Source organism: Populus alba, chromosome 1 (genome assembly GCF_005239225.2).
Source record: "Populus alba chromosome 1, ASM523922v2, whole genome shotgun sequence".
NCBI classification, from domain to species: domain Eukaryota; kingdom Viridiplantae; phylum Streptophyta; class Magnoliopsida; order Malpighiales; family Salicaceae; genus Populus; species Populus alba.
Window position 1 is genome coordinate 31,784,298 of NC_133284.1, and position 60,948 is coordinate 31,845,245.

The window sequence follows — 60,948 nt, forward strand, 5'->3', positions numbered from 1 at the left end:
ATCAGTGAGTGTACAAACTCTAGAGTGAAGCGCATAGATCATCGCTCAACTACAGAATTTTTTGTTGGCTTGCACACATTACAGGTGGACAATATATTTGAAGGAATACCAGTGGGGGCCTCGAAAGAGCATGTCCCTCTGGACCAGTAATACCAAGCTGTATCATTCTTTTCTGTCCTTCAAATACAGCATCTCCATTTTCTGCATGGACCATGGCTAATGCACCAAGAGACTTGCACCTCTTCAATCCTTCTAATAAAAGCTCATCATTGACCATAAGCACCCCCTTGTATGCTAGAAAAAACTTAAAAGAGTTGATACCTGCAAGTTTTGGATGCACACAGATTCTAAATAAAACAATAAATAGCCACAAGTTGTTGTTTACTAGGTTCACAGATATAAATTGAAAATAAAAAACAATACTTGAATCCATATATGACCTCAAACAAGATACTAACCTTTTTCTTTCACCATAATTTCCATATCCCTTGAAACAATGTCATCAAATTTAGTGATTACCATATGAAAACCATAATCCATGCATGATTTCTTTGCCTTTTTCTCATATGCTTCTAAACCTGCTATTAAACTGCCATTTACTGGTATAACAAAGTCAATATGCATTGTGGTTCCACCTGCTAAAGCTGCTGCCTGACCACTGAAAAAGTCATCAACAGATTCGGTGTTCAAGGCCTCCATAGCAAGATGCGTGTGAGGATCAATTCCACCTGTTGATGTTACAAGGAGAAGAAGCAGCCATAAAATGGAATGATTTGCGTTAAGTGTTTAAACCCTGTATTGGAATTAACAGTAAACCAGATTGTCATTATGCACTCAAATTACTTCTAGCATAGAGAAAAGAATTCACAATAAGTGATCATAACAAGCATGCATATCATGGAAATGGTTGGACTAAATGCTAGACTCTCTACATCATATTCCATAACAATAAAAAAATTTTACAAATTGCAAGGCAGAAAACATTGATAGAAAGCATCTAAGATCCTCTCTAGTATAGCAATTCCTGCATTTTACAGATGTATCAGGTTTATTATAGGATGCAATAGAGAGTGATTAGTGTGTCTGACTCATTAAAATTCCAAAACCCTGTTTCAACTGCAACAATGAATGCATGAAAGAGAGGTAGACAAGCGGTAAATGTATCTCTGAAGCTATCATATTTTTTATGATAAGATTAGCCTAAGAAAGGAAAGAGTTACAAGGAAATCCTAGCGTCTGGGATCCAAGAAGCGTGCAAAAGAAGACCAGCCCCCCAAAAAAAATCCGCAGTTAAAAAGGTTAAAACACCAACATCAATCTATCATGAAGGAATAATACCACAACTAACCTGGCATGACAAACTTTCCTGTAGCATCAATTACTTTGACATCGTCACCAACCTGCCAATAGCAACCAAACAATTGAAAACTAAGTATGAAAGACACCATAAAGTAAAGTGCAGGCATTAACAGCCAAAACAAAGCGTTAAAGAAACCAGATAACCTAGTGCCACAAGAGGGTAATGGGTGCATATCACATTCTGAATAAAGTAGATTTAAAATGAAGACAGTTATCAGGAAGGTATAAGCAGCTATGAATCTTGAGCTGCTAGGAGTGTATATCATAATATCCTAGAAATCTGCACTTTATGTACTTATTTAGAAAGTTTGGCTGGCTCACATTGTATTATTAGCAACAAAAATTTCCCACCGAGCCTGAAAGATTTGGAGGAAATATGTCCAGCTTGTCTAACTGATAGGTCTCCTTGGATTTCTCATGCAAAAATCTGTCAAATTTTGTATATACATATAGAGAATCCAAAATTTCTAATGCTAGATTTCAAGTATCATTATTATGTGATCACGAGAAATTTAAAAGCCCTAATGAACAAACTTTATCACCATATGAACTTCAGTCAGATGCGCTGAAATCCATTTAAAACGTGGCATTAAAATACTCTGTTCCACTTTGCATCTACAAAAGGTCATTACCAATTCCCTTGTGATGATGTTATCTGAAACTAAAACAGTCTTCAGTCCATTTTTTCAGTTCATTAAAATACAGAAGTTCTGCCTGCTTGATTCAATTAAGGATAGCAAATCAACATCATACTTTCCTCTCATTTCTATGGTCTTAGCTAGTAAACCATCAAGTTCGAGATTGTTGTTATATATAACATCATAACTGTATGAAATTCATACAATCTGACAAAGCATCTCCTACCATTTCAAAGGCACTTCATCATAGAATTTGAAACAGATCTTCATAAGAAATCATTTTGAGAACTTCTACTGAGAATATTTTCTTTCTTTCTTTTTTTAATCAATCAAATTATAATACAGTATCATACTTGATTCAGCTAGCTTAACAAACAAACGAACAAAATACAACTCTTGCAAGCAGTTCAAGAAGATCAATTTTTTTTTTCCAAAAAAAAATAATCCTGTGAACTATTTCCCAAACAACCTCGGCTAAAAAAGATTGAAACTAAGCAAATATTATTATTATTATTATTATTATTATTACCGTAAGATTAGGCTTGACAGCAACAATAATCCCATCCTTTACGTAAACATCAGCAATCTCCTGATGGTGCGCATTCACAACAGTTCCTCCCTTGATCAACAGCTTTGTTGATGATGATGAAATTCCACATCCAACCTCATCATATCCAATACCAGCCTCACAGAACTGAAAAGAAAAAAAACAAAATTCTCAAATTATTTATTGATTGATGAGCCAATATGATTAGAAAAAAGAAGAAGAAGAAGAAGAAGTTTGATTGCGCTCTTCAGACTTAAGTCAACTCAAGTTGACTAGATTTACTTAGATATTAACCAAAAGTGAAGGAATTAGGAGTAGATTAATTACCTGGTTGGATTGTGAATTTGAAGGAAAATAAGTAAAGAGAAGGAGAGAGAGTGATAAGGAGAGAGAGAGATGATAAGCCATTGACTGAACAGACTGCTCTCTTGGTCTTACTCGCGCTGCAAGACTTCATGGTAGCTAACTCGTTACGGACACACAACGCTGCGTCACTGCCTGACTCTGCCTATTATTTTAGTATTTTTGGTAAATATACTGCGCAACTTCACCGCCACGCGCAAATTTCCAAAGTACGGAGTTTAAAAAATCTGCGAGCCTAATTGGTAAATTTTGGATGCTTAAATTCAGGGTATTTTTTAAAATATTTTTATTTTAAAAATATATTAAAATAATAATTTTTTAATTTTTTTAGTATATTAAAATAGTTTTAAAAAATATATAAAAATAATAATTTAAAAAATATAATTTTTTAAATTATTAAATACGCCCGTGACCTTCTTTATTCAAAGTTCAAACCCATCTCACATCCCAACCCATCCTCCTTAAAAAATACAATAAATAATAATTAAGAAAATCAAACCCATATGGAATCGGATCCGATTCGCCCCCAGTATCTCCAGGGTTTTAGAATTTGAAAACTATCTCCCAGACCAAAGAAACGCACCAACCCTTCCCTCCCGCGCCACTGTCAGTGACAAAGCCACCAAAATATCTTCCTTAAAACAATTCAAGTATTATTCCACTCGGACCGAAACAGTAAATAAATTAGGGTTTCTGTTTAGGCACTTGTAGTTCCCTCTCCCAGCTTGAAGAAGCTAGAGATCGTATTAATTAGTGTTTAATCAATGGAGTCATTGCTAGGATTCCAAGACGAAATGATAGCCGTTGTTGATGATGACGAAGAGAAATCAACATCGTCATCTTCATCGTATGGCTACAAATTGGTGCCGTGGTTAAACTGGAACGAGTGGGAATGTGTTAGAGATTCTCTCTTCTCCGAATCTCCAGAAAAGATTCTTTCTGCTATTAATAGAGTAAGACGCAACTCTATCTCTCTCTAAATTGAGTTTTCTGTTTGTTTCCTGAGGAACTAAGGGAAACGGTATGTTATTCGGCTTTTAATTTGCTTCCTCTCGGTCTCCCCCCCACCCCCCAACTGTCTCGTATAATTTCTAACTGCTTCAGTTCAGCTGTTAAAACTTGAAATTTTATTTTTAATAATTCCGTGGTTTTTATTATTGTTAAATTAGTGAGTCAGCTGCCAATATAATGTTTCTACCTTTTGTTTCTAAGTTTAATTGAGTTTATGCATTTGTGATTTAGATATCTACATGGCGAAGCAGAGGGTGTTGACCAGTTGTGATTGATGTCACAGCTTCGATCATTGAAGTTCAACAGAAGGATCCTTTGTATAGGTAACTCATTGTTTCCAGTCTCAGTGAGCTGATGCTCAAGGTCCTTCTGTTTTAAACGGTTTGCTTGGTTCTCGGCCTGTGCAAGCTGCTTCAATTACAATGGCAATGCTAGTTCTTCTGCTTCTGCAATACCGTGATGCTATGAATGTTATAATTGTGTGTTTTTGGAATGAATTTCCATTTTTTTCATATTCTGAAATGTTTGTTTTCGTAATTGTAGAAAGGACTTACCTGATGATGCTATACATTCAGAGCAAATGCTGGCAATGCTATATTGTATGGCTATCTTGAGGTGAACTTCTTTTTTTTCTTGTTGTATGGCTATCTTGAGGTGAACTACTCCTCCTCGTCATTTGCTTTATTGTATGGCGTTCTTGACTTGAGTTAAAAACCTGGAAGGTTGGGTAAGGAAAAGCTCCTTATCTACGTACTGATGATGCCTCCGTGATAGTTGCATAGATGCTCAAGCAATCAGCTCTGGAAAATCTAGATTAGAAATTTAAAGCATCTTGGAAACGAGTTTTACTTATACATTAGTTATTAAGTAACCCTATATTCATAGAGAATAATTTGTTAGCATTTTGATGTATGTACATTAATCGCATATCCTTGAATTTGGAAAATCTCTATTTGTTTTAAGATATGCTGAAATATTTTGATATGAATACACTCATCATTTATCAAGTCAAAGTAAGAGCATCTCCCCACTATTTTGAAGAGCCAAATTGATAAAATGGAATTTTGAATAGTATAAATATGGCTATTTTTACTCTGTATACTCCAATGAAAAAATACCATTTGAAAAGCCAATTGTATTGGAGTGGGAGAAATAAGTGCTTTATTTTTTCTTTAAGGAGTTTGATGTCATTTTTATCCACATGACTATATTTAATTGGTTTATTTTTTTTGTTGGCTCTACTTTGTTGGTTTTGAGTTTTTTTAGAGATATGTAGGAATAACATTTTTGGAAGAGAAAATGCATTTTGTTTAGACTTCCCTTGGAGCATGTGAAACAAGCATTGAGGAGTCAAAATAATATTTTATTTTTATTTTTAGATTTCCATTTAGCACACCCCTTGGAGTTGCTCTAACAACATATAATTTGTGGATTTATATATCTAATCCTGGTTTGTGTGTAACTTACATAAAGATTTTTGGAGGCCTTGTGCTTAAAGATTGTGTTTGGTTGTGTTGCCTTTTGTATATGCATACAAACATAAAATTGCAATAAGGAAAAATAGTAAGCTCACGTTGCCAAGTGCTGTTTTTGAAGGCTTATGAACTGTATTGTTGAGACGACACAGAAGAAAACACAGGTTTCAATTGCCGACGCAACTAGTGCAATTGGTATTCCACGCATGCTAATCGACATTCGTCATGGTAAGTGTTTTCTTTGCATAAGCTAGTTGCTCAATATAATTTAGTTTCATAAACAAAGGAAGAGTGATGTAACCATATTATTAGATAGTTTCACTCATATTTAACTAGTGTTTTGCTCATGTTATATATATAAAATGTCTTGATATTTTTTGTTTTATGTTTTGAAGGCATTTTTGGATGAAAGATGCAAAAATGAGTAAATTAGAGGTAATTGGCAGATTTGACGTGCAGTTGATGTTTTGTGCAGAGCGTGAGTTTTAGAGGTCGAAATGAAGTGATTCCAGTGGCATTAAAAAGCTAACATCTATATGTTTCTGGAAATTTAATGCAAGAAAAATAAAAAGAGAAAGATCATGGAAAACATATCCTTCAAAGTCAAATCTTGCAGTCTGCTAATGTTGACCTTTGCCCATTCAAAATTCAATATCTAGAGCTTTAGAAGTCCAATTGATGCAAAATCAATTTTGTTGGATTCCTGATTTAAAGAGGTGTCAACACTCAAATTTTCAGCAAAAAACAATGTCATATGAGGGAGATATTAATTTTCAAAGATGATAGCTGAATTATGCCAGCAAACAAGTTTCATAAAAGAAATGTCCAAATTATGTTTCGAAGCATCTAAACCGTTGTTCAAGTTTTTATTTCAGCAATTTAGCTTCTCTAAGTCAAATCTTAAAGATTTAATGCAAAATTATTTCTCTTTTTTAGGAAAATAGTTATTGAAGTACTTAAATGTAAATTGTCAATTTAAAGGAGGGCTATTTTATAAAATAGGGACTATGGTTTCTTAACCTATAAAAGGAAAGAGAGATGAAAAAGAGGGCAGAAAGGGGACATCAGCCAGAAGTGAAGAAACACAAACTCTCCTCTCTACAAACTAGAAATAATGCTTTCTTTTATCTTTAGGGGTAATTGTTACATAAATATACAAAGTTAAGCTCGTTTTCTTGATTGCAAGGACATAACAAACCTTCGGATTTCAATAATCATGAGATTTATTCTTCCTTTTATTTTCAGTTTATATTATGAATGAGTATGATTGTTTTACTATGTATATTTTCTATGATTGTTGATAATTGCTAGAGCGGACTCTAAGTTATTATTGTGAACAATATATTGCTAAGTTTGATATCAAAACTGGAGTTGTGATATATGAACTTGTGAAGCAACTAAGCTTGATAATTGTGGCGGAACTACGTTATTAAACTTAAGGATAACACTCAAACAAAGGAACACAAGCTGTAGACAGATAAATTGATTGATCTCTTGACAACCAAGCTGTCCGTAGCTTGTGTTTCTTTGTTTGAATGTTCTCCCTAAGTTTAATAATGTAGTTCCGCAACAATTATCAAGCTTAGTTGCTTTACAAGTTCATATATCACAACCCCGGTTTTGATATCAAACTTAGCAATAGATTGTTCACAATATTAACTTAGAGTCTGCTCTAGCAATTATCAACAATAATCATAGGAACTATGCATAAGAAAACAATCATACTCATTCATAATATAAACTGAAAATAAAAGGAAGAATAAATCTCACGATTCTTGAAATTCGAAGGTTTGTTGTGTCCTTGCAACCAAGAAAACGAGTTTAGCTTTGCATATCTATATAACAATTACCCCTAAAGATAAAAGAAAGCATTATTTTTGGTTTGTAGAGAGGAGAGTTTGTGTTTCTTCACTTCTGGCTGCTGCCCCTTTTCTGCCCTCTTTCTCATCTCTCTTTCCTTTTATAGGCTAAGAAACCCCAGTCCCTATTTTATAAAATAGCCCTCCCTTAAGTTGACAATTTACATTTAAGTACTTCAATAACTATTTTTCTAAAAAAGAGAAATAACTTTGCATTAAATCTTCAAGATTTCACTTAGAAGAGCTAAATTGCTGAAATAAAAACTTGGACAATGGTTTAGATGCTTCGAAATATAATTTAGACATGTTTCTTTTACAAAACCTGTTTGCTGGCAAAATTTAGCTATCATCTTTGAAAATTAATATCTTCCTCATATGACATTGTTTTTGGTTGAAAATTGGAGCGTTGATACCTCTTTAAGTCAGGAATCCAACAAAATTGATTTTGCATCGATTGGACTTTTGAAGCTCCAGATTTTGAATGGGCAAAAGTTAACATTGGCAGACTACGAGATTTGACTTTGAAGGATGTGATTTCCATGATTTTTCTTGCATTAAATTTCCAGAAACATATGGATGTTAGCTTTTTAGTGCCACTAGAATCATTTCATTTTGACCTTTAGAACTCACGCTTTGCACAAAATATCGGCTGAACGTCAAATTTGCCAATTACCTCAAATTTACTTATTTTTGCATCTTTCTCCAAAAATGCTTTCAAAACATAAAACAAAGAATATCAAGGCATTTTATATATATAACATGGGTAAAACACTAGTTAAATGTGGGTGAAACTATCGAATAATATGGTTACATCAAATACCCCCACACTTAGCTCTTGCTTGTCCTCGAGAAAGGATATATAAAATCAAATTGAAAATATATATGACCAATCTCTTAATCTTCCATCAATGTACAAGAATAAATGCATTATAAACAAGGATACAATCAAGAAGGATAAAGAGTATAAATTTTGAATTTATTTACATGCAAACTTCGAAACTCAATTAATTGTCGGGATTTAAATGAAATTTATGTCATGCCAAAGTGATAGGTCCTCTCATTGATATACACTCCAACACTCTCGTGTTTAGGGTTTATTTGTTTGAATCTCTCAAATTCAATCAATGAATGTATTTTACCATAAGCTTGCTCTGCAATCTCATTTCCATTACTAATATATTACAAGCAATGCATGAATCAAAAGGTCTTATATTTTGGTTGTAATGGGGCTAAGGTTAAGGTGAGGAAAAAAAAAAGTAAAAGGAAAGGTTCAATTAAAAGAAAGTAGAGCATTCTGAAAAAAAATTATATTTCAAACAAGATATTCCATCAAAGCACATAAATTTTTCATTTTTAATCACCAATGCTTAATTTCTTTTGATTTCAAGCTCTTTCACACATAAAACCTTGAAGAACATAAAGGAATATTTTTTTTTTCACCTTTGGCAACTTTTCCTATCTTTTAATCAAGCATCGCTTCTTCTGTCTTTTCATATAATTTCCAACTATAATTCCATGAGATATCACAAGTATATGCCATACTAATCCTTGGCCAAGGGTAAAGGAAAACATATAAAAAGTTCAGGTTTATACATGGATAAAGTAAAGAAAATATAAACAAGCTTAAAACGGGATCACTAAGGATAATATGTTTTAGGTTGGTTTTTTGACTCGAGTGGTTAAAATTTATAATGCCTTTAAACAAGCTCAAAATGGGCTCAATAAGGATAATGAGCTCTTTCTTGGATGATTGGAAGCTTGTAATAACAAAATTCTCAAAGAAGGAACCAGAATTACTCCTTATGCTTCTTAAGGCAGTTCTAAATATGATTGACGCTCAAGAAGCCATGAAATATGAAATTGGTAACCACAAAATTATCCTTCTGTTCCACTGACATGCATGTGGTTTATAATTTTGTGTTGCTTCCCAAGATGTACAGAAATAGCTCTACTTATATATTGGTTTATTAGCAAGAATTTTCAGCTGAAATTGGTTTACTAACAAAAATTTTCTTTCCAAACCTAACCAAATTCCATTTGCTACTGCTTTCAGCAAGCAATAATTTGGTGGTCAACTTTCAATATGCGTTTTGTTTTTGCATTTCAAACCCACTAGTGAACTTTTCATTGTTGAACAGGCATTTGTGATCATCATTCTTCATTTGAGCTAGTGAGTTAGGCATGCCCAACTTTATATTTGTTGAACTCTTTTAAAACTTGTTTCTGAGCTATTTCTGTTTATCCTTCCAGGTACCCGGTTTACCATGAAATCCAACTTGATGTGGCATGGCATATAGCTTCCAGTAACTATAGTTTTGATTCCATGTTATCTTTGTTGGCCTTTCTGAAATCTTGTCCAGGAACACACCTCACATCACAGGCATACAGAACAGAGACTGGCCAAATTGAAAGACTTTCTTCTTTGGTTGCATGGCTTGTTGGACAGCTCGAGGGACTAAAGCTTCTTCGCTGCAAAGAAACTGCAGCTGAAAGAAAAGCCTCTTCAATAGGAATGAATTTATCAAACACAATCCTGATGGAGGTCCTCCGCAAATGTCTTTTGGTGTCCTTAAATGGCAATAAGCAGCTTATGGATTCAGCGCTTCATCTTGCGCAGTTGATGGGTGATACCTCTGTGATGGGGAAACTCAAAAAACCTAAGTTCGTTAGTTTTGTCAAACCCAGATGTTACCCAAGAGAAGTCTTCTCTCCCGTGTTTGAATAACCTTCTTATCCAGCAAGATGAATCTATCCAGCAGGCCACCAGGCCACCAAGAAGCTAGAGTTTGTTAAATTTTGCCGAACAAAGAATAAAGCTGTTAAGAGAACAGATGGTGAAGTAGGTAGTTCAGGCGGATGGGCTGTGGCAAAATCATGGAATCCATGTCCAATTAGCATGTTGCCCCGTGACCTTGATTCTTCCGGCCATCTTCCTGCTCTTGACTGTGCTGATGATGATAAAAAGCCTGTTCATTCATCAGAATGGAAGCAGTCCTGGGAACTGAAACAAGGCAGCAGTGGTGACATTCCTTTTTCATATTACCCTAGCGTCGAGAGGACTGGTAGTAAGAGAGAAGCTGGCTGTGATATTTATTTATTAGATAAATCAAGTGTTAAGAAGACGAGAGAGACAGCTGACAGTTTTGAATCAGGGTTGTCAGGAGATGACAAAGGTTGTCTGATGATAAATGGAGTTTGGAAGAAAATAGGGGAAGAAGAGCTACTTACTATTATGCCTGACGTGAGGATTTTGGGGTAGAAGTGTCCACGATAACATTTCTGGTTCCGTATTTACTCAATCCATTATTGTAGATATTCATTTGCCACCCCATAACAACCTCATTTGTCTGGGCAATGAAATTACAGGAATTTTTGCGAAGTACCGGCCATGGGAAAACTGGTTTCCTGGTGAACAAATGTGCTTTTGGCACTCCTTGATGAAGTGGTAGATTTTCAATGGGAGTGGAGTATGCTACGAGGAAACATGATCTAGCACCAACCTGGATCTTTTCATGATGCACTGTTCAGGTTTGTTCCCATCATTCTTGGAGACCGCAGGTAGGTCTGAATCTGTTAGCAATGTACTTGCTCAAAACCTGTTTAAGGTGCTGCACTAGCAACACAACACGGGCAGAACTTTTAGAACAAAATAATAATAATAATAATAAGAGCTTTCGTTGTCACGCCTGCCCATTTGCGTAAAAGAACAACTTAAAATTCAAAATTGCAAGTAATGTTGTGATTATATGGAGTCTTTGCTTTCGCGGGTCTCTCTTTCTGACTCTTTTAGCATTCCGTCTTGTGGACATTGGATTTAATTATTTATTGTGCTGTTTTAACAATGCCACCCAAAATCGAAACTTACAAGGGGAAATGCTAGCATGAAGTTGAAAACCAGGTGGCTATTCAGTTCAAATTTGGGCCCACCACTGCTATGTAGCAACTATCATGTAGAGGAAGGCCGGCAGGGGCGACCTGAGAACACATGAAGTGCATTGGATGCCGCCACATGTGATCCAAGGCCGCTCCTGTCGGAACCCTTTTACAATCATATATCATAGGCCTCTCTGGATTGCATAACTTGGGTGGTGAATGCACTGGAGCTTCATTTCATGTTAATATAGAAAACGACAATCCAGTACTTTCTATTGAAATGTACTGCTATACTACACACAGTCACCATATACAGTAGAACTTGATATGGATTTTTTATTTGAATTATTGTACAATTTGTACTCCCTGGTCCATCTCTATTGTGCTACACGTGAACAGCTTATGGGAATATTGTGTTAGGAAGATAGCATGGTTTCAGTACACGTAGATGGTCGTGGATCGTGCAGATGATGATTGCACAAAACCTGGAAAGCAGTACTTTTGTATGTACATGTGTGCATTGTGGAAGGAATCGTTCAAGAATATTGGAGTTTAGAAAAAATATCCATCCAGTATTAGTACCAAACAGAGAAATCATCTTTAGCATTGAAAATACCCTATATAAATATTGCTATAGAAAATATAAATTGCTACCATAAGTGGATCTTTTTCAAAGTTGGGGCTCCGTATGATTCACTAATGGCATTAATAAATCAAGTTTTTATCAATATATTTTTACTAAAAAATGATGGATCAAAAAAGATACACATGTATTATTTTAAATAAAATAATAGCTCGCCCTATAAAAGGCACAATGCATCTAACGCTAGTTAAATTTAGTAATGATTATGCGTCGTAGTGTCCCAAGCTCCAAGCACGTTGGGCTTAGTAGTGTGTCAAGCACCTGTTTTAGGTCTAATCTAGGGGAAGAGCTCAATCTTCATGAGCTCAATTATATTTGACATCTTGAACTCTAATATCGCTACACCTTTTAGGTGTGTAAAAGTCTTTCAAGAACCATTATATTTCCTTCAAATATTAATATAAATATAAAAAATGTTTATATCTCATTAAATGTTATTAGAATAAAATTATACTTTAGACCCTTCTAATCACAAAAGAATAAGATTCATAGGCTAAAAATACACCACGAAACTTTCAGAACAAATGTTCACAATTATTAATTTTTTTATATATATATTTTCAAAGCATCTCTCTATAAAATATTATTGTATTTTCTCTCTCTAAAAATATATTTATTTAAGTACATCAAAGAGTCCTTACTTTCATCAAAAAAGATTTCATTTTCACTAAGAGATCTCATTTTCACCAAAAGATCTTTTACAGGTACTAGTCACAAGGCACATTGAATTTATCAAATATTAAATATAAACTATTAATTATTTTGACTAAAAAAACTAGATAAAATTATTAAAACCTATTAATTAACTGGTTATCCAATTCAAAATTTTTATTTTAGACTATTTGGATTATTTTTTTGGATATCATGGCATAAACACGTTTTTGACACATTAAAGTTAGATCTCGATATAGCGTTGTGGAGATAGCGCATTGTAAAATCTAAGATCTTATGCATAGGTCTAAGGTTTGACATTTCATAGCATTCTTTTTTAGCCATCACAAGATCCGATGTTTACTGCCTCTAAGCCCAATGAGAAATACCAATGAGATTGGTGTTTAAAAATAAGTTTCAACCAATTTTTTTATTAAAATATAATTTATTTTATTTTAAATTAATTTTTTTAAATATTTTTAAATCGTTTTATTTTATGTATTAATGTAAAAAATAAATTATTATTTTTTTAAATATTGTTTTAATATTTTTCTAAAAAAAATACTTAAAAAAAGCTAATGTTACTATAATCCCAAACACCCTATGTATTATTATTAGCTATGTGATCTGTGCTCTGCCGTGAGTTAAATATTTTTATTTTTGATAAAAAAAAATATACATGCAGGGTTTTTCCAATGCATTTTTGTAGTTTAAAAAATGTAACAAATTTAAAAGTTTATGAACACATGTAATCAAATAAATTAAGAATTATGTGTGCTTGTAAGTAAATAAAAAATCATTAATAACACGTAAAAACAAAACTTGAAAAAATCAAGAATAAATATAGATCAAGATATTTAATGTTGAAAAATATAACATTAAATTGATTGAATAAAATATATATAAAAAAAAAGGAATCACATATAAGGTTACAGATATTAAAAATATCATCTAAAAATAAATAATTTTTATTTTTAAAAATATAGTTTATCTATATAAAAGATAAAAACAAATTTATAGATGAACCAAAAAAACCTCTCTAAAAATTAAATGCATAACAAAAAAATCAATATTATTTAAAAGATGCCTTCTGAACAAAATAAAAAAGAGGAAGTTTTGTCCATTTTTTTTTTGTTTTTAGTTTTTTAACCAATCATGTCACTTTATTTCTTTTCAATTGTATTTTTAAAAGTGATATTTTCATAGCAACCATGTCAGACCCAAGCACTTGGGTCTGGGCAATTATACCAACAACAGACTCTCGTGTTTTGCCTAAATTCCGATTAATGTGATTGCCTAAAAATCAGGGTCTATGCTCTTTTGACCCAAAAACCTATTTTGCAACTTATCTATGACCCAAAACACCTATAAAACACCCTAAAAAATTGACAAACTTAGTCATGGCTTCAAAGAAATCCCATAAACCGCCTAAAAAACCGAACTCATCCCGAAACCAAAAATTAACCCGAGTTCATATATGTTTTTTCGCGAACTTTTAAGGTATAAAAACACCTAATATGAACTCCCCGTATCAAATGGAGCAATATGACACAAAAATCTCTTATTTTGGTGGTCTAAATTGATGTCAATGATAAGTTTCTCTCTTTACTGCCAAAATCCGCTGACCCTTCTTTCTTTCCTCTCTCAATCAGGGACAAAACATAACAAAAATAAACTCCTGCACCAAAATGAAATTGGAACAATTTTGAGCAACCATAATTGTATAATTTGTGTGATTTTTTAAGCTGGATGATCAAAGTAAATGTTTTCAAAATTTATAGTACGTTACTAATGTTTGTCGTATTTTTCATTTTGATCTCCCCCTCTTTCAATCCCATTTTTTTTTATAAGAATCTAAAATCAATTGCTTTTTAAATAAGACTTGATTGTCTAAAAACAAACTTTAAAGACCACACTAAAAAAATTTTAAAAATTTAGCGTTTTAATATAGAAGTAATATCACTTTGAAGTTTTCACCTACTCGCTTTCTATTAGGTATCGCAGAAGCCTTAATTAATTGTTGTATACACATGCTTTTCAGAGACATACTGATGGATAAAAAAAATCTGAAAGATAACTTCATTTGACACCGAAATACGATGGTTCTTTTTCCCATCACCTTTTCACTACAATCAATGAAATTTCTAATGCTTTGACGGAGCTTGACCCATGTTGCTGTCTTTCCACCGGTGAAAAGAAGACGATGTTCCTTCCCCTCTAAAGCATTTTTTGTCTTTCAAGCCACCTATTACCAAAGAGTATCTTTTGCACCTTTATCTTTTTCACTAAAATCAAAAGGCTTCATAAATATGCCATTATTGCTTCTCATTGCTCTATCGGATTTCTCAAGCATCTTCATGCTTGCTTTCACTACGATATAAAACTTCAAAGATAAACTTGATGAATATGCTACCTCAAATTTTGGATTCATGGGATCCACTCTTATCCTTGAAGATCCTTAAAGAGAGATAGAACACTGTAGCTCGACCCCTCTTTATGAGAGACAACTGCATGAGAGGTAATGATGCGAAAACCCAAGATTCAAACCTAAAGTTATTTCAAGCAATATGTGTATGCATTAATGCATGCATCATGTTCAAAAAGTTTGGCTTGGCTTAGATCATTGCATGTGCATTCTCATGATGTCACTGAGATTGATTTTGTTGCCTTATCTAAATATTAATTGGTGCATCGAATATTTACCATGAATCCCAAATATTTTCTGGGGTGAATCATGATAAATTAAGATTCAGGCGAGTAAATTCTTTTTTCAATCATGTTTTTTTTAAAAAAAAAAAATTATTTACATTAGTAATTTTCAAACAAATTGCCATCACTCATCTTACACTCTTTGAGTAAACATCATTAACATGAGTTTCTGATTTGTTTGATCTTTATTTTTCTTGTTTTGTAAGAGTTTTAGGTCTACAAAGTGTAATAAAAATTATTTTTCGTTTGAAAATATATTAAAATAATATATATATATATATACATACATATATATATATATATATTTATTTTACTTTTAATATCTATACATCAAAATATTCTAAAAACACCTACAAAATAATAATCTAAAGCTTTAAAAATAAAATATCTCAAAATTGCGGTTGGATTGCATAACATTGCTCTAAAAGGAACTTTTTGGTTCTTGAAGTTCATTGAAAGAATATATTGCACCTTGATCAATTACATGTATGGTCGTCCTTCCTTTTAGTTTTTTGCCATCCTCCCTTATCTCAGATTAATATAAACACATTTTTATATCATATCGCTAGCATGAACGCACAACGTTTTGATTTTCTTAAATAGAAGCCTCTTAATTATTTCGGGTATTTTGATTTAAAATTCGTTTTTCCAAAGGTAAAATGATTTGAATAACTTTTTAAAACAACTTTCTTCAATTTGCAAAAAATAAAAATAAAATTGAGAGATAGACGATTTTTTTTATTTTAGAACTTTTGAAAAATAATGAAAATAAAAGGTAAATATATAGAAACGCAAAATGACACTTTAATTATCTTGCGACAAGCATTTTGAAGCAAATATCGCCATGCTTCTAATGACATGGAACTATCATGCTGCTTTATCGGTTAGCCAAGTATTTCCACATTTCTTTTTCCTCTTTCAATACGAAATTTCTTAACTGAGCACTCTGTTAAAATTAGTCGTCTGATATCTTCTAAGAATCTGAAAATCTTGTTGCGTTTGCAGACATTCCCTCTGTTTCTTGACAATTCAGGATTGCTCATGGTCACATGCTATGCATTTAGATTTGCGCTGCAGTATGAGACAAAGAACTAGCTCTCTCTCTATCTCTTATGTGAAAGGGCAAATTAATTAGGTCATGGGTCACATGGAGATAGAGAAAGATCATGTGATGTAAAGCATGACATGTCCACCGCAAATTCTGAACATATTGAGAATTGGTTGTGTTAATTTGGTATAGAATCTTCTTCACTGTTCAATTCCAAGATTTGAATCTTGGAAGAGCTCCAAGGAACCAATGCTGGCTCTTCCATGGTTTCCTGTATGGAAGACCAACCTGCAAGAGCTGTTTGCGTTATATATATATATATATGAAGATGGAGGAACCATTGCATTCTTTTTCCAGGCGCATTAAATAATCGCTAGAATTGGAGCTATAATAAAAGCAACACATAAAAAGAAACTTTTCCTTCTTTCTTTTCTTATACTAAGAGAGAGAAAGGGAGGGAGGGGGAGAGAGAGAGAGAGAGAGAGATTTGAAAATTAATGTGGTAATAATTATTAGGGCACTAGGATTCTATGATGCGTGTGATTTATACAGAAAGTGAAACTCAACAGAGGAATCTTGAGTACTGAAAGGGTCTTTCTGATCTTTGTCACGTAAAGATTTACAGAGGAATTAAGCAGCTTTGTTGATGGAGAAAAAATGGGAATTAGAAAATGACATTTCATTAAACAAGCAATTTTATTTCAAAGGGAAACTAAATTATTCCTTCCACTGCAGTGATTAGTATTCACTCCTTCCCTTAAAGCATCTCAAGTCACGGGTTTGCCTTGTGATGTGCGAAGAGATGGATGAATGGATGTTCCTCGTAGCATGCATGCATATGCCATAACGTAGTCGACTTTTAGCTGTATCTGCTCTCGTGCAACATGCATGGGTTACTGTAAACATCGGATAGGGACAGATTTGTCTTTGCATGGGAAGACAGTGATTCTAAACCATCATTTGGGTGTGCCCTAATCAAAGAAAAGTTCATGAGCTGAATTAGATGCGCACACACATATATCTTCCCCGCTGATCAGTGCAATAAATAAATAAAGGATGTGATGCATCTTCCCCACCAGTACTAGCTAGTCGTACTGCAGCCAATGGAACAATCAATAGCTAATTAATTAAGGGCTCGTCGGATCTTTATAATTGTAGTAATATCTAGAAAATTCAATGCTGTAATTTACTGAAATGGTCTTATGCTTCTTGAAATTAGAAACTACAATGAGAGAGAAAGAGAGGGCATCGAGTGGCTTTATTTTAGTGGCATGGCCATATGTTTCTGTTTCATAAAGTTAGAAAATTATGATGAGAGAGAGACAGGAGCTTCTTTAAACATATTGGAATATTGAGTGTAAAAATCGTACTAGCAGAGGTCTAGCGCGCAGCAGTACATATCATTTGCTCCCTCTGGTGTGATTCATAGCTGGTAATGGCTTTTACAGTGGATAGATGTGAAGAGATGGTGTTTACTGTGGAGTCTCAGAAGGCAGTTCCTGCACCATTCTTATCAAAAACATATCAGCTGGTTGATGATCCTCTTACTGACCACATTGTGTCTTGGGGTGATGATGAAACCAGCTTTGTTGTGTGGAGACCTCCTGAGTTTTCAAGGGATCTTCTTCCCAACTATTTCAAGCACAACAACTTCTCAAGCTTCGTCAGGCAGCTCAATACCTATGTGAGTCTCTCTCTCTCTCTCTCTCTCTCGGGTAATTCAAAACGCTCTCTAGATTCTACTAGTTTATAAGCAGCAAGGTAAAAAGCTGTGCTGACTAATATGGGTTGCTTTTCCATGGAGCTTCTTGGTCTTTCCAAGTAGGGTTTCTCTCATTTTAGATAACTTGACTTCAGTTAGACCTAGACTTTTGCTCTCAAAATTAATCTCTTACAGATGGGTCTTGTTCGTTGCTATGTCTCACTTCTTTTTAAGATCTTAAGCACCATTTATGTTCTAGATATTACCGATACAAAATATTGGACATATCAATCTCAGCTAATTAACCATAAACATTCAGCCCAAGATAAAGTATACTAGCACTTTAATTAGTACATGGTAATCCGTATTAAATTACTAATTAAGCTTCTAAAATAAACGTTCCACGAAACTGATTCGATGTTCATACTAGACATTTTTTCTCTCTTGTCATTCTCTTATTCTTGTTAATTAATACTTTGCAGGGATTCAAGAAGGTAGTAGCTGACAGATGGGAGTTTGCAAATGAGCACTTCAGAAAAGGAGCAAAGCACTTGTTATCTGAGATCCACAGGAGAAAAACATCCCAACACCATCACCAGCACTACTCTGAGCAACCACCCCAATTTTTCCAACCAGAAGATGGTTTTAGTTGGATCGATCCTCCATTTCAATCTCCAAAACCAACTACTGACATCCTAACTGCACTCTCAGAAGATAATCAGCGACTAAGAAGGAAAAACTGCATGCTTTTATCAGAACTCTCCCACATGAAGAACCTCTACAATGACATTATCTACTTCATCCAAAACCATGTAAAACCAATGCCCTATGAGCAAAGGGCTTATAATGCAGCACCGAAGCTAATAGAACTGGGCTCTTCATGTCAGGATCAAACCATTTGTTCTAGCATTCACAGAGCTAAGAATGATGTTTTGGGTCAGCATTCGTTGACATTAAGTACCGAGGAATCAACTAGTCCTGTGAAGCTCTTTGGAGTCCCTCTCAGTGGCAATAAAAGGCTGCGTCCAGAAGTGATCGATTAGCGGCAACAATATCGTAGGGTCTCCATTAATTAGCCTGTACCGCAGGTTGTAGTCGTTCTCAGTAAGAGTTATCAGAAGAGTAGCTACGTACACAAGTAGCTGAAAGTTCAGTTGGAGTTAAGCTACTTGTAGCTACTTCAAAATCAGCAGCAAAAAAGAAAAAAAAAATCTTTCCATTTCCTTTTTTTGGCAAATCTGCAGCAAAATATTGGCTTCTCATTTATAGATATTTCTATAAAATAAGTAGTTAGAGTTTCTATATATATTAGCCTCGTTTTCCTTTTCTTTGTTTTACACAAAATGTTTCTTAGAAAAATATATTATGCTGTGCAGCAAGTAATGATATGAAAAGTATGATGATAGTAAAATGATAATAATATATTTTAATGATGAAATTGCGGTAATAGTAGTGGTTGTAGGGTCACCGAGAGATGGTGATGGTAGGGGTGGGGGGAATGATGATGATAAGTGGTGATGGTGGCATAAAAATAGAGTTGGTGGTAGTTGGTTGAAATTGTTGGATAATATTATGAGGAAATTATTATTAATTTGTAAAATATTTTTTAGAATTTTATAAGTTAAATTTCAATGAATAAAATAAATTTAAAGATTAATTATAAAATATTTAAGGTGAGACAATTTTCCAATACAATATCTTGTAAAAAATAAACACAAAATAAAAATTTTTTTTGGCAAAACAATCGCATCCTTAAATCCCTAATTCTTTCCTTAATCAAGTATATATATGGGGTAGATGATATTCTGAAGAAATACATATGTTTAAGAACATTAAAAAAAATACTCCATAATTTATTCTTTAAAGTATGGTTATAAGTACTGCTAATAAAGTATATACATAGACCATTGCTGCCTGAACTCATCTTCTTGGTCAATGCTCTTTTTTCACGCATATATAGTAAATTCATAAAGGCAGCTGTAAAAATTGCCTTTTACTGCTCGTTCTGTTCATTGACTGTCTTCCACCCAAACAATGCTTGTCTGTCTTCATCTCTCAGGGGAAAAAGAAATGGCCATTTCCATAAAGAAACATGAAGTGTCAGTTTCACTGTTTACTCAAAGCTTTTATTTGGAATGCTGTACCGTGCAGAACGTCTTAAAGTAAGTGAAACAAGAAAGAAATGCAGTGGAAATTAAGAAACTAGCTGGTGATTAGTAGCATATGGTCTTCTGGCCAGAGGGCACTCAATAATTCCTCTTTTAAAAGGAGATAAAAGGAATGGAAATGGAGAGTTCAGAGAATGTAAGTGGAGGATGGGAATTGGGCAATCATATCATGCTTTAAGTTTGACATTCATCATCATGCTAAAGATTTACTTTCAGTTTTTATCTGGAAAGAAGGAAAGAAACCCTAGAAATGGGTGAAAATAGTAACCCATTTAGCCATTAGCATAGGCAGAGGGGGAAAAGAGAAGAATTTTCGGTTAAAGATTGCTTTGGGATCGTTCTATAATGCGTTTCACTGTCATGCCTCGGTTTTGTTTCCCTTCTTCTTGTGCAAGCTTTTCTTTTCTTTTCTTTCCTTTTTACGTTAATGCTGTGTTCTTTTTGTCCTTGCCTCCTCCTTTTCCCGCTTTGGGTAAATGGTTATGACTATAATATGTAAGAAAAGAAATTCGGAGACCAAAGGGAGGAGATCCGAACATATATACATACAAGTTTATTCTCCGTCGAGAAGGACTTAGACTATATTCGAATTTTGGGGAACAATTGAGATACTAATTATGTTACCACTGAAAGAATTACAATATTTCTGTAATTGATTAAGAGGAACTGTGTTCTCTCAGCAATATATATATTCATTCAAAGTTTGTTATAGGACATTTATCTTCACAAGAGCTTACATACAAATGGGAATCCAAGTATAAACAAGGAAACAAAAGTTTAAACATAATGGGACTATATCTTAGTGTCTTTCGACATGCTCAGCATGTTGAGGTTTATTCTTATCAAGGTTTATCCTTATTATTATACTGAGCTTTATCTTTATCATTCCACTATAAGCTGGCAGGGAGATCTGTTACAAAAAATTTATCCCGAAAGAAGCAGAATCAATCAGTTGTATGTCTCTTAGTAAATATATCTGCAGGTTGTAGAGAGGTGGGGATGTGTTGAAGAAGGATATCTTTGTTGGCCACCTTTTCTCAGACAAAGTGGGAATCCACTTCAATGTGTTTGGATCGTGCATGAAAAATTGGATTTGAGGTAAGAGCTAAGGCACTGATGTTATCACACCACACGACTGGAGTAGAAGCAAGAGAAACCTGCAGCTCACGCAATAGCATTCACAATCAATATACCTCAGCAATAACGAGAGCTAAACACCAGTATTTAGCTTCAGTACTAGACTTGGACACTACATATTGTTTCTTAGTCGATCAAGAGATAAGATTGGATCCAACAAAAACACCATAACCATAAATGGAACGTCTGTCAACAGGATCACCAGCCCAATCAGAATCACAGTAGGCATTAATGGCAAAAGAGTCAGGTTTGTAGAAGAGTCCATAATCAAGTTTATGTTTTAAATATCGTAGCGCATGTTTGGCTGTTGTCCAATGAGCAGAGGTTAGTGCTTGCAAATGTTGACAGAGTTGATTCACAGAATATGATATGTGAAGGTGTGTGAGAGTGACATATTGTAAAGCACCTATAATATGCCTATATTCAAAGGGATCTAGAAGAATTTCACCATCAAATTTGGACAGCTTAGAGCCTGATACATAGGGAGCACGATATGGACGAATACCAATCAGTTGCACATGATTTAGAAGATCTATAATATACCTTGTTCGACGAAGATGTAAACTGGTGGAATCGCGTGTGGCCTTAATGCCTAAACAATATGTCAACTGACTGAGATCCTTCATAGCAAACTCAACTTGGAGTTGTGAGATAAGAGAGCTAACAGAATTATGATCATTAGAGATAACAAGAATATCATCCACATAGACTAATAGAAATGCATGGATGTTCTCTAGGTGATAGGTAAATAATGAAGGATCAACCTGGGAACTGTGAAAATCGAGAGCTAACAAAGCAGTGGACAAACAATTAAACCATGTGCAAGGAGCTTGTTTTAACCCGTAAATGGATTTATGAAGCTTACAGACAAAGTGGAGCTGTACTGGATCTATAAAACCTTGTAGCTGGGACATATAAACTTCCTCTTCTAACAAGCCATGAAGGAAGGCATTAGAAACATCAAGTTCCCAAATGTCTTAGAGGAAAGAAATGGTGGGAACAAGAACCATGCGAATAGTAAAAGGTTTGATGACTGGGCTGAATGTTTCAAGAAAATCAACCCTAGTCCTCTATAGATAACCGACAGCTACTAGTCTAGCCTTGTGACATTCAACACTGCCATCAGGTCATCATTTGAGTTTAAAAACTGACACGACCAAAAGATTGATGTCTTTTCCTAAGTGCAAGAGTGTTAAAGTAATAAATAACCCGGCAAGACCGAGGTCGAACCACAGAGAGGTTAATTGTATAAATTATAAATAACAAGACAACAACAACAACAACAACAATAATACTCAGTACGTGGCGTTGTTATACTTGAGAATGATCTAAAAGATCGGGTCACAGGTTTTCAGCCTATATACTGAGTTTCTGAAAAGATTAAAGAGATATATTATATAATATAAACAGAATGTAAATAATAATAATAATAATACTAATAGTAGTAGTAGTAGTAGTAGTGGTAGTAGTAGTAGTACTAATAATAAAAGAAGAAGATGAAGAAATTAATGAGAACTTTGAGATGAAAGATTAATGTAAGGATTAAACAATGATAAAAACAAATGTCAAGGTTAGAGGATCCACCAATGGTATTTCAAACAAGTATAGTATAAACTCTTATTATTCAATTGGAAACCACACACAAAGGAGGTTCCAATCGGATGATTTGTCATTAATAGCTCATTATAAATTATTAACATGATCATATTAATTATCTTATTTACATAACACCAAACTTTTAAATATTGTAAGGAATTCATGATGTTAACAACAAATCAAGTTCCTTTCATAGCCCAGGTGTAGGTAATACCATACGGTTGAGCTATGAGAGTGCCAAGCATTTGTTGTACCAAGTATTATACAACACAAATCTAGATTAACCATTTAACAAGCAAAGTATTAAAATTAATAATATAAAAAGATAAGACATGTTAATATTAAACATTAAGGTCCATGTTGAGTTTACACCATACTTATTCTTACACCATTAGTGTAACCTTTTCACCTTGACATAATAAACTTAGCTAAACATAATGAAGAAGAGAAACATAAATAAACAAAACAAGAACATAAAGAAAATACAAGTTAACTAAGTAAAGGAAAGGAAATGAAAAGCATAAACAAGATATTAATGAAAGCAAAATTTAAAAATTACAAAAAAAATATAAAGAGAGAAATAAAGAGCATGAACTTGATCTGAACAACTAAGCTCCCAAATGCATGGCAAATACCTCCTTTTATAGGCCAAAATTTGGAATTATTGATTTGACAGCTAATTATTGAGTGAGTGGCCAACTTTTGACTTGGTGAAAATCCTTATCTTCTCGTCTGAATAAAACAAAAATTCTACCATCCGAACTGGGTCCACTAGAAAACATAAAAGTTGTAGGAAATTAACTCAGCTTTTCAAGAAAAAAAATAGAGGTCATTTGGACTTCTAAAACTCCAGATATGGGCCAAACACTGAACAGTGTTCGGGTTGCAGGATAAATTCAGACTTCTTCGTTGTTGCTATAATTTGGACTTGAAAACGGCCTTCTTAGATCTTAATGAAAACATGAAAGTTGTAGGCCTATGTCTTACTGAATCTGTGTAAAAATTTGAGGTCATTTGAACTTCTATAACTCGAGATATGACCCAATTATCGAACAACATTCTAGTTTGGACTGCACCAACACCTCTTTTCTAAGTCTCACCCTCTCTTTATCTTCACAAATTTCAGTAGTTGAATTCATCAATCAATCCTTTGATTTATGTGATAGGCCTGCATTTAAGATGAACATTTACCATATATTAGGGCATTTTATAGTATTAGACTTGTTATTATAAAACATGCTTTAGTTAAGGAGTTATTGATACTTTAAGTGCAAAATGATGATATAAAACCTTGATAAATATGCACTTTTAAGTACTAATCACCCCCCTAACCAGCTTATTACTAGTCCCTGGTAATCAAAGCGTTAAAATAGAAAAACAATTTACAAGTTCCACAAAGCAAGGCATTCATCATTCAATTTACTTTAATCTATGTAGATAAAAAAACTCATTAAATTCATATATCTGCTCAATACCTCTTAAACAAGATATTACTAAACCTTTCTTTTGTGCTCAAAATATCAACTTATAGTTATAAGGCTTTACTTGGAAGAAAAACAAATTTTTGTTCTAATGTTTAAGGTTAACTTCCTTAGGTTGGGATTATTATTTTCTTTTTCTTTTTCTTTTTATTTTATTTATTTATATACACTACAACTTGAAACACAATGTATCTTTAACCCATGTAACGAGTTTTAGGCTAATGACTCCCAGACCAGTTGGTCTTAGGGTATTAGGTGTTGAGACACCCCTACGAGCTTAGCAACTCAGGTTGCAGATACTGATACGTAGATAGTGCAATGTTTGATTCCCTTAAGCTTTTCTCCTCAACCCATGTAACAAGCATTGGGCCAATAGCTCCCAAGTCAATTGACTTTAGGGTATTAAGTGTTAAAACACCCCTTCGGGCTTAATTACTTAGGTTAGGGAGGCTACGAAACCAAATTTATCTACCTTTTTATTATCATAATTTTTTTTTGTTTTTTTTTTCAAATTATGTACTATCTCTTTCTCTTAGTTGTTACCTTTAACAAAAGAACATAAATAATGTAATAATCCAATGTGCAACCCACAATTATATGTTAAAGTGTGTGTGTGAAAATGAATATTTAAAAATACTTGTTAAATGAGCATATGAGCAGAATCAAGTGCTACCAATACGAGAGTTTGTAAACCTGAATATTTCAAGAAGTATTCTAATAGACTCTATTAAGAAAGTTTACTAAGATGCGTCTCAAGAGTCACTTTAACAAAAGAACTCCTTTTACTCTGTCATCCTAGTAACAACAGTTTTGCAAATAGTTTATGAAATAGAAAACACACAATTTTTTTAAAAAATATATTTTTAAAAAAAAATATATCAACTACTACCCATTCCTCCCAACCAAAATGAGACATTGTCCTCAATGTCTTAAGGTAGAAAGATAGAGTATAGAAGACATCACCTGAAATAGCAAACACTAACAAACCTGAAACACACTTAATCAAATATAAGAAACAACAAAACACATTAATAAAACCAAAAGACACAAATATTTATATATAAGAAATTGAAAATGCAATCACACCACCTATATGTATGCCAATTGTAGTCTCACACACTCTCTTTATTTATTTATTTATTTATTTTGAAAAAGCATGTGTATGTACAGGTAGTTGTGATTGTGGCTCACATCTTTTCTTGGTTTTACGTCCAAGAACGGCTTAAACGCCCTCTATAGGTCAGGGATAGGTTTCCCATCCAGTTTTCTTAAAAACTGGCAAACAGGGTCTTTTTTAGTCAGATTCCCAAGACTAAGTCGAGCATGTTCTTTATGAAAATGGAGTCATAATTCATGAAATGCACAATTCACATCTCCACTAGGATGCGTCTCAAGGGTCAACTGAAGATTATCTAAAGACCCCTTACTCAGGCCATCCTTAATGAATTGTATTTTATCTTCACGGTTTACAGATACCATTCTTAAAGAATGACATGTCGCATTACAAGTCCATTTGGCACATCTGTGACAGACTTTCAGTCATTTTGCACGTCGTTTCTTTGCAAAAGTGCTTTTACCTGTTCCAGGCATGTGTGAAATGAAAGAATTGGAGGACTCACCTAATAACCGGACCTTTACTTCAATCAGCCAACAAATATCTTCAGGAATTCCATGGTTCATTAACAACCTCAATCTTGCACATCTAGCACGGTAAATTTTTGTAATTGCATTCTAAGGTAGAGCGGGAAAATACTTTTTCAATTTTTCAAGAGTGGTGTCCATTTTCAAATGAGAATTGGATGAGAGATTCAAAGAAAGAAGAAAGAGCAGAGAATTGCACAATTATATACACATATATTAGTTATCATGGGAAACTGAAAGAACCGATTTAAGAGTCATGGAGTACCGTTATCCGCCATTTGACCGGGGTGAGAGACACTAACAAAACAATAGTCACACCAAAAAGGAACACAAAAAATATGAGAAAAACAAAACAATCAACCTTTATCTACAAGATCATTCAAACCAATGGATTCATTTTCACTAGGAAACTCATCAAAGTAAGCTTTCAAACGATATCCATTTACCTTCAAAACATTGTCATTATTTGAATTCTCAATATCAAGGGCCCTATAAGGATACACATGTTTCAAAATAAATGGACCGCTCCATCCTGATCTTATTTTTTTAGGAAATAAATGGAGTCGAGAATTATAAAGCAAAACTTTTTGACTAGTATCAATTTTTTGACAATTTTCACAAGTTTTGCAGAATGCATGTGTGTCCTTGAACATGGTGGGCCAATAAAATCTTTTTTGTAAGATTTTTGCAACCGTCTTTCTTGATGAGAATTGACTCCCAAATGCTTTAGAATGATAAAGTTTAATGACACTACTTACCTCATTGTCAGGAATGCATCTTTGAAATTTTTTATCAGGACAATATTTGAATAAGTTAGGGTCATCCCAATAAAAGTTCTTCACTTCGTTCAAAAACTTTCCTTTGTCTTCAGTACTCCAGTGAGCTGGCAAATCTCTTGAAGCAAGAAAATTGATATTTTTAGCAAACCAAGACATTGAACTAAGAGAAAGTAAAGATTCATCAGGAAAGTAATCATTGATTGGTATGATGTCAGATGTCGAATCTATTGTCAACTTTGATAAATGATCCGCGACAACATTTTCGGTGCCGTTTTCATCATCGATTGCTTTCTAAGAATAAATCATTTGCAAATCTTCATATTCATCCAACTCAATTTTACTCAAAGTAGATTCAAGTTGATCATGAACTAATTCTTCAATATGATCTACTTCTTGTAAATCATTATCATCTCCAGGCTGCTTGTAAATGTTGAAAATATTCATCTCCAATGTCATGTTTCTAAAAGATAACTTCATGAGTCCATTCCTATAATTAATCAATGCATTAGAAGTTGCAAGAAATGAACGTCCTAAAATAACAGGAAATGAATTACATGCTTCAACAAGTTGCATGTCCAAAACAATAAAATCCACAAGATAAATGAATTTATCGACTTGTACTAACACATCTTCAATTATTCCTCTAGGCACTTTTACAGATCTATCGACAAGTAAAAGAGTTACAGAAGTTGGTTTTAACTCACCTAGATTGAGACTTTGAAAAACTGAATATGGAAGTAAATTCACACTAGCTCCAAGATCAAGTGAGGCTCTTTCAATTTTATGTTCTCCAATAAAGCAAGAAATTGTAGGACAACCAGGGTCTTTATATTTCAAAGCATTATTATTCTGAAGAATAGCACTTACTTGTTCGGCTAAAAAGGCTTTCTTTTTCACATTCAGTTTTCTCTTCACAGTGCATAGATCTTTCAAAAATTTAGCATAGGAAGGTACCTGTTTAATAGCATCCAACAAAGGTATATTTATCCTTACCTGTTTGAAAGTTTCAAGGATTTTAGAATTGTGATTAACTTTCCTTTGTTTGGTTATGGCATGAGGAAATGAAAGTGCTGACGGAGAATCAGTCTTTTCTTTACAATGTTCAGATTCAACCCCTTCCTTACCCTCAGAGATTGACTCATCATCTTTCTCACAAGGTTCAAGAGTGGATTTTTCAATAACCTTACCACTGCGAAGAGTGATGACTGATTTAACTTGATCCATGTGTTGGCTTCCGGAATTACTTGCATTTGCATTGTATTGCCCCTTTGGATTTTACTGTGGTTCAGATGGAAACTTACCTTTCTCTTGAAAATTGAGAGCAGATGTGAATTTTGCAAGAGCATCTTTAAAATTTGTCATGCTTTGAGCAAGTTGAGTGTTGATTGTCTCTTGCTTTTCAATGAATGCATGCAATGTTTCCTCAAGATTTCTTCTAGGAGGTAGAGCATAAGGAGGTGCATATCCATGAGAATTTTGAAAATTATGGTGTGCTTGAAATGGTGGCTGTGAAGTTTATGCATTGTTGTTATCACTCTTTCAATTGAAATTTGGGTGATTTCTCCAACCAAGGTTGTATGTTTGCAAGTATGGGTTATGATTGGGCTTTTGAAAATTGTTTAAAGCATGGGCTTGTTCATGGAGGCATTCCTTGAAAGAAGGCAAAGTTGGACAATCATTGGTTGCATGTTCATTTGTTTCACAGTGCATGTTCATTTGTTTCACAGATTTGACACACAATGTCTTGAACAAATTTTAATTCACCACTCTTTTTCAATTCTAGTGCCTCAACTTTTCTAGCTAAAGATGTAAACTTTGATTGGAGGTCATGATCTTCCCTAAGGTTATACATACCTTCCCTAGATGTATGAGGTTGGGTTTTACTTGGTGCCTCATAAGTGCCCATAGTGTCCCAATTTTGTGCATTTTCAGCTAGCAAGTCTAGGTACTCCATTGCATCATTAGGGTCTTTATCTTCAAAAGTTCCATTGCACATCAATTCAACCATTTGCCTATCTTTAGGTGTTAACCCTTCATAAAATTGTGAAACCAATCTCCATGTTTCAAAACCATGATGAGGGCAAATATTAAGCAAGTCTCGATACCTATCCCAGCATTGGTAAAATGTTTCACTTGGTTTTTGAGTGAAAGTGATGATTTGTCTTTTGAAAGAGTTAGTTCTATGAGATGGAAAAAACTTCTTTAAAAATTATTGTTGCATTTCATCCCAAGCACGAATGGATCCTGACCTAATATTTTGTAGCCATGTTTTAGCTTTATTTTTAACGAAAAAGCAAAAAGCTTTAATCTAATGGTATTCATGCTACAATTAAAGTCATTATAGGTGTTACATACTTCTTCAAATTCTCACAAATGCAAGTATGGATTTTCTAGATCTAAGCCATGAAAAGAAGGTAAAAGTTGAATAATGTCTGGCTTAAAATTAAAATGAGATGCATCAGGAGGGGAAAATATACATGATTGCGCAATTGTTCTTGTTGGATTCATGTAGTCTCTAAGTGTTCTAACCTAATTATTCTCATTATTCTCATTATAAAGCAATTGATTATCCTTTTCGGCCATGTTTTCTAAATAAGATGAGGGTACCTTACAAAGTTTATCATTTAATGTACGTGACCTAACTCTCATGCACGTATAGAAAGAGAAGATAAGGAAGAAGAAAAGAAAAAGAAAAAGAAACAAAGTTAGATACAAGAAAAATGAAAAGAAAAAAAAAAAAAATACTATAATTTATACAAGAATTTACCTCCCCGAAAATGGCGCCAAAAACTTGACACGACCAAAAGATTGATGTCTTTTCCCAAGTGCAGGAGTGTGAAGTAATAAATAACCCGGCAAGACCGGGGTCAAACCACAGAGAGGTTAATTGTATAAATTATAAATAACAAGACAACAACAACAACAACAACAACAATAATAATACTCAGTACGTGGCGTTGTTATACCTGAGAATGATTTAAAAGATCGGGTCACAGGTTTCCAGCCTATATACTAAGTTTATGAAAAGATCAAAGAGATATATTATATAATATAAACAGAATGTAAATAATATTAATAATAATAATAATAGTAATAGTAATAATATTAATAGTAGTAGTAGTAGTAAAAGAAGAAGATGTAGAAATTAATGAGAACTTTGAGATGAAAGATTAATGTAAGGATTAAACAATGATAAAAATAAATGTTAGGGTTAGAGGATCCACCAATGGTATTTCAAACAAGTATAGTATAAACTCTTATTATTCAATTGGAAACCACACACAAAGGAGGTTCCAATCGGATGATTTTTCATTAATAACTCATTATAAATTATTAATATGATCATATTAATTATCTTATTTACATAACACCAAACTTTTAAATATTGTTAGGAATTCATGATGTTAACAACAAATTAAGTTCCTTTCATAGCCTAGGTGTAGGTAATACCATACGGTTGGGCTATGAGAGTGTCAAGCATTTGTTGTACCAAGTATTATACAACACAAATCTAGATTAACCATTTAACAAGAAAGGTATTAAGAATTAGTAAGATAAAAAGATAAGACATGTTAATATTAAACATTAAGGTCCATGTTGAGTTTACACCATACTTATTCTTACACCATTAGTGTAGCCTTTTCACCTTGACATAATAAACTTAGCTAAACATAATGAAAAAGAGAAACATAAATAAACAAAACAAGAACATAAAGAAAATACAAGTTAACTAAGTAAAGGAAAGGAAATAAAAAGCATAAACAAGATATTAATGAAAGCAAAATTAAAAAATTAAAAAAATATATAAAGAGAGAAATAAAGAGCATGAACTTGATCTGAACAACCAAGCTCCCAAATGCATGGCAAATGCCTCCTTTTATAGGCCAAAATTCAGAATTATTGATTTGATGACTAATTGTTGAGTGGGTGGCCAACTTTTGACTTGGTGAAAATCCTTATCTTCTCGTCTGAATAAAACAAAAATTCTACCATCCGAACTGGGTCCACTAGAAAACATAAAAGTTGTAGGAAATTAACTCAACTTTTCAGGAAAAAAAATAGAGGTCATTTGGACTTCTAAAACTCAAGATATGGGCCAAACACTGAACAGTGTTCGGGTTGCAGGATAAATTCAGACTTCTCCGTTGTTGCTATAATTTGGACTTGAAAACGGCCTTCTTAGATCTTAATGAAAACATGAAAGTTGTAGGCCTATGTCTTACTGAATCTGTGTAAAAATTTGAGGTCATTTGGACTTCTATAACTCGAGATATGACCCAATTACCGAACAGTGTTTCAGTTTGGACTGCACCAACACCTCTTTTCTAAGTTTCACCCTCTCTTTATCTTCACAAATTTTAGTAGTTGAATTCATCAATCAATCCTTTGATTTATATAATAGGCTTGCATTTAAGATGAACATTTACCATATATTAGGGCATTTTTTAGTTAAGGAGTTATTGATACTTTAAGTGCAAAATGATGATATAAAACCTTGATAAATATGCACTTTTAAGTACTAATCAAAAACTCATTTACAAGGAACCACATTCTTGTTAGAAGAAAGAGAACACAGTTTCCAAGTTTCATTCTTTAATAAGGATTGAAATTCATTACCCATTGTTGCACACAACTCGGGTATTGATGCCATTTGTGAGTAGGTTCGTGGCTCAGGAAAAACCAGACCTGCATGTAATGCTTGGAGGGGGTGACAAGTAGAGTATAAATGAAAATCAAGAAACTTGCGAGGCTTAAGATTACCAGTTTGTGATCTACTGATAATCTGAGAGGAAGACACAGGAGGAGAGAGAAGTCCAACTTGGAGGTTAAATTGTGCACTCTCCTAGGGAGCAGTAAAAGGATTAAGAACTGACACGGTAAGAAGGAGATAGTGTCGGGTGAGTCACAGGCAGGAGATGATTGTGGTAAAGAAGATTTAGAGGAAGGAGAAAAATTAGATGAGGAGTAAGAAATATGAGAGGGAAGAGTGAAGAACAAACCTGGAGTCTTACCTAAGGAGGGGACGCAGTTGATAGGATCTGTGAGAATGGATTGTGCTGGAAATTTCTCTTCATCAAAAATCACATTTTGAGATATGTAGACATGTTTGGAGGAAGGGTCTAAACAATGAAATCCTTTGTGATTAAAACTATAACCAATGAAAATACAAGATATGCTACGATATGATAATTTATCATATGTGTAAGGACAAAGACATGGAAAACATTGACATCCAAAAGATCAAAAATAAGTGAAGTTAGGTGGATGGTGAAAAAGGCGTTCATATGGAGATAACTAATAAAGAACTTTGCTAAGTAATCGATTAATGATGAAGATAGCAATTAGAAAAGCATCAACCCAAAATTTCTTAAATAAACCAAATTGAGCAAGAAGAGTAGTAAGCTCCATATCTATAATATGACGATGTTTTCTCTCAGCGAGACCATTTTGTTGAGATGTATATAGACATGACAGTCGATGAAAAATATCATTGTCACTAAAAAAATGTTTAAAAAGGGTAGAACAATATTCACCACCATTATCACTTTGAAATTGTCGAATGGTGGAGTTAAATTGTTTTTCCACTAAAAGCTTGAATTTAACAAAGGTAGAATAAACATTGGATTTGTTTGAAATAGAAAAAATCCAACAAAAATAAGTAAAATCATCAATAAAAAATAACATAATAGCGACAACCACTCAGAGATGCAATGGAAGTAGACCAGACATCAGAATGGATTATTTCAGTAGGAGCGGTAAATTCTCTTGAAGAATCAAATAATGGTAATTGTTTAGACTTGCCTAGTTGACAAGACACATATATAGACTTTTTATTGATTAAATTACTAACTAGAAGGGAAAAATTAAAAATGACACAATGAAGAATATCAGTGAAAGGATGACCTAGACGACAATGTCAAGTGGAGGTAGAAGCCTTGACTCCAACAATCATTATAAGAGCACGGTATGAGGAGGAAAAAAGTTGATGAAGGTTGATCGGATACAATCCATTGTCACTTGGTCCCGTTAAAAGCGCGGCCCCCATCAGGATGTCCTCCACATAGAAATCAGAACTAGTGAGTCAAACATAACATTATTATCATTGCAAAATTTATTGATAGAGAGAAGATTAGCAGAGGCTTGAGGACAGTAGGCAATATTATTTAAAGCAAGAGTAGAAGACAATGATTTAATATATAGAAGCATTGCCAATACAGGATCTAGGCAAACCTGTTTTGTTGCCTACCCCAACAAAATCATCCCCTTCATATGGTTGAGAGGTTGCAAGATTAGTAACATCGGAGGCAACATGATCGAAGATTAGCACCACTATCCACATACCATTGATTTTGATTTATATAAGTGGTATTAGCCTTCGTAACCATGGCAGCTAATTCAATAGGAGGATGACGACTCTAAAATGAGCAATTCATTCGATTAAAACAATCCAAGGCCTAATACCCCTCACGCTTACAGATTTGGCATGGAGAGCGAGAGCGGGTTTCTGAAGAAGGCACGAAAGATGTACATGGTAAGTGAGGTAATGACTGCTTAAACTAGGAATAAGCACCACCTGAGCCTTTAGGCATCCCTGAGAAGAGAGATGTAGCATTGTTGTGGCGAGAACCTATTTTGAAGCCAGGTTTATGCGAGTAAAGAGCATAGGAACCAGCCTTAGATTGAATATAGTGGCTATGAAATTGTTGCATAAAATCATAGTTCAGCAATTCTGCATGAAAATCTAAAAAAGGCATAGATTTCTCTCTAGAAAAAAGCATATATGTAGTGACAAAGGAATGAAATGAAGAATTGAGACCATTGAGAATAGATAAGATTAAATCAGAATAAACAATTGGTTTCCCAACAGTAGAGAATTCATCAGCAAGATTTTTAACTTCATCTAAAAAATTCTGACAAGATAAGAAACTTTGTTGTAAAGACTGTAACTTTCTCTTGATAAGAGAAATGCAAGAAGTTGAGGGCGCAACAAAACATGCACCAAGGGCTTTCCATACAAGATAAGAAGTCTCAAGGCCATAAATAGTAGAAACCACCGTGGGAGACAATGAAAAAATAATCTAGCCAAGTATGGTTTGGTCCTTATACTGCCACACTAGATAAGCATAATTAAAAATCCCTTGAGCCTTGTGTTCTTTGTAGGAAAATTGAGGAGGACAAAAATCGAAACCATCAACAATTCTCATGAGTCCATAGCTCCGAAATAGAGGAAGCAATTAAGCAAACCAGACAAGAAAGTTAGTTCCATCAAGTTTGATGGAAATCACTTGAGCTGGAAGATGAAATGCACCGGGTGACAGTGAAGAATTTGTTGCAGCAGCCATAGGATCGTTAGAAGTGTTAGTTACGGGATGCTTTGACACCATGAAAGAATTAAAATATTTATGTAATTGCTTAAAAGGAACTATGTTCTCTTATCCAAAGTTTGTTATAGAACATTTATCTTTACAAGAGTTTACATACAGAAGGGAATTTAAGGATAAACAAGGAAATAGAAGTTTAAACACAATAGGACTAGATCTCAGTGTCTTTCGGCAGGCTCAACATACTGAGGTTTATCCTTATTATGCTGAGGTTTATCCTTATTATTATACTGAGCTTTATCCTTATCAACCACTTACTGGTAGATTAAGCGGTAAATTCAAATTCGTGGTCCCGGAAGTTTTGCAAATTAATCATATTAGTCCCTCTATTCCTATTTTGGTTGTACAAGGCCTTATGCTCCTAGTTATGGTCCTGCGTCAATACATGGTCTCTCCATCCATATATAGATTTAGGCACCACCGTGTTCTATAAAATTTTTAAATTTTTTTGTTTAAATTTAATTTTTTAATAAAAAAATATTGTTTTAATGTATTTCTAAATAAAAAGTATTTTGAAAAGCAATCACTACCGTATTCCTAAACACCCTTTTATTTATGTCATACAAATGGTTTGTAGATAAAATTTAATCTTTTTTTTCCATTAGATTTTAATTAAAATAAAAAATTTGTTGATCCATCGAAGGAAGATTTTACAATGCGGCATTCATGCAGTTTATCTTCAATATTTAAAGCTTACTAGATTCGAAAAATTCCATCAAATTATTTTGAGCTCCAAGTATCTTGATATATTATCTACGTAAATTTTAGAATTCCATTCACTTCCAGGACTTAATCTCTACATTGATATCAGAAACAATAAATTCTAGGGATATAAACCAGAACCCATCATCGTCATGGAACCATAAATCAAATGAAAAGGGAAATAGATGTAAAAGTGGCTAATGTTGGCATCGATAAGGTCATTTCGTTAACATCGGTATAAAGTTTTGTGGTTTCTCTTCTCAATCCCACCTCCACGGATTTGGTCTCAATTCTCTGCGGGCCTGCCACTCTTCTCTTCTAATTTTAGCTTGAACTTTTCCTTGCGCAGAGTTTTACATATTTGAATAACTAAGGCCCAACCAACAATATCTTTTCGGTCACCTGAGAGGCTCAAAGGCCCACAAAACAAACCTAACTTTCACGGTCGCAGACTGGAATAAGCCCCTCAAAGATCCCTGTCAGAGTCTGTGAAGTTTGAGGATAAAACTAGACTGTGTGTGGGCAGATTTTTTTTTTTTTTTCAACCCAGACTGATTTGCTAATCAAAATTAATTTGATAATATAATAAAAAAACTAAACAACAATATTAGAAAATAAATTAAGAAAAAAATATTGTTATGAGCAAAGCTAAGTTAACATACAAAATTCAAGATATAATAGATGAGTTCAAGACAACTCCATAGAAAAACAATATTAGTAAAAACAAATAGAAAAAAAAAAAATATAAGTTAAGCCTGTCAGATCTTTCAAATTCATGACTTGAAAGGATAACAAAATCCCTATTAATAAAATAACAAAGGTAAAAAAAAAAAAGTTTTTAATAATAAAAAATTAAAATAAAACAAGTAGCAATTAAAAGGATAAAAATCAAATTTGAAATGAAAAAAAAATAAACTAAAATATCAAGAGGTGCAGTAAAAATAATAATTTAATTAAAAGAATGATATAAAATATTAAAAAATATAATTAAAAAAATAATTTAATTAAGAGATTGAAGGGATTAAAATATTGTCGTGAATCATCCAAAGACCAAGAAAAAACACACATATATTCACATCATCACGTTCAACTATATTTTTCAAATTAAATAATATTTTATTTATATAAAAATATCAAATTGTCCATGTTCAAACTCAATAATTAAAAAAAAATGAATAGACCAAAACACATTTTAAGACCAGACAGACAAGGCATTGTGGCTATCTTACTGCGCAACTAAAATGATAGATCAAAATTGCCACAGCCCATAAGTGTTTTAATTTTGACCTCCACGCGAATATCAATAATTTCACTATGCAAATAACAATAAAAGCGAATATCAATAATTTCACTATGCAAATAACAATAAAAACACTATTATATCCCCGCTTTCAATGTTAATTATGTTATGTTTATAGGAGCAAAATTATTATTTTATTATTCTAATTCATGATTATAATAAATCCACGTGTACAATAATTTCTAGTGTTAATTTATGTTATATATTTTTCTATTGTTTTTGAAATATCCACAAATAATTATAAGAAATTCAATAAATGGGAAAAATAATATAAAAAATTGATGTTTAAAAATATATATTTATTGGACAAGTTGTTTTTGCAAGGCAACCTATTTAATTGATGGCATGGCAGGTTCATATGCAAAGCTTTCCTGCAAAAATAGTGAGAATGAAGCAATCAGAGAATTTACATGCTTCGCATGGAGCTCGAATCATACTATCACATGTTCTATGTATTTGCAATGATACAGGTGATCATCTCGAACTATGCTACCTTCTTAGGAAAATGATCACAGAATAACAGGAGAGTGCTCTTATTTTTTAAGATTTTACAGCTTATTTTCTTCCTAATTAACGAGTGACAATGTCATCGATGATTGAACTGCACATGAATCAGACGAGCCCAGCTATCGAAGACACCTTTGGACTGATAGAGACTCGCCTTCTCTGTTCATCAATCATGGTCTGGCCATGGTGGTCCAGTAGACAACTGATGTGGTTCTAGGCAGGGAACACAACAACATGCTTCGTTGGTGCGAGTAGCTGTATCAATCTCGGGGGAAAAAAACAGGAAGAGGAAGAGGAAGACATTGAATTTGTTGAAGAGAAAGATCTCAAAAAGAAAAAAGGGTCATTTATTTTCCTACGTGAAATTGAAAGGTGTTGATTGTATGATTCTCGGTGTCCAACGTCGTTGAAAATTGAAAAGAGTAAAAGATCTCATTGGTTTTCGCATCGAGAGGGAGGCGTCCATGTTTTTCAGGGCGGCGTGTGTACTATCTTTCAATGGGCCAACGCGGTTTCTTGCGATGGCGTTGAAAACGTATCGCCGGTCTCTTCCTGATGATCTGACGCATGTGCAGCCCTAGTTGGATTTTCGTAAACTTTTTTATTTTATTTTATTTTATTAATTTATTTTTTTCAATTCCCCCTCTTTTCCGCAACACATCCACGAAGCTTCATCTAGGTAGCTTCTAACTCTTTCTACACATGTTGCTAGCTCTCATTAGTTAATTATTAGAGGGTCTCCGCCATGCATGGCCCATAAGAAGACTTGTTTTACAAATTCCGAGTCCTTACACATACTCCCCAGCACTGAACTACTGTCGCCCACCTCATCTTCAATCTGGGATGGAGCTCATCTTCCTCTGTGGATCTAGAACATGATCGATCAGCTATGCTAGAGAGAGCATTTACGTTGACAAAAATGGTGGGGCAGCTTATTAAAAGCTAGGCTTGTGGGTTTAATAGCTGAGATGCTTCAACTTTAGGGGACCAAGCATCATATGATAATGTGAAAATCTTCTGGTAACTAAAGCGAAAGATGCCTAAATGCCTAATTTCACCTCCTCAATGATCCACGCGATGACACCTCTCTCAAATATTCTTTACCAATTATATGCTAGCTCTCTGTGTTCCATAATCCATGGAGAGCCCCTACGAGACCACAGGGAAAGGGGGAATAAAGCCACTTCCTCAATAATAGATAAGAGGTAGATTCCAGCAAGAAATAACCACTAGCTCGAGGCGCAACTGAATTGGGTTCCTGTCTGAACAAAGCACATGCCCGTCACCCTTAATTAATAATGTAATGTTTTTAACTAAAATCGTTGTTTATACTTGCAAGAAAAATTATAATTGTTAAAGCAAGTACAAAAAAGAAAAACATGCTTATATTTTTATGTGATTGGAAGCAACAAAATTATAAATATGATAAAATTACGTTCTAAATATATTTAAACATTTTAATAATAAACAACTGATCTTAATTAAAATTTGATAAATTATTTATTATTAGTGTTTTTATTTTCAAATCAAATACATAATAGTTGAAAAACAAAATAGTAAAATCAAAATAAAAAAGTATAATAATACTTGGAAATCATGTAATAACTAGAATACTTTTTTTTTCAAGTATAAAAATTATAAAATAAACAACTAGCTCGAATGCATATAATAGACCAAGCCCGCATGCTAACCATGCTTAATTTTATTTTAGTGGTCTATCAAAGTTAATACCTACCCTCTTGAAGCCAAAACCTTTGGGTTTTTACGCATGTCTCAGCAACTTGAATTTATTATTAATTGATTAAAAAAAAATATCAAGAAGCTCTACTGTTTATATTAGTAAATCACCATGAAACATTAGTACTGTTGCAGACACGGTGTTCTTTGATGTCACAAGGAACACGGCACGTTGACACCCGTCTTGGTTGTGGATGTCTTTGGGTAAAAACAAGAGGGTGGCGTCAAGATATTATATTTTGTTCGATCTCGCCATTATCGACTATGGCTCTTTCTGTGATACCAAACCACAAAACAAATAATGCCATTTCCATCATATGTGGTTTGACTTCAACTTATATTCATTTTTTGTCGTGTTTTTCTTTTTATCACACTGCTTCAGCAACGAGCCACGTAACCCCACTATCCCCCCCAATGAAATGTTGCTTTTCGAGGTGTCAATCCTGTGACTTGGAGCTCTAACCAGGTGGGGCTTTGTCCACCATTCAAGCTCCTTCAAGCAAGTTCTATTCCAAAACTTTTTGCTTGACCACAATCGCAATCTCCATAATTCACTGAAAAAGGCTCGAACCAGCAAACAAGTGTTGGATCATCACACATTCGTTCGTAAAGGGGATTTTTAGAAATCTTGGGTCAAGAAGAGGATAGAATAGCTAGACAAGGAGAATAATTGGGGCCCCAACTATATATTATTCAAATCCTGCCTCCACCTATATATCTTGCTTTTCTAGAATTTGAACTCGTGATGTTTTCCGACTAGACAAGGCGTTGGCATCCTTAAATTAAACTACATGTTTTGATGGTAACAATATCCTTCCTTGGCAGCTCTACGCAGCTGATTAATTGTATATGCATGGGCTTAAACAAGTGAAAATGGTAATAAATTAAACTTGTTTTTAGTTCATTAAATACTGGAGAGGTCCTTTTTATAGCTAAATTCTTTTAAGATTGTGTTTTGGGCCTTTTCTAGTTTTTGACGACTAGTTACCTTCTGTTTTTATTTTGGAAAAAAAAATGATTTTTTAATTCCTGTACAAAATGGTACAAATATGTACAGCTAAATAATTCCTGTACAAAATGGAGATAAAGAATATCTTTAGTTACTTGTTACCATGCCTACAGAAAGCGCATTATAGTTTGGCATTTTCTCAGTGCCGACATCATGAAACGAAATAGTTTGTGTGTATTATAGCAATAAGCAAGTACTGATGGGAAAATGATACGCACTTGCAGCTGCACTGAAAAGGACCTGAGATAAACTAGTAGACAAGCTCCATGCTTTAAGCATTAACTTTATCTCATCCGTTCTCCATTGTCGTGGCGCCTGCGAGGCGTCGAGAGTTTTGAAAAGAAAATGTGATTTTAGGTTTAATTATAAAGTTAGAGTCACCGTGTAATATTATAATTACTAAAAAATATAATAATCTGTGAAAATTTAGGTAAGCAACTAGTTGTATAAAAAAAAATATAAATCACTTCTAATACACCCTACTTAAAATAATTTGTATTATTATTTAATTTTTTTTTTTTAAGTTTTGTTTTTGTTAATTAATCTTTTGTAAGGTTCAAGGCAAGTCTACATTTATAATGAAATCTTTATTTTATTGGATTAAATTCTATCCACTCTAAAATATAAATTTTAACATCATATTTATTTATTATTATTATTGTTTTATTTTTAATATTTGAGGAAATACTCTAAATTATAGTTTTACACTTTCAAATATTAAAGTCTACAACTAAATCCTAACACTTTCAAAATAAAGTGAATAAAATGATTAATGAAAGATTTTTGATATTTTAGCTGAATTCTAATGAATAATTATATAAACTGGTTATGACATTCATTTTACATTTTAAAACATGAAAAAGATGAAATTTTTTATTGTATTTTTATGAAACTATATTTGAAAAACTTTTAGAATTCGAACATATAAACAATGTTTTTTTTTGTTTTTTGAAATGAAAATTTATTTTTTACATTCTTGATTTTTTTAAAGTTTCAAATGAAATAAAGATATTTATTTGTAATACCGAATTTATATCAAGTAAATAAAGATTCATAGAAACTGTTCATGAGCGGTTTGAATGTAAATTACATGAATAATAAATAATTGATATTAAGAAAAAAGCAAAAAAAATAACGTAAGTGCCACTTTCTCAACAGTCCAACTTCCATGAAAGAAGTTGAAATCAACTACTTTGATTGTAGTATTTAGCGAAGGTAAAATCAACAAAAAAAAGTATACGGAAAATCAAAGTTGATTTCAAATTTTTTTATGGATAAAATAAAGATGATTTAAAAAAACAAAAGTGACAATTGTGGATAAAAATTTATTGTACTGTAAATTACTATGGTACAATGATTTTTTCCATTTATAGTACATGTTAATAAAGTGTAAATTGGACAGCAAAGTGATATTTTTATGAGGTTTAATTGATATTATTAAATTGATTGAGAATAAAATGATTTTTTTTATTTATTTTGCAACAATAAAAACACTTAATTATCCTTATAAAGTAAAGAATTTTAGCTTAGCATACGGGGCTCCCTAGTTTTTCCACTTTTTTCAAAACAGTTAAATGACTAGCTTATTTTTAAAAACTAAAATTACTAAACTTACTATCAAGGTTTTTTTTTTCTTTTTAATTTTTTTTTTTGTTATTATCATATGGATTGAAGGGTGATTTGATATTTTACTGAATATAAATGTTATTGAAAAAAAAAATAGTTCATATTTACAGTACGCGTATTAGAGCATAGATTGTGCCAAAAGGCATCAGTTGTACCCGTAGCGTTGCACGATAGCCAAACATTGATTCCAAGGTAAAGTTGGAATTCCCTCAGAATCTCCTCTATGCTTGAGTAAGGCGCCTAACCACATGATTTATGGTTTGATGCCAATAACTTATTTTTTTATATTTTCTCACTCCTTTTTAAATTCCACACCAAATCCTTTTATTTTATTTTATTTTATTTTTATATTATATTTGATTTTTATTTTTTTTATTTCTATTTATTTTGTTGTTTTAATTTTGGGTGATTTTGATTTTTGCTTCGTGATTTTCTCGATCTTGCATTTTATAGGGTACTTGATCTTATGATCTAGGTCACAGATTTTAAAGATTAGTCCAATTTGATTTCTATCTCTTTTTAGGTTATTTTTTTAAAATGATTTTTATTTTCAACATCATCATTCAATATTATATTATTAGGCCTTTAGCTTCATGAGTTTTGTCGCTTTTCTTTTCACAGAGTTGTTTCGATCTTATATTTCAGGTCACGAGCTAGTTAAGTTAACTTAGGTTAGTTGAGTTTTTTTTTTTTTTTGCTTTTTTATTATAATTGACCTTTTTTTATAATTATATTATTAAATTAATTAAATTTATTGAAGTTATTCGAATAATTGATCCGGATCTCAATTTTTTATTGCTTGTTTAAAAATAATATCATCATTTAAATATTTTTTATGGTGAAAAATATTTAACTCGGTGTACAGCATATCATGAACCGCCTCTCTAGTCTATACCATATTTCAAACATGACCTGAATATCAAAATACTTTCAGAACTTGTCTCTTTCTCGTTTCCCTATAGTAGCTTGTCATGCGTGGTGCATTAATAAACTAGTACATAGACAATCTGTTTTGGCCTTTGGGTAAGGTATATACAAACCGGATTAAAAAAAATATTTTTAAAAAATAAATTTAATAGAAATAGTAGTAGTAGGTAATCAATCAATTTCACGTCAAGGAACTAATGCATATCATAAGAATTAATCATATAAAGGTGGAGTCGTCTTAGCTTAGAAGTAGAGTGCATGGCTTTTAACCATATATTCGTGTAATTTTCAAGCTGTTATGTTTAGAAATTATGATAAATTTATTCATGGTTTTAAAAAAAAATTACAAGACCTTCTCAAAATTTAAAATTTATCTAGATTCAGGTAAGTTTTTCACAAACTTTAAATATATAAAAAAACATTTAACATGAAATTTTCTTATTAAATGAAACCATTTAATATAAATATCAAGTTTTTTTATAGTCTAAATAAGTGTCAAGAATATTTTTCTCGGCTAGAATTTGATGATTTCTCTCTCTCTTCTCTCAACCAATGAACAAAAAATAACATAAATAAATTTTTGAGTCAAAATTAAATTAGAAGACATCACAATCATATAATTTGTGTTATTTTTAAATTTGAGAATCAAAATATATCTTTCCTGAAATTTTTAGCACGCCATCCATATTTGATGTCGTTTTTATTACGATCCCCTTTTCTTTTAATTTCACCATTAACTAAAAAATAAAATGCAATTAACCTTAAATTAGTATCAAATCAAATCACCTAGTATAAATCTTTGAGTACCAAAATGACTAGTCAAAAAATTAACGTTGCCATTCACATTAATTTTATGTATGCGTGAACAATGTCAGCTCCTACAGTAAAACATCCCCACGCGATTTAGATTAACACTAGTTATATGCCCCGCGCGATGCCGCGGGTCAATTATTTTTTGCATTTCAAAAATAGTCAGGATCTAAAAATGTTAGGTTTTTTTGCAAAATTTTACCCAAGAGTCTTAGGTTTGGTTGCAACTTGGATTAACCCTTAGCATAAAAGTGTTTGGACTACAATACCAAACCCAATAGCATTGGACGCGGGTTTAACTGCAAGGCCGTGTCATAAAAATGTGATAATTAAATAAATTAGTTAAAAAAAAAAACAAAAAAAAAACCAACAGGAAGAAAAAAACTGATGAAGAAAAAGAAAAAAAATATGAATTAATTGGGTTAACCCTTCAAACCAGGTTAACCCGTCATACCTTGAATTCGCATCGTGAAAGTTTGATAATTAAAAATGAAAAAACAAATTAATGGGTTAACCCAGAATTAACCGGGCTAACTCGTTAAACCAGGTTAACCTGTCAAACCCGGAATCCGTGTCATGAAAGTTTGATAACTAAATAGAAAAAAATTTAACATCAACAATTTAAATTAAATGAAAAAAATTAATTTAAAATAAAAAAAAGAGCACAAAAAATAAATTTCAGGTTAACTCGTCAAACCAAGTTAACTTGTTAAACCCTGGATCGGTGTCATGAATGTCTGGTAACTAAATAAAAAAAAAAGTGAACATTAACAAACTTAACTAAATGAAAAAAATTAATTAAAAAGAAAAAAATCAAAAAAACTAATCCGGGTTAACTTGTCAAACCATGTTAACCCGTTAAATTCAGAATTTGTATCATGTAAGTCTGATAACTAAATAAAAAAAAAATTAACATTAACAAACTAAATTAAATAAAAAATTTATGAAAATAAAAATAAATAAATAAATTAACGGGTCAACCCAGAATTAACTGGGTTCTCCCGTGAAACCAGGTTAACCCGTGAAACTCGGGATATATGTCATGAAAGTCTAATAACTAAATAGAAAGAAATTTAACATTAACAAACTAAACTAAACGAAAAAAAATTAATTAAAAAGAAAAAAAGAAAAAAAAGCAATTCTATTTTAACTTGTCAAACCAAGTTAACCCGTTAAATCCGGTAAACGTATAATGAAAATCTGACAACTAAACAAAAAAAATTAAACATTAATAAACTAAATTAAACAAAAAAATTTTGTTAAAAAAAAACAAAGGAAGTAGCAAAAAAAAATCTCAAAAAACATAAAAAAAAAAACAGCTAAAAAAACTAAGACAACTTAAAAAAAAAAAAAAAAAAACGCCTAAGGAATCAGTGTTTTACTGTGGAAATGAAAAAATTAATTAAAAAGAAAAACCAGAAAAAAAATTCTAAGTTAACCCGTTAAATTTGGAATGCGTTTTATAAAAGTTTGAGATAGAAAAAAATTCAACATTAACAAAAAAATTTTAAAAAAAATATCCATTAAAAATAACAAAGAAAAAATGAAGAAAAAGAAAAGCAAACAGTAAAAAAAAAATCTAAATTAATTGGGTTAACCCTCAAACCAAGTTAACCTGTCAAACCTGAGATTCACGTCATGAAAGTTTAATAACTACATATAAAAAAAAATTAACAGGTTAACCCATAATTAATTTGGTTAACTCATGAAACCAGGTTAACCTATAATTAATTTTATAAAAATAAATTAAACAAAAAAATTAATTAAAAAGAAAAATCAGAAAAAAATCTGGATTAACTTGTTAAACACAGAATGCATGTTATAAAAGTTTGAGATATAAAAAAAATTTAACATTAACAAAAAAATTTTTTAAAAAAAATATCCATTAAAAAAACAAAGAAAAAATAATAAAAAAAAAGGGACAGCTCAGAAAGAAAAAAATGAAGAAGAAGAAGAAGAAGAAAAAAAAAAAAAAAAAAAAAAAAAAAAAAAAAAAAAAAAAAACGTTGCTTTACAGGGACAGTGTTTTACTGTGGACTGCACAGTGCAGTCCACAGTAAAACACTGATGCCTTTTAGCTATATACTAGCCTTGGTACCCGCGCTATGCCGCGGGTATTTTTTTGTATAAAAATATAAAAAAAAACAACAAAAATTTAAAAAATTTTGGGTTTTTTTGTAAGGCCATACCCAAGAATCTTGGGTTTGGCTGCAACGCCTGACCTAAAAGTAATATTTATAATATTAATAATAAAATTAAACTTACATGATCCAAGTTTAAGTGAGCTTAATTGCAACACCGGACTTAAGAATTTTGGATGTGGGTCTGGCTATAAGGTCGTGTTATAAAAGTGTGATAATTAAATAAACTAATTTAAAAAAAAACAAAGAAAAAAAATCAACATGAAGAAAAAAACTAATGAAGAAAAAGAAAAAAAAATGAATTAATTGGGTTAACCTTTTAAACCAAGTTATCCCGTAAAACCTGAGATTCGCGTAATGAAAGTTTGATAACTAAATAGAAAAAAAATGACGGGTTTACCCAGAATTAATTGGGTTAACCCATCAAACCAAGTTAACCTGTCAAGCTCAGGATACGTATCATGAAAGTATGAAAGTCTGATAATTAAATAGAAAGAAAATTAACTTTAACAAACTAAACTAAATGAAAAAAATAACTCGTCAAATCAAGTCAACCCATCAAACTCGAGATCCGTATCATGAAAATCTGATAACCAAATACAAAAATTTAACATTAACAAACTAAATCAAACAAAAAAATTCATTAAAAAAAATTAAATTCTATTTAGTTATCAAACTTTCATGACGCAAATCCCAGGTTTTACGGGATAACCTGGTTTAAAGGGTTAACCCAATTAATTTAATTTCTTTTTCTTTTTCTTCATTAGTTTTTCTCTTTCAGTTGATTTTTTTTTCTTTGTTTTTTTTAATTAATCTATTTAATTATCACACTTTTATGACACGACCTTATAGCCAGACCCACATCCAATATTTCTGGGTCCAGTGTTTACAGTGTCTTGAGTTTGGCTGCAACACCTGACCTAAAAATAATATTTATAATATTAATAATAACATCAAACTTGCATGATCAAAGTTTAAGTGGGGGTGGCTGCAATACCAGATCCAATAGTCTCGGATGTAGGTCTGGCTGCAAGGTCGTGTCATATAAGTGTGATAATTAAATAGATTGATTAAAAAAAAAAACTAACAGAAAAAAAAAACTAATGAAGAAAAAGAAAAAAAATGAATTAACTGGATTAACCCGTCAAATCTGGAATTCGCATCATGAAAGTTTGATAACTAAATAAATGAAAAAATTAACGGGTTTACCTAAAGTTAATTGGGTCAACCCATCAAACCAAGTTAACCCGTCAAGCCAGGATATATGTTATGAAAGTCTGATAATTAAATAGAAAAAATTTAATACCAACAAACTAAATCAAACAAAAAAAATTCATTTAAAAAATAAAAAATAAATAAAAACAAAAAAAAAATAAGACAGTTAAATAATATAATATAATATAATAATAATATATTAATAATGAGTAAAGTGAGGCGTGAAAAAAAAAACTTTACTGATGCTTAGGAATAATATAATATAATATAATATAATAATAATAATATATTTAAAAATGAGTACAGTGAGGCTTAAAAAAAAACAAAAAAAAAAAAAAGACTTTAATTCACTGATGCACAGGAGGCGTGGGGAAGCTACAGTACTTTCCCCACGCGTTTTAGAGTTCTATAATAATTACCTGCGTGATGTCGCGGGTTATTTTTTTTTAAAATAAAAAAATAAGATTTAAAAGTGTTAGATCTTTCTGCAAAGTTTTACCCAAAAATCTTGGATTTGACAGCAACGCTTGATCCAAGAATAATATTTATAATATTAAACTTACATGACTTAAGTTTAAGTGAGTCTGGCTGCAACACCAGACTTAAGAGCATTGGATGAGGGTCTGGCTATAAGGTCGTGTCATAAAAGTGTGATAATTAAATAGATTAATTAAAAAAAAAACCAAAGAAAAAAAACCATTAGGAAGAAAAAACCTAATGAAGAAAAAGAAAAAAATCTGAATTAACTAGATTAGCCTATCACACCTGGAATCCACATCATAAAAGTTTGATAACTAAATAGAAAAAAAAATTGACATGTTTACCCAGAATTAATTGGGTTAACCCGTCAAGCCCGAGATACGTATAATGAAAATCTGATAATTAAATAGAAAGAAATTTAACATTAACAAACTAAACTAAACGAAAAAAATTAATTAAAAAGAAAAATAATTTCGGGTTAACTCGTCAAACCAGGTTAACCCATCAAACCCAGAATCCGTGTTATGAAAATCTGATAATTAAATAAAAAAAATTAGCATTAACAAATTAAATAAATAAAAATTCATTAAAAGAAAAATAACGAAAAAAAAAAAAGAAGACAACTACAGTATTTTTAGGATATGTTATAATATAATATAATAGAATAATATAATATAATAATTATAATGATAAGGAAAGTTAAAAGGCGTGGGAAAGCACAAAAAAGAAGACAACTACAGTATTTTTAGGATATGTTATAATATAATATAATAGAATAATATAATATAATATAATATAATAATTATAATGATAAGGAAAGTTAAAAGGCGTGCTTTCCCACGCCTTTTAGAGAATTACTTAATAAAGAAGCTCTGCCGCCCTGCATAATGACAAAACGCAGAAACCTGTTTAACCACCAATGGGAAGCCTGATTCCTGATAATCCTAACCGCTTCCTTTTCCTGGTCAAATAAATTTCCCTTCAAGTTCTAAAAAAACTAAAGAACACGGAAATTAAAGAAAGAGAAAAAAGATAGATAGATCTTGGTAACGATTTCGCTTCACATCCACGCCAAAAAAAGAAATCGCTTCAACTATAACCACTCGCTCATTCAATCACACAAATATTAATATAATCTCCCTCTTACTATCCAACGCCAGTGCTTTGCTATATAGGGAAGAGAGAGAGGTGTCGTAATGGGAGGTAGAGGAGAATTTGATGAAAGAAAATGATGGATTAAGGTGAATAAAGGGGACCCCGCATTCCAGATTAACCATCTTCTTCAATATTTCTTCACTTTTTTTCTCTTCTTTATTGCTAATATTTGTCTCTTTTGGTTTTTAGTTTTTAAACAGATACTGGGGAGTTGGTTGAGTCACCTAATTGGGGTTCTATCTCAACTACCCAGATCTGTATTCTCCACCTTTTTATTTATTTTAAAAAGAAGCTTGAAGCTTGTTTTTTTTTTTTTATTTTACTTGCCAAATTTCAGATTTTCAGAGAGATATGGGCCTCTGTATCTAGCCCCTCTTATCTTGTTTCTGCAACTGTATTTTTTTCTGGTTTGTATTCTTCTTGGGATTTCCATGTATCAGAGGCCCAAATCAGATATGAATACCCCACCACCTTCACTAGCTCTCTCCTTCTTGGCTCATCTAATACCCCATTTCCCTTATTTATTTATTTATTGACAGCTGTTTAGGCTGTGGGTGCACTGGCGTCCATAAAGGATATAATAAAGGGTTGAGAATTCTACTGCTTCTGGATTCTTGAGTTGGTTTATATGACAGCTGACATCTCACACAAGTGAAGTTTTTTTTTTTTTTTTTTTTTGGTTCCTTGGGGTGTTCATAGATAGGACTTGGGAGAAAGCTTTTGGTCTAATTTAAACTTTTTTTTATTTTTGAAGAGATGGCCCACTTGTGGGTTGGTGGGCTTTCTCTATACCAGTAAAACCTCATTTTATGAATTTTATGAAAGAAAAGGATTGTTCTTTTTAGAAGATCCCACTTTGTTAATATCAAAATATTTTTTTTTTTGTTTTGGGTTTTTTTAGAGGTGGGCGTTGTTGTTGTTGGAAGGAGGAAGGAGAGGAGAAGGCTTAATTTGTTTCCTTCCATTTCCTTTCCTCTCTCTTTCTTCATTTAATATTTTTATTACCATTTCTACTTCTTTTTTTCACTATTGGTTCATCCATTGATCTTCCACTATTTTATCCAACAATTTATGCCAAACTTGAGTTTGATCGGCGATATAAATACCCTTTATTCTCCAATGCTACTTTACTTCTTCATTACTTGTTTCTCCTTCGTCCTATTGTTAAAGCCCCTCCCTCTCAAGCCTTTGCCTCCATGGACAAGTGAAATGAGATTGTTGTCATTCTGGTTCTTGAAGGACTTGCTTCTCTTCTCTTATTTAGGGTCATTAAGGAGCACCCTTTTGAAAGTTTTTTATATCGATAGAATTCCTTTAAAAATGACAATTAAGAATATGAGCCTAAGTTCAAGTGCAAGAACAGAAAAAAGTTCTCTTGATGGTGAAGCTGGAGGGATGTCTTTTTTGGACTTGCCTGAATTGGCCTTGGAATGCATTCTTGAGAGGTTGCCTCCTGCAGGGCTTTGTAGCATGGCAGGCGTGTGTACTTCTTTGAGGGAAAGGTGCGTGAGTGATCATTTATGGGAAAAACATATGAAGCAGAAATGGGGCAGGGTGATTGGCCCTGCTGCTTATAGGGAGTGGCAATGGCATTTAGCTTCGAGAAAGGATTTGGGAAGTTGCAAACAAGGAAAGCCAAAAGGTTTTATGAGGCTTCTGTCAATGTTTTGGCCTTCTTCGTGGAGCAGCCCAAAGGCTGATCCTATTAACAATAGCAAGCAGAGGAGTTCTCTTCCTGTTAATTCAATCATGTCCTGGTACCTTGCTCTTGAGACTGGCAAGTTTTGGTTCCCTGCTCAAGTCTTTAACCGTGAGGTATCGATCATGACCCTTTTTTTTTTTGTTTACATTAATTAATTAGCTATAATTGAGCTTAAATTTGAATAGTTTCTACTTCTTCAAGTCTAAAAATTCTATAATTATGCTTTTAGTTAAACACCCTCTAGAGGATTGATGTGTGAGGTTTTATGAATTTTCATCCCTGGTAGTAAATGCTACTTATGTTGTATTGCAGAATGGGCACGTCGGATTCATGCTATCATGTTATGATGCGAATCTAAGTTATGATCCAGGGACGGATACATTTCAAGTCAGGTAATGAAAACAATTTTCTTCTTGGACCATGATTCTCGATAGATTTTATGTTATGGACATCATAGTTACTATTCATAGGGTGTTAAAGATTCTTGAATTAGCTTTTTCTGTAAAAGATGTTGATGTTAAAATAATACTGATATAGTAAGTGGATCTAGTGGATTGAATTTTATATGTTTCGTCTATCTCAGGTACCCACCACATGGGAGGAGAGCAATTGCCACAGAGAGTGGTGTGCCATGGGAAAGGCTTAGAGCACCACCTTTTGATACCTCCCCTCATGATCTACATATCTCTGATTGCTTGAATGATCTACGCCCTGGAGATCACATTGAGATTCAATGGAGAAGAAACAAAGAGTTTCCTTATGGTTTGTTCTCCATACCAGAAACTTGCCACTAATCAGAATTTCTCGATGTTTTATCCAAGTTAGATATATCAATATCAGAGTATTTACTCCATACAATAAGAATTATTCAACCCCAATCTGCTCATTATTGTCTACGAAGAAGAGCTAGAGATAAGTAGATTTATATTGGTGAGCTTTAAAATCTAGGGGGACTTTTTTTATAATAAAAAATACTCTTCTTGTCTGTAGAAACCAGAGACAACAGAGGTCCTATTTTATATTGAAGTGATTCGCATTGAATTTTCTATAGAACATGCCTAAATAAACGCATAATTCTTTGTAGTACATAGTTAGAAGTGTATGTTGAATATATTAACCAGATTTAAAAAATGATTTAATGATTGATTAAATATTACCATGCATATTTGCAGGTTGGTGGTATGGTGTTGTAGGTCACTTGGAGTCATGTGATGGAAATGAAAATTATTGCCGGTGTCATAATAGCGGTGAGTTCATTTCATCTTTTCTTCCTAGCAATTACCACTTTATGTTTCATGTGATTGCCTAGAAGATAAGGTTTTGAGGAATCTTACTTTTATTATGTCTAAAATCATCTTGTTGAACACTAAAAAATAACACAATTTTAGTCCGGTTTCATGTTTGGCAGCATTGGGCAAAACATTTTGAAGAGAGAAAAGAAAGAGAGTTCCAAACTGTGCCAGTGCACTTGAATAATATAATCATGTTCGTGAAAGATGCAATGAACACCTTTCCTTTAAACTGTGTATGACATAAAAATAAAGCCAAGTTTACTTTCACAGTTTGGACCCGGTTTTGGGTTTTGGGCAAGTCTTTTTCTTGAATTCAGTGTTTCAATATGTGGACCACCAAATTATACTATTTGATTGGTCCCCAACGACAAATCCCTGTCAAAATGTCACAGCTTCCACCAACATTTTGATAACCTTTGTCTCAGTGGAATATTTATGGCCAACCACATAGAAAGAACTTAATGTCTTTTAGAGACCTCCCTTTGTTAAGTTGGAATCTTTAGCAAAGTGGGGCTGCAATAAATTTCCCATTGTAAGCTTCTAATCTCTCATCCAGCTTTCTGCCTTCTTTGCAAGCTTAATGGCCTTGTATTGTCTTTAAGTAAACCACACCACTTGATGGCCCGCTAGTCAAGTTACATCATCGAAAAGAAACTCTTTTTGGCATGCTAGTTGCAACTTGATAAAGAGAGAATGTTTATGTCTCTATTTGTACTGCAAAAAATGCAGTCTTGTTAAAACTGTGAAGCCAAGTTTTTGTTGCATATATGAATCTTAGTCATCTGTTTTGACTCTGGAAAAAAGTTGAAGCTCCTCATGTTCTAGCCCTAGGAATTTCTGTTAAATGATGATATGCTCCATGTCTGTGATTGCAAAAGCCAAATTTATTCGTGACTGCGTATAGAGGTCATGCACTTATTTTCAAGATTCGAGAAATGATGTCAATGCACATCTTATTTGCAATCCATGTCTGTGATTGCAAAAGCCAAATGAAGTTTGCCTTTGCTTACGGTCCCTTTTAACTCTAATTAACATCAAATTTCTGCGAACAGACACTGTAGTGTTGGAGTTCCACCAGTATACACCTGACTCACGTTGGAGAAGCACAGCGGTCAACAGGAAAGAGCATCGGGAGGAGGGTGATGAGGCAGATGGATTTTATGGAGGGATCAGAAAGCTGTACAACAATGAAGAGATTTCCAGGTGGAAGAGGCTTTGGCCGACTGAAGTGTTGGAATAGTCATTATTTGCAGCACTAAAGTTTCACGACAGATTCCACGATTGCAAACATGGAAACCTATATATCGTCCAAGAAATTGATTCTCCAATTGAATTTCTGCCTTGCTAAATTCAGTATAGAAAAGCAGGAAATAGGAGTTGTAATTTAGCTGCATGAATGCGCTAGCCAACCATTATTCATCTTGTTTTCCTCGTCTCTACTTCCTTTTTTCGAGGGGGGTTGTGTGGCCATTTCACGCCATCCTGCAAATTTTATGTAATCATTTACAATGGTATATAAAATTTTTAATCAAAGCTGTCATAAGCTCAGTACTTGAGTTTGATCCCTCAGAGTACGAACTTTGATCATGCAGATGGGATTATCTTCTGGTTCCTGTGCTCTTGTTAATGATATTGAAACGTAGTGTTTAGTATCACATAACCAGAGATACCAAAATGGGAAGTAATATTATGCGAACAACTTTTATGTGATGATGAGCAAGAAACAAGACAAGTATGGCTCTTGGAAGGAGGGAAAAAACAAAAAGGTAGAAAGTCCGAAGTGTTCGCAAACAACATTCCATCAAAGAAGCCATTAAAGCAATACAAGTCAATGTATTATACAATAGGAATACGAGGAGAAAAATTGTAAACCATACATTATAGCTACTGCTATAATCCCACAATGATACTGGGATGACCTTATAAAATAGCCTGTACAGACAATATGGGTTATTCATTCAACATATTTTGCTCCATTGCCCATGCACAAAGACAGCTTTGGCTTATAACGTGTCTGTGTTACCTTGGTTATCTGAGACCCTCCTCTCTCCCCATTGCGGACAACTAACCCCATGGACTTAAAGCTTAACTTCCTCTTAGTTTCTGGCTTTGAAACTTCAACAGTCTGTTCTGTTTGCTTTCTATGCTCATCATTTCTCCTCGTAGATAAACTCCTATACAGAAAGTTTTTCATACTCTGCCTCTTGCTTTTTCTCTCACTAGGCTCTCCCGTTTCTTTGGCATTCTCTCCAGCCTTTAGCATGGACTCTTGAAGGGTTGGCTTATTGGGCTCTCGTGGCCACTCCAGGTCTATTTTCATCAATCTAGCTTTTCTTGCAAACAGAACTCCTTTGGACTCAGCTAGCCTTTTTGAACTAGCATTTGTTATATTTGGAATCCATATGTGAGTAGGCAACCCATTGAGCTCCAGTTGATTATTCAGATTCGGTCTGATAGGATCCAATTGCTTGCACTGCTTATGCATGCAGTCCATCAAGTCACTTCTGGCTCGTATAGGCGACATGGACCGGGCCCGTGTACGGTTGATTTTCTGCCATTTTTCCTTCCTTTCTCCCTTGACGGTCTTTAAAGCTACCATGAACGGATCAAAATCATCGTTCCACACATTCCGTCGTAGAAATGAGATTTTAATTTTCGCCATTTGGGACTCAGGGGATGTCGGAGTTGAGCTGTGATTGTGACACGGTGGAGGCTTTAGTGGTATCACCTTACCATCACAAAATAATTCATCCGCAAATGCCATGGCAGGAAGTGATTCCTTGTGTTGGTGCTTTTGTTGCTCTTCCATCGCATCTTCATATCTCATACTACCTCCCGAATCAATATCGCCGATGTTGAAACGCCGACTGGTTTCGAATTCGAAGTCATCAAGATTGGAATTTGCATCTTCATATGTTTTTGGTGTGGCGGGCATGGATTCTAGATCATATGTAGCAATGGAGGTCCCCTTGGTAGGGCTGGTAGGTGCACTGTAGAAACGCATATTATCGTCTAGGTTGAATCCACTTGGAATTGTGGGTGCACTCATGAAGAAACAACAATTTGAGATTTCAAGTGCCATGATTTGTTGTGTATACTGTATAGTATAGAGGCCATGCCTTGGATATATATGCCAAAGATTTACTTCCTTTTTAACAACAAAGATTGCTTGAAAATGGGATAGAGTACGGAGAGTTTTGCTCCAGAAACAAGGCAGACACTAAATGTTGCATGCATGTGTTTATGAGGGGCTGGGTCTCCTCTAGGTTCCAAAATATCCTTCAAAGATTTTGAACATACAGGAGAGATTCTCGGTGCCTGTCTCTTCCTATCTACTGCTGAAAGTCCAGTCAATGATAACAATATTATTATTGTTTATAGAATGAGAAGGGCATCCTTACGAATTTCTTGCATTATATATCCTCGGCCACCTACTAGATTATACCTAGTCAAGACTTCTTACTACTGTTACGTGACAAAATGCGTGTCTTCATGATTTGTCTCCATGCCTATCCCTGTCCATCAGTATGCCTGGTCTTGTAATTTAAATTACAGAATCGTTCAAGTGCCATGATTGACCTGCCGAAAACTCATCATAGTCGAATCACGGGCTAAGATGTGGCTGGAGTGTTGAAATATAATGAAGATTTTGTTCCCAGAAGATAGTCATGATCAGTTCAAGATCAGGTCTGCTGTGAGTTAAAAGTCGCATATCATTCAAGAAATCAGAATCCAAATCATGCGTGCCTTTTTGTCACAGATACATATAATAGAGGAACAAATCCACTATGAGTTAAGAAAAAATCTAAAGGGTGAAAAGGTAAATTAGTGCATGAGTGTTCTAGTTTCAAAGACCAGACTTTTCTAAGGGAGAAGAAAAGCTCTTCTAAAATTAGATGCAGAGATTATCTCATGTTTTTGATGCATTGCAGTGTTTGCAGAACACGTTCTTTTTACATTTGTTAATTTAAGTATCAAGACTCACAGAGAACTTTTTTTACAAGTTGGTTTCCGGCCCAAAATCACAGCTATAAAAAACCCAATGTGTTTTGAGGTTTTTCAAGACTTCATCACCATCCATGTAAAAGTTAGTGTGATCCTTTCCCAAGGCGCCATTGACAAAATGATGCATACAAAATTGACCGACTTAGAAAACATTTTCCTTAAATAATATTTTATGTAAAACAAATTAAAAATAGCTATTTGGTGTTTGGAAAACACAGTAGCTTAAAGATATTTAATGACTCTTTCTTTTTTTTCACTCAAAAAACTTAATTCTGGCTTTTAAATATATTGAAATCTTTTCATAGTTTATTTTTTTATTTTCAAATTGATCCAGAATAAATAAATATTTGTCTACATTGAGTATATAGTAAAACATTCAAAATATCATTTAAAACAAAAAAATTTAAATATGTCATTAAAGGATATTTTGTATTTTCATAGTGATTGTTTTGTTATTATAATTTAAGCTGATGAATAATTTGATATTTGATCAAATATAAAAAAATAATAAATATTTAAAATGCACTGTAAAATGATAAAAAAATACATTTAAAGTAAAAAAAAAAAAAAAATTAAGCCCGGGGTCAATAGGTGTTCTCGGTTTTTTACAATATATATATATAAAAAGTCAATTTAGAGATGCTTGTGCTGTTTAGGTGGCACTTATAACACCTCCTGATATCCAAAATTATTATTCCGTCATCTCATTAGAAGTATTATCATGTCCTCTTTCTATTAGAGTGATGTGTGTCTTCAATTCTGATTAGATTATCATTAATGAACATTTTATTTTTTCTTCTCTCTCCTCCCATAAAAATTATAAATTGACTTTTTTTTATATTGGTATTTCAACTTCGGTAATTATGTTTTTTATTTATAATTTTTAGTTTTAGCCATTTTATAAAAAATTTATTTGTTTTCAATTTCATCCTTCAAACTTAATTTATCAAATATTTGTTCTTATTTTTTAAATTTCTAAATTTGTCCCTGATTTTGTGAAGGTTTTAAATGACTTCATTAATTATATAGATTTGCATGACTATCAAAACAAAGATTATCTCTGGAATATCTCTCGAATTCAAATTTCATGTAATTGAGGTGGTATTTAATTTAATAAATCCAACTTAGAGAAATCTCAAATGCTTTATCTCAAATACAAATAAATTTTCGAATCTCTTTTTTGGTAGATCATAATTTTTTTCTTTTTTTTCTTTTTATATATATCTCTTTCTTTAAAATAAATTCTAGAAAGTAACCAATAAAATATCACCAATTACTTCTTAATTATTATTATTATTATTTTCAGCCTTCAACCCCTAATTAAAACATTAATAACATAGATTTTGTTCGAGGCCTCCTAGTGTAATGGTTAGTTAATGCTTTTGTATAAAAAAACTCAATGTTGAATCTTGCATTAATATATTTGGCTGTAACTTAGTTCTTCCATTTGCTTTCCACAACAATTTAATTGTTTTTCTTTCAAAAAGACCTTTTTTTTACTTTCAAGTTTTCCAAGCCATGCCTTCCACAAACATAACAAAAATTAATTTAAAAAAGTTTTGCTTGGATTAAAAAAAATTAACAATGGATTCTAGTTAATTGACCAACTTATAATTTTTAAAACCCCATAAGAACTACGTATCTTACAAAATCAAAGACCAAATTATATGGGATTGATTAAATTAGTAAATTTTAATTTAACGATGGCTTTTAAATTAAAATGGCCTACCAAGTTACCTACCTCTTCCATTAATCGCCTCAAATTTGAACAAAAAACTTGAAAAATTTCATGAGCTTGAACTCAGTCTTTTCAAGATTCATCATCAAACCCAAAAACCCCGTTTTATCCACCCTAACAGCCTTCTGCACTACAAACTCTCCAACACCCCTTCCTTTAAAAAATACCAAACTTTCAAGGAACAAAAAAGTAAACGTTGGGGGGGGGGGGGGGAAAGCTGATGCTGCTCAACTTAAACAGAACTGGTTAGACTCTCTCACTTTTCCTTTACCTGGTGAAACTGAGACTACAAATTTGGGTGGGGATGACTTGACCGGGAATAATGCGGGCACCATTTGGGTTATCGGTATTGACCCTGATGTTTCTGGTGCTTTGGCACTATTGAAAATTGATGAGTCTGGTTGCTCTGCTCAGGTAATTTGTTTTTTCAGTTACCCAATTTGGTTTTTGAGTTAAAGATTGTTGCTTTGAAGAAATTTAATGAAAATCTGTCTTAAAGTTTCTTGCTTTGGATTAGTAATAATGTCTTGTGTTAATTGATTGTTTGTTTGGTAGGTGTTTGATTCTCCTCACTTGAAAGTGATGGTTGGAAAAGGAATTCCAAAGCGGTTAGATGTTAAGTCTATTGTTCAGTTGATTCGTAGCTTTGATGCTCCGATTGGTACGTGACTACCTTTTGCAAAAAAATGTTAAACTTTTGTGAAATGAGTCAATGCTGGAGAATGTTTTTCATCATTTTGATGTTTTTGAAAATATGAACCTTTTATGGTTCTAACATTGTAGTCTATTGCAACTGGTTTGAGATTAATGAGGTCTTGTTGAATTGAGTTGAGTTTATATGGTTCTTTTTGCAATTTGTTTGAGATTGAGTCTTAGTCTACTTAAGTAGAACTTTTATAGTTCTGTCAATGTTGCACATCACTTTTTCTCCCGTTGTTGAATTATTTTTTTAGTTTCATGGTCTTGGCTAGGTGGGCAGAAATTACTATATCTCTTTATCATACCGAAACCTCTCAATCCTGGATTTAGGGGATCTGAAAAATCCAAGTTGTGAGGGGTGGGGGATTTTATTTCTGGGACTGTGTGTGGCTGTGGGATTATAAAAGGCCGTGTCTCCTTTGGAACTTGATGAATAAATTAGTGAATGATGGTTGCCATTGTTCTGTCTGAAATCTTGAATTGAAATCATGAATTAATATAAATCACTAACATCAATTATTTACCCATGAAATACCAATCTGAATTTATCATTGAAATAGAATTAAAATTATAGATCAATTCCATAATGTAGTCTTAATTTAGTACCATTTAATGCATGTACTTTTTTTTGCCCAAGATACCCAAATTTAGTACCATTTATATGTGGTTCTGATGCATATTTGTGTTAGTTACTTTTTTATACAGCTCCCCCACCATTGAGAGTGCAGTGCTGGATAAATTTGTGAAGATCGTGGAAGCTGGTCCAAGGGATGGTCTGAACAATGAGAAAAATATTGTGCCTACAGATGTAAAGGTTGAATTGATTCATAGACTAGTATCTTCTAGGTTGCCAATTGCTGAGGCCACAAGTTTTGTTTCACCCAGATGGGTACCTCTGGTAATTTGATTAGGTTTTAATTGTAACTTCAAGTTTATCTTATTTTGTAAATGTTTTTAGTGCAATTGAAACAGATCCAAGCGGTTTTGATCAACCTGTATTATGAAGCAGTGGTAGATGCTGTATAATAAGGAAAATACTTGTGCGAATTGCTGGCATTGATCAGCCTCTTCAAAATGTTTTGATGTTTAAGGAGATGGAAGCTTTACCTTTGCTTTTGTACCAGACTCCAATGGTTCTTGATTGCCTGATTTCATTTATTGTCACCAAGTTGCACATTTTCTTCATCAGTTATTTTGCCTGCTTTCCATTGCAAAAATAAACCAAAATAGTAATTGTCTGTTATCTGCAACTTGTGATTATTCAGTTTATAATACTCTTTTTGCAAACATGTATTCGTGTCTGAATACAAACTTGCCATCATCTCTTGTTCCTGGCATAACCCAGTTCTCAGGTAGTCTTTCTTTTAGGGCTCAGATATTCTCTTGATTTCCTTTTCCTTCTGTGATGCTAGTGGAGCTTCTTGTGTAGAATCCCCCTTGCAAATGATATTGCTCCTCTGTGAAAGGAAGTCATGGGTATTTTATTCAACAAATTTTTGGAGCTCTATTGTAATGACCTTTGCATCAGACGAACATTATCTCTTAGAAACATCTATATTCGCATTCATAACAAATATTTTTGTTTTTTTGTCTATTCTTTTTTATTGTAGCAAATAGTTACCTCTCTCTCTCTCTCTCTCTCTCTCTATATATATATATATATATATATATATATATATATGAATATGAATATGAATATATCTTGCTTTCCAGCTATTCATTGACGTCCTTTTCCTCTTTGTTTTGTTGCCCGCTTATAGTTAGCAGATGCAAGAGATGTGAGGGCTCTGAGTTGCCTGTTCTGACACCTATTTTTGTTTTCTGTCTTCATGTGCATGTGAGGGCTTTTGTTCCCATGCTTGAAGTTGTAATGGCTGTTGTTCCTGTCGAGAAACTTTCCGTCCACTTCCATGATACTTATGGGCAATATCTTCCAAATATTTATGTGTCCCTCCAGGTAAGCATTGGGGAACTCAGAACCTTGCCATGGTAGAACCGTATTTAGGGAGGCATACAATTGGACTGCTTGTTATATGCTCTCCTCTCCTCTTTACACTGGACAACTGTATAGTTGTATCTTAATAGAGTAGATAGTCTAATCTGACCAACTAAATATGAGCATAAATGTTTGTGGTAGTAATCATCTGACTAAACTGGAAGAGCATATTGGACTGAAGTGCTAATCCCCATCTGTGGAGGATGTGCTCTTTTCTGTACTCATCCAACACAATTTTTTAAAATTTGTCTTTATTTTTTATTTTCTGTCATCTATCTGATCTGCCAACAATTGTCATTTATATTATCAACAGGTGGGGATTAGCACAGTGGACTCTTCTATTGCGGGTTTAGGTGGATGTCCATATGCAAAAGGAGCATCAGGCAATGTTGCTACTGAAGATGTTGTCTACATGCTTCATGGACTTGGTGTGATAACCAACGTGGATCTGGTGAAACTCCTCTCTGCTGGGGATTTCATTTGCATGGATTTAGGTTGTCCATCCGGATCAAAGACAGCTGTGGCTTTAAGCCAAGTTACAGCCGATGCCTCTAAGATATAAGACGTTTCAGCTATGCATGTTTATACCAGATAAACTATTCAGCTGTCTTGTGTGTATGCTTTCTATACAGTGAAGAATAAAACAAACCCAGAGCTATATATATAAATTCAGTAATTATAATCTGTAGCAAAATATTGAACACATTCTAATATTTGCTTTCAGAGCAGAAGCTGCCCGTGGCAGCAAATAGAAAGGGGAAGGCTGCTAACTTTGATAATGAGATATTATCAGCACTATGGTTATGCTTTACATCTGCTTGCCCCTCTTGACTTCTACTTCATGATCGCAGCTCTTTTAGGAAAGGAATGTTGCGGGTGGAAGGCATAGTGAATGATGAAACACGGCATCCAAATCACCACTATTTGCTCCCTATTTGGAAGTCAAGGTAATTGATTACTTATGAATCTTTTGTTGTGCTGGAAAGATCAATGGTAGATTAACTGTGCCAGGCGCTCACTAGATGATCACCATGTTTGCTCATTAAAGGAGAGCAAGAAAAACGAAGCAACTGAGATCTTCGAAGTCCATGAGGAATGTTAAAGAGAGAGAAGAGGAGACGTGAAGTAAGTAGACATGCCAATAGGCAATGGTCCCGTGCCCACGAGTGGCTGGCAATAATGCTCATTGCTCAACTGCAGTAGGGAACTGGGGATTCAGTATCCAGTTTTTCTCTTGTTAAATCTTTCCGTTCAAAATGGTGGCTTCGTTTTTTTTCTTAGTTGGCTTCCACAGGATTACGTTTTAACCACACAAATCTCATTTCAAGAACTTGCATCTGAATCCATTTTTCCTCTACTATATTTGGAAATATCGAAGTGAATTTGACAATATCTCGTCCCGCCTGCTTAACCTTGATATCATGATAAGAAAACAGGAATAGAAAATTAGGACTGTAAACATTTTTTTTGTTTCTGGTTTGGAATTGTGGTAGCGATTTAAAATGTTTTTTTGTTTATAAATATATTAAAATAATATATATTTTTTATTTTTAAAAAATTATTTCTAATATTAACACATTATCATCTTGAGCTTATGCAATTCCATGCCAATGATCGCGTTTGCAACACTTAGACACCATGTTGCTCATCTCTTCTTTTTGTGTGATGACATACCACTTGGATTCATTTTCCTTCACTTGTTGAGAGTTGCCTGGGCCAAGAAATAAGGCGCATGGGGCTACAAGGTGTGATAGTTTATGGAAGTAGTTGAGACCCCAATGATGGTAGAGCACCATGACCTTGACCAGCAAGAAAAAGCTAAACAAAAAGCAAATAAATAAAGGG

General features: G+C 33.1%; 4 protein-coding genes and 1 pseudogene across 9 annotated transcripts in view; 4 read left to right on the forward strand and 1 right to left on the reverse strand.

Annotated features, from left to right (window-relative positions):
• Positions 1-3,032, reverse strand: part of LOC118055525 (dihydropyrimidinase) — an 8,054-nt gene extending 5,022 nt beyond the window's left edge. For 2 of the 5 annotated variants that reach the window (XR_012168067.1, XM_035067444.2), the window contains exons 1-5: positions 2,872-3,032; positions 2,527-2,691; positions 1,349-1,400; positions 459-728; positions 110-321 (exon numbers count right to left, since the gene is read on the reverse strand). Coding sequence is in view for 4 of the 5 variants with exons in the window: in XM_035067444.2 (XP_034923335.1) it covers positions 110-321; positions 459-728; positions 1,349-1,400; positions 2,527-2,691; positions 2,872-2,952 (780 nt within the window). In the remaining variant the exon portion in view is untranslated. The remainder of the gene's footprint in view (positions 1-109; positions 322-458; positions 729-1,348; positions 1,401-2,526; positions 2,692-2,871) is intronic. The other 3 variants (XM_073404923.1, XM_073404922.1, XM_073404920.1) reach the window with 3 other exon arrangements.
• A 319-nt stretch (positions 3,033-3,351) lies between these two features.
• Positions 3,352-10,995, forward strand: LOC118055587 (uncharacterized; annotated as a pseudogene).
• A 6,283-nt stretch (positions 10,996-17,278) lies between these two features.
• Positions 17,279-19,182, forward strand: LOC118055526 (heat stress transcription factor B-4). Its single transcript, XM_035067445.2, has 2 exons — positions 17,279-17,860; positions 18,361-19,182. The coding sequence occupies exons 1-2, from the start codon at positions 17,612-17,614 to the stop codon at positions 18,919-18,921; spliced, it is 810 nt and encodes a 269-aa protein (XP_034923336.1). The 5' UTR covers positions 17,279-17,611; the 3' UTR covers positions 18,922-19,182.
• Positions 19,183-47,421: 28,239 nt separating this feature from the next.
• Positions 47,422-52,198, forward strand: LOC118055527 (F-box protein At2g32560). Of its 2 annotated transcripts, XM_035067448.2 has the most exons (6): positions 47,422-47,757; positions 47,861-49,486; positions 49,686-49,765; positions 49,957-50,135; positions 50,546-50,620; positions 51,718-52,198. In XM_035067448.2, the coding sequence occupies exons 2-6, from the start codon at positions 48,743-48,745 to the stop codon at positions 51,903-51,905; spliced, it is 1,266 nt and encodes a 421-aa protein (XP_034923339.1). In that variant the 5' UTR covers positions 47,422-47,757; positions 47,861-48,742; the 3' UTR covers positions 51,906-52,198. The 2 variants fall into 2 exon arrangements, with proteins under 2 accessions (XP_034923339.1, XP_034923338.1); XM_035067447.2 differs by lacking the exon at positions 51,718-52,198 and adding an exon at positions 50,782-51,708 and having other exon boundaries at positions 47,422-49,486.
• A 4,261-nt stretch (positions 52,199-56,459) lies between these two features.
• Positions 56,460-60,495, forward strand: LOC118055528 (hydroxymethylglutaryl-CoA lyase, mitochondrial). The gene is made up of 6 exons (XM_073407167.1): positions 56,460-56,822; positions 56,964-57,069; positions 57,797-58,005; positions 58,939-59,064; positions 59,417-60,050; positions 60,152-60,495. The coding sequence occupies exons 1-5, from the start codon at positions 56,460-56,462 to the stop codon at positions 59,663-59,665; spliced, it is 1,053 nt and encodes a 350-aa protein (XP_073263268.1). The 3' UTR covers positions 59,666-60,050; positions 60,152-60,495.
• Positions 60,496-60,948: the final 453 nt, after the last annotated feature.

Coding starts and splice junctions, on each gene's coding strand:
- LOC118055527 (XM_035067448.2), top strand. CDS start 48,743: ATGCCAAACTTGAGTTTGATCGGCGATATAAATACCCTTTATTCTCCA. Junction 49,487..49,685: donor CTCAAGTCTTTAACCGTGAG/GTATCGATCATG, acceptor GTTGTATTGCAG/AATGGGCACGTCGGATTCAT. Junction 50,621..51,717: donor TTGCCGGTGTCATAATAGCG/GTGAGTTCATTT, acceptor TTCTGCGAACAG/ACACTGTAGTGTTGGAGTTC.
- LOC118055526 (XM_035067445.2), top strand. CDS start 17,612: ATGGCTTTTACAGTGGATAGATGTGAAGAGATGGTGTTTACTGTGGAG. Junction 17,861..18,360: donor TCAGGCAGCTCAATACCTAT/GTGAGTCTCTCT, acceptor AATACTTTGCAG/GGATTCAAGAAGGTAGTAGC.
- LOC118055528 (XM_073407167.1), top strand. CDS start 56,460: ATGAGCTTGAACTCAGTCTTTTCAAGATTCATCATCAAACCCAAAAAC. Junction 57,070..57,796: donor TAGCTTTGATGCTCCGATTG/GTACGTGACTAC, acceptor TATTTGTGTTAG/TTACTTTTTTATACAGCTCC. Junction 58,006..58,938: donor CACCCAGATGGGTACCTCTG/GTAATTTGATTA, acceptor TTCTGTCTTCAT/GTGCATGTGAGGGCTTTTGT.